Here is a 70,327-nt window from a genome sequence, read left to right as displayed (position 1 = left end):
AGGAGGCTCACATCAATACGATGTGTTAATATGGGGTGAAGAAGAATGGGAGTTACGGATGGATGCTTGGGAGTCAGGAAGAGCTGGGGAGACCACCTGGGCAAAAAGTTTGCAGGTGGAAAAACACCAGACACATCCAGGGAAGAACATGTGGTCTGGGGCAGAGGCAACAGAGGGAGGGTAACAGAGGGGGCTGAGGCAGAGAAAATCCTGTAGGGGGAGATCAAGCTGGAAAGTTAAGTTGAGGGAAAATTATGGAAGACTTGGAATGCTTGGCTGAGAGCTTAATTCTATAACCAAAGGGGGAGTGCCTGATGATTTTTTTAAATAACAGGAATAATAGTACATATCAGTGTGTTAGAAAGATACCTCTGACCACAGAATGAGCAAACAATAGGAAATAGGGAACCAAGTAGGAGGACACTGCAGGAAGACACTATTATCTCAATAGGCATGAGAATCCCGACCAACATGGCAGCAGTGGAACCAGAAAGGAGACAGATGCCAAAGACTCAAGGGGGAAATTCATGGCTACAGGGCTGGGCACCATTCAGAAGGGTCAGCACAAGAGGCCATGGTATCTTCTACTGGAGAGTTCTTAGAATAGCTGAGGCTTTCCCTTAGGAAATGTCATGGACATGCCCAAAGTCCCTCAGCAAGGCAGAGTTCCTATAGCCCTAAATCTTTTTTTTCTTTTTTTTTTTAGTAACAGCTTTATTGAGATATAATTTGTATGTCATAAAATTCACCCCTCGAACGTGTAAGGTCCAGTAGTTTTTGTCCAGTTCTTTTCCAAAAGAAACATCACATCCACAAGCAATATCTCTCCCCATGCTCTCTCCGCAAAGTCCCAGGCACCACAAATCTGCTTTCTGTCTCTGTGGATTTGCTTATTTTGGACATTCCATATACACGGAATCATACAAGATGTGCCATGGTTCTAAATCTTTGCGGGGCAAACTCCTAGATCTCGAACTTCTGTTCCCCCTTTTCAGGTGCCCACAAGTTGCCCAGTTCTCCTGAGGCGGCAGGAGTCTCACCACCCTGCCCTTATCCCCGCTCTGTGTTCCAGCCTTCTCCTGCAAAGCAGGGGAGTTTCTGGATATGAAGGACCAGTCCTGTAAACCGTGCGCCGAGGGCCGGTACTCTCTCGGCACGGGCATCCGGTTCGACGAGTGGGATGAGCTGCCCCATGGCTTTGCCAGCCTCTCAACCAACATGGAGATGGAGGACAGCACTACTGAGTCCGTGGAGAACTGCACTGCGTGAGTGCCTCCTCCTCTCCCTTCCCCTGTGCTGGGCTAGGAAGGTTGGAAACAAGAGAGCCAAGTAGCCAAGGGGAGACCAGAGCCGCTTCCCACAGGACTGTTGGACATGACGCCCACCTCAGCACACTCTTACCGATCCAAACTTACTGGTGACTGACAGGCACTTGTGAAAGGTGGAAAACTGGAGGCAATAAGGGGATAAGGTAGACAAGGGTTAAGTGGCCAGTCCACTTAAAACAAAACCGAATTGGAGTTCCACCATGGGATTTTGGATCGGGGAGTAAACTTCCTCAACTTGAGTGCAACACAATGTGCAAAGCCTTAGGTATCTCCCGGGCTTTGGTGCTAACTCCTAAAACGGGCCAGCCCAACCAGTGTTTATGGGTTGGGGGGGATAGGCTAGGACCAGAGCTTCGGTCAGTGGCGGTCCAAACCCCTTAAGACCCCGGGGACCAGCGCCAGGTTCCTCGGGAACTGGTGAGCTATCTTTCTTGTAGCTATGGATATTTAATCCCAGGAACAAGAATTAAATGATGCGGCTTTTATGTGCCAGGTACTGTTCTGAATGCTTTCCCTATATTATTTTCTATAATTCTCACAAGAACCCTCTGAAATTGGTATTATTGTTCCCTTCACACACAAGAGGAACAGGAGCCTCGGAGAGGTTAAGTGACTTGTGCTTTTTTTACCCAGCTTCAAACCTGTGACATTGGAATGCAGACCCAGTCCCAAGCTTTCTACTGCCCCGTGCAGACATTCTCAAGGAACATGTAGCGTACGCGAAGCAATGTTGGGTTCTTACGGGAGAATTGTGGAGGGACGTACAGATGTGAAAGACAGTCACCCACTGCTTCTTTTTCAATATTGACAAAGAAGATGGGAGAAGGGCCACCGGGGTGGCTGAGTCAGTTAAGTGTCTGACTCTTGATTTTGGCTCAGGTCATGATCCCAGGGTTGTGAGAGGAGCCCCAAGTCTTCTTCAGGCTCAGTGCTCAGCATGGAGCCTGCTTAAGATTCTCTTCGCCCTCTGCCCCCTCCCAAAAAAATAAAAGATGGGAGAAAAGTACATGAAAGTTTCTCTTACACCCAAGCAATCAAAAGGATAAAAAGAAGTTGATAATTGTTTACACTTGTGTTATACTTGGATTTCTAAAACTGGGACCAATGCCTCCCATTCCTAAAACTGGGACCAGTCTCTCCTATTCTCTCAATAAGAAATATAGAGAAAAAAAAATTAAGGAAGCACCATTATCAGAGCCAGGCAGCAGGCATTTTATGGTCCAATTTTAATGTCACTTTAGAATTTAATATTTGTGTCAAAATCATTGTATGACAAGGTTGGCAGCAGAGATAGAGCCAGAGAGGGTTAAAGCTGAAAGGGGACCCATTTGTGCCTTAATAGAGAATGTGATTGACCCCAAACAAGGTGCAGGCCTCCCTCACTCAATCAATTCTTACCCTCACGAAGAAAGGGTTTCGCTCTCTCTGGGGACCTCACTGAGAGTCCAGAAATCATTACCGCTCAGCAAGACAGGATGTGGGCCGGTTAATAACAACTTGTGTTTCCATAGCACAGAAGGCTTCAGGGCCTGGATCTTCAGGGAGCCTGAGACATCCCCAGGAGGGGGGAAAGGATGTTTCTCCTCTGTAGAAACAGAGAGGAAGTGGGCACCTAGAGAGGCTTTGTGATTTCCACACTGCCCTCAGAAAGGCGGCCATGGAAATAGTACCAAGAAACCGAGTGCCTGGCTTTTCTGCTCACCTGAGTATTTACCTGAATCCATCCCCACTGCCTCCACCCTGACCAGAGCCCGCCTCCTACCTGTTCTAGGTGCCCCCAGCTGGTCTCAGCTTCCACTCCAGGCTCTGCGGGGCCCCTGGCCATCAGTGGCTGACCCATCTACTTAAAACATAGAGCCAACTGCAGTACTTCCCCGCTCAAAACTCCATATTGCACGGATTCCTGTTTTCTGGGAATAAAATCCAATATCTTGCCACAGCCTGCATGGCCCTGCCTTGGTGCAGCCTTCCGCCCATTGCGCCGGGATCCAGCCACGCTGGCAACCATGCTCCTTCCCTCCTGGGTCTTTGTTTTGTGTGTGGGTTTTTTTTTTTTTTTTTTAAAGACGTTATTTATTTATTTATTTATTTATTATTTATTTGAGAGAGAGAGCGAGAGCGTGCAGCATGCATAAGTAGGGGGAGGGGCGGAGAGAGAGAATCTCAAGCCGATTCCACACCCAGCGAGAAGCCTAACACAGGGCTCTGTCTCACAAACCTGAGATCATGACCTGAGCCAAAATCAAAAGCCGGACACTCAACTAACTGAGCCACCCAGGTGTTCCCCGCCCAGCTCTCTGGACACAGTCTCCTCCAGCTCTTCTGGCTGATTCCTGCTTTACCCTCAGGTCTCTGCCTAAAAGTCACTTCCTGGGAGCTGCCAAACCTGGCCCTATAGATTCCCATTACATACACACTGTTCATCTTCTATTTCTCTTTATGGCACTTATCAGACTGATTACTATGTGATTAGTTCTGTGATTAGGTAAGTGTCCTAATCATTTCAGTGCCTTTATTTCCTCATCCTAAAACAAAACAAAACAAAACAAAACAAACAAAAAAAAAACCAGTGATAAACATGGTATTTTTCTTATAGGCTGTGGTGAGGGTTAAATGAAATGATCCGTGTGAAGAATTTAGAGCAATGCCTGGCACTAGAAATCAATCAACACATGTTGTTATTGAACAGGAAATGATCTGCACCAGAGACAGCTCTGACAAAACCCAGAATCATGGTGCCTTGTGCAAATGTAGCCCACTGACGGCATCCTTTTAATTATTCATCTCACTTTGGGAGTTATTTATAGATAACGCCATGGAGCCCATCAGCACTAAGGGTTGTCTCTTTTAACAGGAGAAATCAATACTATTAGGTTAAGGGGAGATGTCTGGGATGAGCTCAGCTTAGGTATTTCGGATAAGCTTCCATTTGAGAATAACATCGTCGAAGAACTATTATTATTCTAACAAACTCAGGGGGAATCCAGTGGACTATTGGAGGTCCCCTTCACTGGCCACTGTTAATAATTGCCTGGGCTGGTCTCAGGCCAAACAATGATATAATGGACTTATCTTTGGTCACCCTTTTCCACACCCACCCGAGTCCCTCCTGTTTGCCAGAGCCATGCTTGGTGCCCGAGCAACAATGTGAGCAAGACAAGGGTGACCTCTGCCCTCACAGAGTCTGTCAGCCAGCCAGGAGGACAGACAATTAAAGAAGACTTAAATAAATTAAAGAGGAATTAGAATATGACCAGAGGAGAAAGCCAAATGACAAATAAACCAAAGAAAAGATGGTGAACCTCGAAAATAATCAAGGAAAAGAGATTTAAAGCTCAAGAAGCCGTTATCGCCTACCATGTCACATTGGCAACAACTTTATAGTCTGACCATTCCAAACTTGGGGAGTCTGTGGAGCAACAGGAATATTCTCACATGCCAAGAGGGGCACATCCGTAGCAACCACTTTGGAGAACTGTGGTGGGGCTGGTAAAGTAGGAGGTTCACATGCCCTCTCACCCAGCTTCCCCCTCAGACATGCATACAAGGAGAGGTACAAGAATGTCTCGAACAGAGTATGTACAATAGCAAAAAAAAAAAAAAGGAAACAATCTAGAAGTCCATTAGCAAGTAATTGGTAAGTAAATACGTCAGAGCCATGCAAGGCTCTGATAGTAGCTTAGATAGTAGCAAACATTGAAGAAGGAGCTTTGTGTGTGGGTATGGATGAACCCCACAATCATATTGAAACTAACAAAAGAAGCAAGTTTCAGAACACAGACGTAGGATGCCATTTACGTGAGGTTTAAAAACAAGAAAAAGCATGATCATAGGACATATTGTTTAGAAATACCTGTATAATTAGTAAAGGGTAAAGAACCACATGGAGATGATAAGCGCCATATTCCAGAAAGTGGTTACTTGGCTGAAAGGAGTAAGGTAGTCAAGGGCTTGAGATTTGCCGGGTGTACACCAAGGCTTCTGCTGTATTGTATTTCTTTTTTTTTTCCTTCAAAGATTTTATTTATTTATTTGACAGAAAGAGAGAGCACAAGCAGGGGGGAGGAGCAGAAGGAGAGGGAGGGGAGAAGCAGGCTCTCCGCTGAGCAGGGAGCCCGACCCAGGGCTCACACCCAGGCCCCTGAGATCATGACCTGAGCCAAAGGCAGATGCTTAACTGGCTGAGCCACCCAGGCAGCCTCTTTATTGTATTTCTCAAGCACAGTGGTGGCCTTAAATCTTTCATAATATGTGTAAGTGAAGTGGAAGAGAGCTGTGGCTACAAGAAGAGAATCGGTGACAGCTCAGAGTGCACACATAGCAGATGCCAGTAGAGTCAAGGAGGACTTCTCAAATGAGGTGACATTTATTCTAAGATGCCTGGTACACAGGAGGGACTCAGGATTACACAGGAATTAAACAGAGGGAGGGAGGGGCTTCCTGGGTGGCTCAGTCAGTTAAGTGTCTGACTCTTGTTTTCAGCTCAGGTCATGATCTCAGGGTGGTGAGGTGGAGCTCCATGAGGGGCTCCTGGCCATGGAAACTGCTTAAGATTCTCTCTCTCCCTCTCCTGCTCCTCTAAACAAACAAGCAAACAAATGCTGGTGGGCTGGAGTCTAGAGAGTAGGTATGGATTTGTGCCCTATTCCAAGGGCAGCAGGGAAGTGGCATGGTCAGATTTTTGTTCTGGAGGACCTCTGCCGCCACAGTGTGGAGGAGGGATTGGAGGAGGCAGGACTGGATACAGGGAGGTAAGATAGGGACTGGTTCAGAGCTGGGGGTGGAGGGTACAAGGAGGAGGGAGAGCGCTGGGGTAGGGTGTGGCCAAGTTTGAGAGATATTTAGAAAATGAAATTACAAGACAGATTGATTGTCTCTGACGTTCTCTGGCCTTCCTTCTTCCCAGTTACCAGTTATATGCAGCATCTAAAAGTGGGCCTTTCCAGGGGTGCCTGGGTGGCTCAGGGGGTTAAGCCTCTGCCTTCGGCTCAGGTCATGACCTCCGGGTCCTGGGATCGCACCCCACATTGGGCATTCAGCACAGCAGGGAGCTTGCTTCCCCCCCACACACTCTGCCTGCCTCTCTGTCTACTTGTGATCTCTCTCTCTCTGTTGAATAAATAAATAAAATCTTAAAAAAAAAAATTCTTCAAAAGTGGGCATTTCCAGAAAACCAGCTGGACTGGATGTGTCTGCTGACTTTCCCTGATGGCTTTAGAGTTGGGCAGACCTGGATTTGAATCTGAGCCCTGCCACTTGCTGGCTGCATGACATCGGGCAAGGCCTCCACTGAGCTTCAGTTTCAGCATCCATTAAATGGGAAAGAAAAGAAGTCATGCATACAAAACACTGTAGTTCAGTACCCAGGAGATAAGAAGCAACCAATAAATGTTACCCCTCTTCCCCTCACAACACCTGCCATCTATCTTCTGGATAGTTCTGTAGAATGTGGGGACGCACCCACCTGTCTTCTTGTGTCCGCTGTATCCCCAAGCTCCTTGATCTGGAGGTCACTCTTGTTCATGTCTAAATTCCCATCGGTGAATCACAAGTCTGGAGTTTCTCAGAGACCCAGCAGGACGTGAGAACTGCACTTCGCACAAAGCACAGAGGGCCGTGACCCCGCTGATGAACATGGCTTCTGTTTCCTCACAGGTCCAAGTGGGTTCCCCTGGGTGACTACATTTCCTCCAATACGGACGAATGCACAGCCACGCTGATGTACGCCGTCAACCTAAAGCAGTCTGGCACGGTCAACTTTGAGTACTACTACCCAGACTCCAGCATCATCTTTGAGTTTTTTGTAAGCTCCCGTCGCCGGGGTGGGGGGGGGGGGGATGGGAGGTAAAGACTGTCCAGGGCTCAGATCCACTGACAGGAATCACAAGCGTATTTCTGGTTGGGGATTTTCCACAGTGGCCTTCCCTCTGGAGAGAACTGTGGACAAAATGAGCTGACACTTCGAGGCGAGGAGAGAGAAGCTGGGGGCCTCTGAAGGGAAAGAGTAGGGTCCTGGAGACTCTAGGCATTCTGCCCATGCAGACATGAAAAAGTGTGTAAAGGCTTCTGAGTTCCAAGTTATTTCTTTGGCATTGATGCCCTGATGTTTTGTGTGTGTAGCTAGCTCCCACCCTGCTTCAAGGCTCATGTGTTCTGACCTCAGTCCCTAAAGGAAATTGGCAGTTCCTCTCCCATAAGAAGGGCCCTCTGGAAGGCTGTGATAGCAGGGCAGGTAAGGAACCCATTTTCTTGGAAAGCTGAGACTCTCTTCCCAAACTCCTGCCTCCTCAGGTTCAGAATGACCAATGCCAGCCCAATGTAGATGACTCCAGGTGGATGAAAACCACAGAGAAAGGATGGGAGTTCCACAGTGTGAGTATCCTGCCAGCCTCCCGGGAGCCTTTCCTGGGGATACCAGCAAAGGGGCCGTGGGCTTTTCCTCCAAGGGGTGGTTCTTCCCAGTCTGGGCTCCCACCTCTCCGTCCCTAGAGGCCAGGCGTCTGACCCGATGCGGACGTTGTAGTTTCTGTCCTCTTGAGTTGACAGAGTATGGTGGGAGATAACTTGCACTCGTGGCCTGACCCCAAGGATCAGCAGCTTGCCAGCTCTAAGGCCCAGGTCTTCTGGGGATGGAGTGTGGAAACACAGAACCAGAGAAGAATGCAGGAACTCCCTCACCACTCCTGTCAGTCCTTTTAGGCCCCTTCATAGGTCTCACCTTGGAGATACTCATGGTATATGTGGGTGAGGGAGAGGCCACGAGAGGGTGTTAAGAGGAGGCTTCAAAGCAGAGGGGAGCTGAGCTGAGCTGGGTGGAAAGGCAAAGCTGAAGACGGTCAGGAAGGGGATCAGAAAAGGTGCTGCCCCGCAGCCGGTAAGAGGACAGGTCCCTACCAGAGGCTAATCCCATGGATTAGGGATATCTGTCTTCCTGTTTGTGGCTTAGGTCGAGCTAAATCGAGGCAATAATGTCCTTTATTGGAGAACCACAGCCTTCTCAGTGTGGTCCAAAATCTCCAAGCCCGTGCTGGTGAGAAACATCGCCATAACAGGTACCGAGAAGGGAGCGGGACCTGGGGTCTGTGGACTTCCTGACTCGGGGTGGGGGGGGCGGTGGTTGTCAACCCCCAGAGGGCTCAGTCTCGGGGCTCAACCCTTGCTTCTCCATGCCGTTCTTCCTCCCTAGGGGTGGCCTACACTTCAGAATGTTTTCCCTGCAAACCTGGCACGTATGCAGACAAGCAGGGCTCTTCTTTTTGCGAACTTTGCCCAGCCAACTCCTATTCAAATAAGGGGGAAACTTCCTGCCACCAGTGTGACCCCGACAAATACTCAGGTGAGGTTCCTGAGGGCAGGTATAGTTGGGGGAGCGGCGGGTACCAACAATCTAGGGGAGAAACAGGAAGGAGAACCATCCTTCTGGCCATGCTGAAGACGACTCTTCGTGAACCCCTGCTCCTGGACGCTGGAAGAACCCTGCTGATCCATACTCCACCGATCACTCCAGAAGCAAAAGTGAAATCATTCACAAGTAGTTGGTGAGCCTCTCCTATCTGCCAGGTCCTATTCTAGGTGCCTAGACTACAACAGCGAACAAAACCCTATCTTCACAGAATTTACATTCTGGTAGGGGGAGGGGGAGACAGACAATAAACAAGAATGATAATAAATATATAATAAATTATAGTATGGTAGACAGTAAACCGTGCAGGGTGCTGTGGCAAAAAGAAAAAGCAGGTCAGGGCTAGAGGGATTAGGAAAGTTAGGGAAAGAGGTTGCAATCTTTTTTTTCCCCTAAACAGTGAAATTTGTATAAATGAAATTTTTTTTTAAAGATTTTATTTATTTATTTGACAGACAGAGATCACAAGTAGACAGAGAGACAGGCAGAGAGAGAGGAAGGGAAGCAGGCTCCCTGCTGAGCAGAGAGCCCGAAGCAGGGCTCCATCCCAGGATCCTGGGATCATGACCTGAACCGAAGGCAGAGGCTTTAACCCACTGAGCCACCCAGGTGGCCCTGTCTGTATAAATGAAATCTTATATAATATTATAATTATAAATAATAGATACAGTAAGTAAAAGTTATACATTTATATATTTTAATTCATAACAGCTATTAACAGAGTTAGGTCAGAAGAGCCATGAGGCTGCGTTGAAGAGCAAAGTTTTTTTTTTTAAAGATTTTATTTATTTGACAGAGAGAGACACAGCGAGAGGGGAAACACAAGCAGGAGAGTGGGAGAGGGGGAAGCAGGTTTCCCACTGAGCAGGGAGGACAGTGCGGACCTCAATCCCAGAATTCTGGGATCATGACCTGAGCCAAAGGCAGATGCTTAATGACTGAGCCACCCAAGGCACCCCAAGCAAAATACATTTTTAAAGATTTTATTTATTTATTATTTGAGAGCAAGTTGGTGCTAGGGTGGGTGGGTGGGGGAGCAGAGGAGGAGGGACAAGAACACTCCCCTGCAGTGCAGAGCCAGAAGCCAGGCTCGATCCCACCACCCTGAGATAATGACCCGAGCCGAAATCAAGAGGCAGAGGCTTAACCGACTGGACTACACGGTGCCCTGATGAGCAAAATGTTTTGATAGCAAAGATTAAAGCTGGAAGTTACAATCTTTTATCAGCATGATGATCCACTGAATTCAAAGGCCTTCTCAGGAAATCAAAGGCTTCCTTAGAACATAGTTTAAAAACCAGTGTTTGGGGGCTCCTGGTGGCACAGTCCATTGAGCATCTGACTCCTGGTTTCAGCTCAGGTCATGATCTCAGGTCGTGGGATTGAGCCCCACAATGCCACTGGCTTGGCACTCAGCATAGTCTGCTTGGGATTCTCTCTCCCTCCCCCTCTGCCCCTCCCCCACCCCCCCACCCCCACTTAGGACCTGCTTGCATGCTCTTATGCTCTCTCTCTGTTTCTCTAAACAAACAAACCAGCGTTCTGAGGGCAAATAAGGGGACAGGTGTAGCAGCCTGTGGCTACAGTCTCTGAATAGCTTCCTGAAGTATCCCAATTTAAGAAAGAGAACCTGGGCATGTGAGGGCCACAGGGCTCTGGTGTAAGGTGGGCAGTCCCCCCAGAGGACCCTCTTCCCAGACAGCCCATAACTATTCCATTTTTTCCTTTCTTACACAGAGCCACACACACACACACACACACCCCAGCTCAAGGCTCTCCCTCAAGCAGACCCTCAAATCTGTCCACAGACACACCCGTCCTTCACACAGGCATTGCATGACGTGTTTGCCCAGCTGAGACCAGCCATTGACCCTATGAACTGCTTATTTCTACGCTACTTCTAAAACAAAAGTCCTAGTTATCGACACAGATCTTGCCAAATGAGTGTCGTTTTCAGCAAGAACAGGAATGTTTAGATCTTGAGGGAAGTTTTTAATCGGTGAGTCTACATTCCTGTTTTTCCACTTGAATTTCTTATTCTCCTTCCGTGCTCTATCAATGGCGCCCTTGTTTGTCTTCGTCTCCAGCTGCCTTGCCAGCCCAGCAGTTGTTCAAGGGTTTGAATGGCAAGGTGGCTCTAGAAAACCCCTCTGGGAATGTTTTGATCAACTCTGTATGTAAATTAATTGTTATCCAGAGAGCTGTTATGAAAGTGTTGGGTTGGGAGTTTGAGTCCCTTGGGGTCTGTTCTCCTGCTACCCATTTCTCAATCCACCTCTTTGAAGGGAAAGTGAGTTTTTATCGTGACTTGACTCTTCCAGAATACAGGGTCCGTGGGAGGCCGGGGAATGCAAAGAGATCTGATCAGAGCCTGTGATGGAATGTGCATAAAGGGAGGGACAGAAGACACTGAGAGCATTTAGTCATCCGTTTACGAATAAGTCCCGAGTGCCTGTGAGTGCCAAAGCCTGGGCTTCGTTGGAGTTGGTGCCTGCTTTCCGGCTTAGGTCGAAAAGTCGGACTGTAGTTATAGGAGCACCTAAGCGTGGTAAGTGCATTGTGCAGTGGCCACTCAGATAGGAACTCTGAGTGTAGCGCACAGTAGAGGCAAAGAAGGGACATGGTCAGTCCTCTGTGAGGAGGCAGGAAAGTCTTCAGTGGCAGTGGTCTTGAAAGAGGAGTCGGGGGGCGCCTGGGTGGCTCAGTGATTTAAGCCTCTGCCTTCGGCTCAGGTCGTGATCTCGGGGGCTTGGGATCGAGCCCCACATCGGGCTCTCTGCTCAGTAGGAAGCCTGCTTCCCCCTCTCTCTCTGCCTGCCTCTCTGCCTACTTGTGATCTCTCTCTGTCTATCAAATAAATAAATAAATAAATAAAATCTTTAAAAAAAAAAAAAAAAGAAAGAAAGAGGAGTCGGTGATTTGATGGATGTTCAGGAGGGAGTGTAGCCAAAGCCAGAAGGCTTGGGGGTCTTGGAGAAACTCAGCAGGGCAGGAGTTGACTTGGAGAGAACTAGCATCCAAGGCTAAGAGGTAGGTACAGACTACGGACCAGCCCTTCTCTGCCATTGCTGAACATTTGGGATTTGATTCTGCGAGCAGTGGGGGCCGTTCAAGAATTTTAAGCTAGGGAGTGATGTGATTTGGCTCTTGACTTTGAAAGACCACTCTAGCTGCCATTGGGAAAATGAATGAGGAAGGAAACAGTTGGAAGCAGAGGCCACAGTCCGGAGATTTCTCAACAGGCGTCATTGCTGGTATCTAGGACCTAGACTGAGGTGGAGCTAATAGGAATGCAGAAGTTAAGGACAAAGGCTTGACTAAAAGCATTTTTCTTATTGATACCTAAAATGTGATTGTTAAGAATTATTCCTTTGTGTTGTGTTCAATATTAAGGATTCATTTCCTAGTAGAATAGCATGGGGTTTAAGAGCACGAACTCCAGAACTGAATTACTAAGGTTCAGATCTCTGGTCTGTCACCTACTAGCTCTGCCACCTTGGGCAGGTCACTTGTCTGTGCCTCAGTTTCCTCATCCGTAAAATGGGAATGGCAATAATCACATCTACCTCATAGTGTTATTGTGTGGATCAATTGACTATTACAGATGAAAGATTTAGAACAGTGCCTGGCATTGTAGTAAGCACTAATTTTATCACAGCTTAACCTTGAACAGTACAGGGACAATAACTTCTGACTCTCCAGAAACTTAACTACTAATGACCAGAAGCCTTACTGATAAACAATTGGTCAATATACATTTTGTGTTTTATATTACATACTGTATTCTTACAATAAAAGAAGTTGGAGAGAAGAAAATGTCATTAAGAAAATCATAAGGAAGAGAAAATACATTTACAATACTAATACTGTACTCTGGGTGTGTGTGTGTGTGTGTGTGTGTGTGTGTGTTCCACATATAAATGGACCCTCCTGGTTCAAACCTTTGTTGTTCAAGGGTCAACTGTGTTCATTTTCATTGAGGCTTATCCCAGCTGGCCTCTCTTTCCATGAAAGGACTCTTAGCATAGGTAACAGTGATAACAAGTCACTTGGATAGTACTTTACAATTTCCCAGAGTGCAGGAGTGATCTCCCTGTGTATAGAAGAATAAAGGACAGCTCAGAGAGGTTAGGGGGTATCTGAGCTGGACCAAGCCTTCATTAGATGATTCAGTCCTCAAGGGGAATGTTTTCCTTCGATGAAATGGATCTGAATGAGAGGACATTATACTCCGGGGGGTGGGGAGAAGTCCTGAAAGGAAGAGGAACGCTCGGAGAGAGAATCCCAAGCCCCCATGATAAACTTTATCTTCTCACAGTCTTGCTCCCTGGGCCAACGTTAGAAGAATCACTTTTTGCTCCCTTGCCCGAACATCTAGGCAGATCTTTCAAACTTGACCAGTACCCAACTTCAACACCTTGATGAAACCTGAGCTAGGGAAGGGAAGTCCGGCTCAGCATTTGGGTTAATCATTTATTAAAACTAGGTTAGCAATCATCAAGTGTATAAACAGCTGGACCACTTTTGCTGAAACCTGGAGCTAGGGTAGCAGTTTGAGCAAATATTTGAACAAGCAGAGAAAAGTCCTTGTGTAAAATGTACTTTTTAACATGGAACTTGCAACCTGCTAGACCCTCTATGCTGGATCCTGGGAAATGGTGTGTTTTCAGCATCTCCTTCCGAATTCCTCCTGGCCCAGCTTCTCAAAAGCAGGAATCCCTGGATCCCTCTGGCTGAATAGGGCCTTCTACTTGTTAACCAAGTCAATGAGCTGAGAAGACTCCAGCTGTTCCTCAGGCAGTAGCTCCCTCTTGCCCAGGCTAATCAGATGGGAACAGAAGAGGTGTGGGAACACACAGTGGAGGGAGCTCCCTAGGGTAGGCCAACAAGGGTGTAACTAGGAGATTCTCTGATCTAGGAACTCATTTGGTGCCTCAGAAAGAAGAAAGGATCAGTTGAGGTATAAGAACTGGAAGGGAGAGAAAGAAACTTTCAATCCTTATTTAAAATCTCATGACAAGGGGCCCCTGGGTGGCTCAGTCGTTAGGCGTCTGCCCTCAGCTCAGGCCATGATCCCAGGATCCTGGGATCCAGCCCTGCATCGGGCTCCCTGCTCAGTGGGAAGCCAACTCTCCCTCTCCCACTTCCCCTGCTTTGTTCCTCTCTTGCTGTCTCTCTCTGTCAAATAAATAAGTAGATAGACAGATAAAATCCCATGACAAGGGGTGCCTGGGTGGCTCAGAAGATTGAGCATCAGACTCTTGGCTTTGGCTCAGGTCATGATCTCCGGGTCATGAGGTTGGGCTCCACGCTCAGCAAGCAGTCTACCTGAGAGTCTCTCTCTCCCTCTGCCCCCTTCCCCTGGGCTCGCTCTCTCTCTCAAACAAATAAAAATATCTTTTTTTTTTTTTAATCTCATAACAGTTAACAAATAAAAATAATTCCCACAAACACAGGGAGTAATAGTTACCAGCATTTAGTGAGCCCCTACTTCCAATGCACCAAGAACGTGCTGGCTCAGGTAAGGTAGATATTATTATTCATGCTCTACAGAGGAGAGCTCTACAAGTCAGAGAGGTTCAGTAACTTGCCTAAAGTGACACAGCTACTAAATGGAACGGGATCCAAACCCAGATCGTAATACTGAAAATCTCATTTCAGTCTATCACATGGCCTGTCAGGTAATCTACAGAGAGAGGATGGCACACTTGTATCAAATGCTTGCCTGCAGGTGACACAGCAGTCACCTTAGAAATGACAGTAACAGGGGTGCCTAGGTGGCTCAGTGGGTTAAGCCGCTGCCTTCGGCTCAGGTCATGATCTCGGGGTCCTGGGATCGAGTCCCGCATTGGGCTCTCTGCTTGGTGGGGAGCCTGCTTCCCTTCCTCTCTCTGCCTGCCTCTCTGCCTACTTATGATTTCTCTCTGTTAAATAAATAAATAAAATCTTAAAAAAAAAAAAAAGAAATGACAATGACAGGAGCAGTAGTAATAGTGCTACACTGGTCCTCTATGAAGCAGTGGTTTTCTTTTCTTTTCTTTTTTTTTTTTTAAGATTTTAAGATTCCATTTATTTATTTGACAGAGAGAGACACGGAGTGGGAGAGGGAGAAGCAGGCTTCCCGCTGAGCAGGAGCCCCATGTGGGGTATGATCCCAGGACTCTGGGATCACGACCCGAAGCGGAAGGCAGACACTCAATGACTGAGCCACCCAGGTGCCCGAAGGAGTGGTTCTCATTCTGGAGAAAATAAATTCCCTGGTTTTAAAAATTAAAAAAAAAAAGTTTTAAAAATTAATTTGCATAAGTTACATATATTTCTCTGGAAAAACCAAACTGGTCTTTTTTTTCAATTTCTCAAAATGTTTTTAATTCCAAAAAGGTGAAGTCCACTGCTTTAAAGAGGGATACACTGAAATAGTTCTTGCCATTCAAGCATTCACAGGGTTAAAGCAGAGCTAACATACAGAGAGTAGAATAAATAAAATGATAGTTGATACCTTTTTTTATTAGGAACAGGTCAAGGGTTAGAGATAGTGGCAGGATGTTTGGGGGAGGGGAAAGTGGAAAAAACTCTTTGTCTTAAGTGGAGTCGGAGGAGATTACCACTTTATTTGTGGAGAGTGGGTGCCTGGAGAAAGGGAAACGCCGAAGGTGGAAGACCTTCACTGGAGGGAGATATTCAGAGAAAATGCAGGGAAAGAATTGGAATAAGAGTATGAAGACACTGTCCTAAGCTTTCCTAAGATTTGCTGTAATCCTTCAGGAGTGGAAAAAACACCTGCACAGGATTATGAAGCAAATGGAACATGGCAGGTCTCAAAAAACCGTGTTAGTTGTGGTTAGCCTGGAAGATGCTGTCTCTGGCTCCCCACCCCTCTCTCTGGCCCGCTGGCACGTCCCCTTCCTGATGCCCTGCCCGCCAGTGCCTTCTCATAGCACCAGGGACAGGTGCAAAGGGGGTATCTGAGTGGGGCTTTAGGTTCTGGAAGCGAAGCAGAAGGAGGGGTGGGTGGGCTGGATTTTCTTCTTCCCGCAATACCTGTGTTTGTGCTGTACCCCAGGGTCTTGGAGGTCCTAGGGTCATGAGCAAGTGGTGAAGAGCTCTGATTTCTTACGTGACTTCACCTATTTGTCCTTGCTTTTACAATTTAGAGAAGGGATCCTCCTCCTGCAAAGTGCGTCCGGCCTGCACGGATAAAGATTACTTCTATACTCACACAGCCTGTGATGCCAACGGAGAGGTGGGTAGCATGGTCTTGGAGCCCCTTGGCCCCCAGATAGCTCCTTTGCCCACTCCTTGGGCTTTACTACATTTGGGGTTCCAGAAGTCAGTGGAGCTGACAGGGAGAAAATCCCACAGACCTCTGTGGGGACTCCAGGGCCTGGGAGGGGGAGTGGGGAGGCAAAGCGAGATGGCCTCTTTCATCTTCAGGTCAGAAACTGTTTTTGCCCCATTTGTTCCACTGCTTATTCACACATGCTCTGTTGCAAAAAAGCCATTGCATTTTCTTTTGCTTGGTTTCTCCCATTCGCTTGGCGCCTCTGGGCCATGGTGCTCTTATTTCCTCATGGAACTCATCAGACCTGTCCCCTCAGCGCTGCTTTTGTCGGCTGGCAAAGGGAATTCATTCCCATTTCCTGTCTCACTGGAGAATGGGCTGACTGTTCTGTCTCTGCTGGTTCCTTCTTTCCCCCAGGCTTTCTGCCTCAGAGAGTCTTTCCTTTGTAGTCTGCGTCACCTCTGAGTCAGCAGGCGTGATTTGAGAACAAATGCTCTGCCAGGCCTCGTGCCCCGGCTGGGGGTCACGTGATGAAGGCTCCTGCCCTCCCAGAGCTCACTGTTCTGGGAGGGAAGGTGAGAGATGAGAACAGGAGGAGGAAGTGTAGGGGCCTGGGGGCCTCCGGGAGAGCCGTGACCAGGACTGGGGAGCCAGGGAAGGCCTTTCAGAGGAGGTCACATGTTCAAAAGTCAGTTACCGTGCCTGTGCCTGGTACCTCCCATACAGCAGTTAACCAAACAGGGTGGGGGAACATCTACTTTTACGGGGCTTCATTCTTGCTGGGGAGCAAGTGCAAAGAGAGACAACAGATAAAACATAAATAAGAGTATATCAGATGGTAGTGAGTGGAAGCAAAAAATTAAGATGAAAAGACAGAGAATGACAAAGGGTGGCAATGCTGTTTTAGAGAGGGTTGGGATGACATTTGAGGATGTAACATTTGAACAGAGACCTGAGTGAGACAAGGGGTGGCCACGGTGGTTTCCGTGCACACAGCACATGTGGAGGAGGCTGACTTGTGTCCAGCAAATTCGAGGAACAGCAGAAAGTGAGCTGGGATGGCTCAGGGGCACGAGTGGAAGGATTTGTCTTAGATCAGAGGTTCCAGATGAATTGTCTGTATCCCTAAACCACAGCCTCCCAGAAAGATAGAAGTTGGGAAATTTGCATTCAGCGTTAAACATAGGCTTGGCTATTATTAGGATGCGTAAGTGTTTCCTGGTTGGGCGGCTGGATGAATTCTCCTCTTGCCAGATAAGCATGGGATAAAGTCTGGTCCTTAGCAGTGATTGCTTTTCATCATCCTCTCTTACTCCCCACCCTTCCCCACACCTGCCCTCGTGTTTCGAGCATCGTTCTCTCCCCCAGCAGCTGAGGGAGAATGGCTACACATCTCATCAGTTTTACCTCTGTTGTGCAGTGTCTGGGATTCTGTATGACCTTGTAGAAACCATTTTCATCTTCTTGGCATCAGTTGACTCACTAATTAAGTAGGGACGTTGAATCCTGCTGCTCTTCTCCCCCCTTGGCGTAACATGGGGCTGAATGTGGTGGTCTTTGCTTCCTTCTGCTCCAGTATCCTCTCCCAGCCTCCAGCCAAGGCCCTCTGGAGCCGCAGCGAGCTCTGCTGCCTGCCAGCAGGGGCATCTTCCCTTGCCTGAACAGCCTGGGGCCAGAGCCATTGCTGCTCCTGGCAGCCCAGCCAAGGCTCAGGGGAGGAGCCCTGCAGCATGAGTGCACATGAGTATGCATTCATCAGGATTGCCTCGCAGGGCTCTCACGCCTGCACTGGCTCTGCTCAGTCTCATGCTTCCATTTTGTCTTCTAAACTGTATTTTTAAATCAAGGGCCATAAATCGAGTCCACTCCCATGATCGTCCTTATGGTCTTTGCCGTGCCTTGGTGGTTCCCCAGGGACAGGTTGACCAGTCCTCCGGGTCTGCTGCATGTGCTGCTCCAGGAGATGGACCCAGTCAGTGTTCCTGCTCCCCAGACCCTTCTCTCCATCAGACTCGGGGGACAAGCAGGGAGAGAGCACCCAGGTTAGAGCCCAAGTTTGGGGCTCTGGCCATTGGCTGCTCTTCACAGGGAGGAGTCTCTTCACGGTGGAACGGAGAGGGTCAGGAGAGGAGCCCCAGGACCCAAGACAGTACAGGCTCCTCTTAAGACTTGTCCTTTCTTATGCTGAGTAAAGTGGATGAATGCCTTATTGGTCCACCTTTTCACATGCCTTGCCGTGCTGCCCAGAGCATCAGTCCCTTCAATGCAATTCGCTCTTGTAGATTACACCTTTTATCTCTGACTTGGCCCAAGGGCCACACAAGTAGCTTTCCCCTGCCAAACCAGGAGCCTCCCCATGTCATTCCCTCTTCTGTATCCCATACCTCCATCAAAAGAGTAGGGATGGCCCTACTGAGTGACAGATACAGTGTTTTCCTTGTCCACTGATCTGATGGCTGACCGTTCCTCTTCCCATTACCCCCAACTTCATCGAGATGTAATTGATGCATAACTTTATGTAAGTTTAAGGTGCCCACTGTATTCATTTGATATACTTATATATTGCAAAATGCTGACCACCATAGCATTAATTAACACCTCCATGATATCACATAATTATCCTTTTGTGTGGTGAAAACATTTAAGATCTACTCTCTAAGCAGCTCTCGGGTATATACAGTAGTATAGTACTATTAACTGTAATCACCTTGATGCAACTTAGTGCCCCAGAACTTACTGGTCTTATAACTGGAAGCTTGTAGCCCTTGGCCAACATTGTCCCTTTTGTCTTGATGTCCCATCAAGACAGTATCCATCCACCCACGCTGATTGTTCTTACGCGATTGTTGTCCTTGCTAGATGGTGAGCCCCTTAAGGGAAGGAGCCATGTCTCTTCCATTGCTGAGCCCCCAGTTCTGGCACACAAGTGTAGTAGGCTTCTATACCTGTCTACTGAATAAATGCAAAAGCAAGAAAAATACTTGGAAGACACATGGAGACATCCCTTTTTATGTTTTGGGATTTTCATCAGCTACTTTTCCTGTGACCTTAGTAGTCATAAGATGCTACACTGGAACCAGAGCTTTCTCTGGAGACAGCTGGTCCTTCCCTTCTCCCTGTCACACATGTCCTCGCTGAGTATACCCTTCTTCATCCAGGCAACACTTAGCGGATATTTATTGAGCACGGCCATGTGCCGGGCTCTGGGCCAGGAGCATGGAATATATTGGTGACCAGAAGGGGGTCCCCTACCCTCATGAAACTTTCATCATAGACCCGAGTACCCCCTACCACCACCACTCTAAAGATGTGCTAAATCCCACACAGGCTGAGCCATTCTTCATCCGTTTCTGCAGACCCAGCTCATGTACAAATGGGCCCAGCCGAAGATCTGTGGAGAGGATCTCGAGGGGGCCGTGAAGCTGCCTGCCTCTGGGGTGAAGACCCGCTGCCCGCCCTGCAACCCGGGCTTCTTCAAAACCAACAACAGCAGCTGTGAGCCCTGCCCTTACGGCTCTTACTCCAATGGCTCTGGTAACCTCTCTGTCTGCGTCCTGTCCATTCCCATGTCCCCTACCTGGGTGGGCGGCGTGGCACTCAGAGCGGTCAGTGGAACGTGCACACTGCCCACCACTGTTGTCCCTTGTCTGAGGGACGGCAGCTCCCGTCAGGGTGGCTGCGGCCTCATTGCTGAAGGCACGGATCTTGTGGTTCCCCCAGATTGCAGCCACTGTCCAGCCGGGACTGAGCCAGCCGTGGGATTCGAATACAAATGGTGGAACACGCTGCCCTCGAACATGGAAACCACCGTCCTCAGTGGGATCAACTTTGAGTACAAGGGCATGACTGGTGAGTACCTCCTCACCGCAGTGAGCTGTCAGCTCCCTGCTGACCGGGAGCTCTCCCGCTTCACATTTCTTCATAACAGTGATATCCCCAGAAAAATGAGCTAATCACGCATGTATCCTCTGGAATGTTCCACTCCCCATGGACGTTCGTTCTGCCAGACCTTAGTTTTGTAGATAGAACCAGAGATAACAACCATGTGCACACACTCCAAAGGGCTTGCTCTAAGATCTTCAGAGTCTTTGACCGAAGTAGCAGGATAGATAACATGGTTTTGCTTTGGTGGTGGGTCTGGATGCCTCAAAGGACGGTGTTCTCTCTCTCTCTCTCTCAGAGTGTCAGCTGGGTGCATGTTTCCCTGCACCTGGGACCCCTGGGACACTGACTCTCCCCTCTCCTTTCCCAGGCTGGGAGGTGGCTGGTGATCACATATATACAGCTGTTGGAGCCTCAGACAATGACTTCATGATTCTCACCCTGGTTGTGCCAGGATTCAGGTGAGGGATACAGAGCTAAGGGAAGCCCACGCCACCTTGATCACATCCAAGTCCCACATAGCTTGGAGTGTTGTAGAGGGGAGGGTTCTGGCGTGTGGAAGCATGAGTTCAGAACAGAGGGGAGCAGGGTAGTGGTCTGAGAGCATTAACCTGAATGTTCAGGTGGTTTCCTAGTTGCTGCCCACACTGGCGGACCTCCCGCTGGCACTCTCTCACACCTGGCTTCTCTCATGGATTGGCCACACGCTCGCTACTTGAATTCTTCCTCTTCACACCATCAGATAAAATGTTACAAACAAACACACAACTTTTAAAAAGAAGGCCAGGGGTGCCTGCGTGGCTCAGTCGGTTAAGCATCCGACTCTGGATTTCGGCTCAGGTCATGATCTCATGGTTGTGGGATGGAGCCCCGCATTATGCTCTGAGCTCAGGAGGGACTCTGCTTGAGATCCTCTCTCTCCCTCTGCCCCTCCCCACTGTGTACTTTCTCTCTCTCTAAAATAAGTAAATAAACCCAAAGTAAATAAATAAATAAATTTTTAAAAATTTACAAAGAAGGCCAGAAGTATCCACAGACAGTTCGTCTTCATTTGGGACAAGAAGACTGAAATGGATGGCTCTTGTTGTCATAATGATCCCCATATCCCAAGAAGACCTAGGACATTAAGCAATGCGTTTGCCATTAAAATAAAGACTACAGGCATGTGGTGTGGTGAAAAGAACACTCTACTGAAAACAGGCACTTGAACTTCACCAGTTACTGGCTTTGTGAACTCGGGGAAGTCACCATGCTGCTGTAGGCTTCAGGCTCCTCGTTGGTAAAACAGGGGGATTGATAGTCTGTGACTTTGGACTAACTCAGGTTGAGATGATTTTTCCAGCCCAGTGGTTAGCATAACTGTGTAGATAGGAGTTGGGACTGGTGGTTCTTAGGACATAAGCAAATGGCCAAGGACAAAAGAAAAGCCATAAATGGATTTCCAAAGCCAAAGTGAATTCTTCTGCCCATATGAGCTTTCAAGATGAGGGAGGACTGCTGAATGCATTTCCCTATTGCCAGTCTGGCTTCTCCATTATCTTCTTCAAGCTCCCCCCTTTCCATCACTGGCACAGTGCTCAAGCCCATGGTAGTTGCTCAAAAGGAATAATGTCTCTTCTCTTAATTTACTTACTTAATTTACTCAGCTTATCGCTGAGCAGTGTAAATTAATTTATAACCCATTTGCAGGGTGAGCTCGGTTTTTAGGCTTTGGAGGGATGGGGGTAACATTCCCAAAAGGACATTTTAATTTGCAAAGCTGACTGCTCCAGTAGAGTGGTTCCTCACCTCTTCCACTCACCACCCCTACCCCACCTGCCCCCTGGGGCTTGGCTCTGTCTTCCCAAAAGAAGGACCAGCCTGAGAACTTGGCTGAAGAGATGACAAATTGAAATATCTGCTCATTTGACCCGAGAAAATCTCTCACCACCCCAGAGAGTGAGCTGCTAAGTGCATGTAGGTACTCTGGAACCTTGATGTGTTTCTGCATCACCTGGGAATCACGTTAACATGCAGATTCTGATTCAGTGGGTCTGTGTGGGGGGCCTGAGGTTCCGGGCCTCTGATAAGCTCGGGTGAGGGCGATGCTGCTGGTCCGAGGACCCCACTGTGCTAGTGAAATTCTAGAGCATGTTACAAAGCACTCCTCCCTCTGTTATGCCCTTGGATGGCACCACAGTGATGGAAGGTAAATAAGAAAGGTATTATCACCTTCATTTTACAAATGAGGAAACTGCAATTTGATCGCATAGCCAGGTGGCAGAATTGGACTTAATCCGTGCTCTTTCCAAAGTCCTCAGAACTTAATCCTGTCCCCCAGCAGACCTTTTGCTGCTGTCTGGGCTCTTCGGGAAGCACTGCCTGGTCTTGGGAGCTGACTTTTCATTTCTGCCCCCACAGACCTCCACAGTCAGTGACGGCAGACACAGAGAATAAAGAGGTGGCCAGGATCACATTTGTCTTTGAGACCATCTGTTCTGTGAATTGTGAGCTCTACTTCATGGTGGTATGTTTCCCTTTCTTTGTCTGCTGTGGGGCTTCTGGGAACTATTGTGAAGGTTGGCTCCCTTTGGCCATCAACATAACTGACCGCCGGCCCCCTTTGGTGCGCCAGTGTAACTGATGGCCCCGTTTATAGTAACTTCACAGAAGGGCCTAGACTGTCCTTCAGGGACTTGACAGTTTAACATGGGTCTGACCGACTGTTCTGACCGCCGGGATGGCAGCAGTATGGGAACACTGCCCCCCCACCCCCCCATGCACACCAGCCAGCCACCCAGCCACTGTGCCTTCTTCACTTATCTATCTTGGATTCAGGGTGTGAATTCTAGGACCAATACTCCCGTGGAGACATGGAAAGGTTCCAAAGGCAAACAGTCTTACACCTATATCATTGAGGAGAATGCTACCATGAGCTTCACCTGGGCCTTCCAGAGGACAACTTTTCATGAGACGGTAAGCTGCTGCCCTTCTCCAGACCCCTGGCTTCCAGAAGAGACCTCTGAGCCAGGATAATTCCTGGAAGTAGCTTAAGTATGAGTGTGAGGTTCAGAACCCAAGGGTTCGAAGGATCTGAAAGAGTCAAGCACGGAACGGCCTATTTCCCACCCCTGAGAAGCATCTGGCCTTGTCCAAATGACTTCCCAGGAAGATGGCACTAAAAGTTCAAGTACATTTTTTGTCCCCTTTCACAAGGAAGAGACCTGCTTTTTTCATGTAATGGTATCTACTGCATATTTCTCCTGTGGCACTTAATATTTTTATAGAACATTTAGAATGGGCTCGTGTTGGTTTAATGTGACACAAAATGTTCACAAAGGGCTACTCTTCAGTGAAGAAGAATAGTATGCTTCTCAGATTTTTCTCAAGTACTGGAGGGTAAAGAGGGTTAAGTAGTCATTTGCTATTTCTAGAGAACCCAATTGCTGCTGACATCTCAGGCCTCTCCCCTCTCTCCTCCCGTTTCCAGGGCAGGAAGTACACCAATGATGTCGCCAAAATCTACTCCATCAATATCACCAACGTCATGGACGGGGTGGCCTCCTACTGCCGTCCCTGTGCCCTGGAAGCCTCTGACATGGGCTCCTCCTGCACCTCTTGTCCTCCTGGCTACTACATCGATCGGGACTCAGGAACCTGCCACTCCTGCCCCCCGAACACAATCCTGAAGGCCCACCAGCCTTATGGCATCCAGGCCTGTGTGCCCTGCGGTCCAGGGACCAAGAGCAACAAGGTGCCAACCATATATCATGCATTCTAACCTTGGATCTCTGAATGGACCACCTCAGAGGGTGCCAGGACCTGGGGCAGTGGCGGGGGGGGGGGGGGGCGCTCTTGAGGGGTCGATAGCCAAGCATTCCCTGTAGCTCACTCCCAGGTTAGAGTCCTTGAGGATACCTGCCCAGGCTTTGAGCGTGGAGAGCAAGTTCTTAGCTGTAGAGAAGTTGGTTTTCAGGGTCTAGGCCTCAGCCATGGACAAGTCTCATCTTCACGGGGTGGGTTAGAGAGATCTGTGACCATCCGGTCCGGAGGGTTATTTGGCATCTCTGCAGAGACCTAAAGGGAAGGAATGAGAGCTTGGGCTCACATTCAGCCTACTTCAGTGCAGCCTATTGTCATGGGAGTTGGCCCCCCTCTCCTTTGGGAAGGCAACCCACCATCGCTGGGACATACGGTTAACTGGCATTGCTGTCTTTTATCCTAGAGGTTTTTTCTAAAGTAAAATAACAGTGCTGTTGCCCCATGCACTTTCTGAAGCTAAGAAAGTACTATGATGAAAAGTTCTTAAGTATTCATTAACGCTTTATTTATTTATTTATTATTAACATATAATGTATTATTTGCCCCAGGGATACAGGTCTGTGAATCATCATTCATTCACAATTCACAGCACTCACCAGAGCACATACCCTCCTCAGTGTCCATCACGCAGCCACCCCATCCTTCCCACCCCCCTCCCCTCCAGCAACCTTGTTTCCTGAGATTAAGAGTCTCTTGCGGGCGGGGAGGGAGACAAATCATTAATACTTTTTAAATGAACTTATATTTTACTTATCACAGACACATCGATACACAAACATCTGTGAGGCATTATTTATACAGTCTGCAAATGCTGCTTAGTTTAGCTGTGCAGTAAATGCCACAGTTCTGAGACCTGGGGAACCTCTTCCAGGCACCCCAGACCTTTGCTGCAAACTTCTTCCCCTAGGGCTCCCTCTGCCGCTGAGGGAGGGAATGACAGTTGCATAAGGCTGCTGCTGAACGGAGATTCTAGAAAGGAGTAAGGTGTTTATGGGGTTTATGGGATGTAATCCCCTCTTTTTAAAGATTTATTTATTTATTACTTATTATTATTTATTATTATTATTATTATTTATGCCAAAGAGGGAGAGAAGGAGAGCAAGAGGACAGAGAGAGAGGAAGAGAAGCTGACTTCATGCTGAGCACAGAACCCCTTGTGGGGCTCCATTTCATGACCCACAAGATCAGGACCCATAAGATCATGACCTGAGCCAAAAGCACCCAGGTCCCCTAAATCCCCTCTGAGGCTCAGCGTCCTGCAGAGAACCTGGGAGAGAGGAGGCAGGCTTCAGTGACTTTTAAATGGGGCACGGGAAAGGCTTGTAGCTTCTCTTCTGCCATCCGGAATACCCTTCTTCTAGTTCGCACCTCCCTGTCTTCTGCTAAAAAGCAAGAAGGGGCTACCTTAAGTCCTGAGAGAGTTCAGCCATCTAGGCAGAGGGACAAGGCTATAAAATCTGACTGAATTCCTTACTGAAAAATAGTAGACTCGGGTCTGTATACCATATGCGTGCTAACAAGTGCGCTGTAGGATGTACATAACCCTCACTAGCCCATTTCCCTTATTTTAATGCCCACCCAATCCTTACGTCTGCTTCTCTCACTCCTGAACTGGACCAGGCTGGGGATAATAGCTGCCACTCTCCATACAGTCCCCTTCAGGCCCCGCCCGAACAGCCCACCTGACCGAGCCTTTCCCCTCAGATCCACTCTTTGTGCTACAATGACTGCACCTTCTCCACCAGCACTCCGACCAGGGGGTTGGACTACAACTTCTTGGCTTTGGCAAACACCGTCTCTCTGGCTGGAGGGCCAAGCTTCACTTCCAAAGGGCTGAAATATTTCCACCACTTTACCCTCAGTCTGTGTGGAAACGAGGTAAGCTGTGTGAGTGCCGGGGCATCATATCGAAATGGGACACCAGAGGGTCAGAGCCAGAGATGGACACAGGCGCAAAGCCAAAAAACCAGGCAGCAGGCGACTGAGAAGACGCCAGCGTTTCTAAGTGATGATAATTCTCTCGGAGGACGTTTTCCTCTAAAATTAAATCATTTGGAATATAAACATTTAGGAAAATAAAGGTGTTTGAGTTAAGATATTCATTTACTCCTACCTGACTTTAATTCTTTCAAACTGAATATTAAAAAACAATGCCAGAGGAAGATTTTTTTTTTTCCCTTTAAAGAGCAGTCTGAGCAGTCTTCACTAATCAAGGCATTTGACATTTGTTTCCTAAAGACTGGATAAAATAAACTGTATGTAGTTCATCTCTAAGAAACTTTGTGGGCAGTTTTTTAAAAGGGATGTGAAAGGCTTTCCAGGATATGGGAAGAATGTTACCTTTAGCCATTTCACGCTGCTGTAAATGTGTTGGATGCACAAGTCAAAGACAGAAATGTAAAGAGTAATCCCAGCACTACAGCACTTAACTAAATTACAAACAAGCCAGGATTAGCAGTCGGAGAGATAGTTTCAAATGCAGCAAAATAAAGGGCATCTTGAGCCTTTAGTCTGCGACCCTGTGTGGCAGTGAGACCTCACTTAACACACAGTCAGTCTTCTACCACCTTCTGGAACATGTGAAAAAAGTTGATTTGTGTTTGTATAGAGAACACGCCAAGAAATAAACCAATCAATTTTCTATGGCAATTATATCTTAATTTAAAAAAAGAAATAATCTATGGAAGATTAGAGATGCATGTCTCTATCTTGTTTTTACAAGTCTTTGAAGTTCAAATGAAGCTTCCAAGGAGTTAGTGGTAACTCAGAAACTGAGGCTGATTAAAGCAAGATCCATGTAGCAAAAGTTTCATTCAGGGAGTGGGGAGAGAGATGAAGACAGGGAATTTGGAGAGATTGACTTTTTGGTTTTTTCCCCTTTATTCTTTTCAGAAATGTCTCCTGTGTGCTGTCACACTACTGTCAGTTCAAAGACAAAAATGGGTCTTTGTTTTACCATAACGCAAAGGTTTCTTTCTGTTCTCTTGTCCCTAATTTCTTACAATCTGAAAAATAAACTAAGAATCACCAGATTTAGCAATTGACATAACTTCACTTGTAATAAAATTTAGAATATTGGAAATCTGACAGGGTAAGTGCTTAGGACACTTCCATTCTTAAACATTTTATTAAGCTTTTAATTTTAATTCCAGTATAGGTAGTTAACATACATTACTAGAATGTAACATCGTATTACCTTAGTTTCAGGAGTACAATGTAGTGATTCGACACTTCCATACATCACCTGGTGCTCATCACAAGTACATTCCTTAGTCTCCATCACCTGTTTCACCCACCCTCCCACCCATCAGCTTGTTCTCTATAGTTTAGAGTCTCTTTCCTGGTTTGCCTCCCTCTCTCTCTCTCTTTTTTCCTTTGTTCATTTATTTTGTTTCTTAAATTCCACATATGAGTGAAATCATATAGTATTTGTCTTTCTCTGACTGGTTTATTTCTCTTAGCATAATACTCTCTAACTCCAGCCATGTTGTTGCAAAAGGCAGAATTTCATTCCTTTTTATGGCTGAATAATACTCCATTGTGTATATATGCCACATCTTCTTTATCCATTAATTTATCAGTGAGTACTTGGGCTGCTTCCACAATTTGGCTTTTGTAAATAATGCTGCAATAAACTTAGGGGTGTACATATCCTTTTGAATAAGTGCTTTTGTATTTATTCTTTGGGTTTAGTACACTCAAATTTAAAGTAGTGAACAAATGATTTTATGCTGACACATTATATACTGATATTCCATAAATGTAATGTTGTTAAAGGAATAATACCTCAGTATTTCCTCTATTACAAAATCTCCAGGAAGAAGGAGAGTTAATCTTACCATCTTCCAGAGTTCTCTACAGTGAGGATTGTTAGAGAACATTTTATTTCTTGTCATGTTTTCTACATAAACACAGACTTTCTTCACTTGGTCCTTTTTTTTTTTTTTTTAGTGGATTATGTTCCAATTATTTCTACGATGTCCTATCTCAAGGCAGGGAGGGGGCTAGTTGTGGGGTCTGTTTTAACTGCTGGGAATCTGTCTGGAAAGTGCTCTCACGACAAGCACTAAGGGAGATAGAGAGGGAATGTGAGCCAAGCCAGATGTTCAAAAACTTCAGAGACTCGGTTATATATTTCAGTATCTATCTAGAAATCTGGCTAGGAGAAGGAAGACTATTAACTGGTGGGCTGGTAGATTAGAACTCCAGGTCTTTGCCACCATCCCAACCCTGCTTATATGAGGCTCCCACGTGACTCCGAGGAAACAAAAAGGCTTGGCGACCTCTGGGCCAGAGTTCCAGAAACTAGGACACCGAGGCCTTATTTTTAGCTTTAAAAAAAAAAAAAATGTGTCTTGTAATTAGATCTAGGATGAAATCATTCCACTGCAGCATACCACTGGAAGGCTGAAATTTCAGATGTGAAAGCAATGTGCCCTCTTCCCCTTTGGGAATTGTGTGACCATTCATTCCTTCCCACTCCTTCCTCCCTACGTCCCCCTACCCAGGGTAAGAAAATGTCCGTGTGTGCCGACAATGTCACCGACCTCCGGATTCCTGAGGGTGAGTCGGGTTTCTCCAAATCCATCACAGCCTACGTCTGCCAGGCGGTCATCATCCCCCCGGAGGTGACAGGCTACAAGGCTGGAGTGTCCTCGCAGCCTGTCAGCCTCGCCGACCGTCTTATCGGTGAGTGACCCAGGGGCTCCAGCCTGTGTGAGTGTGTGTGTGTGTGTGTGTGTGTAAGTGTGTAAGAGAGAGTGAGGCTACCAGGCTCTGAGATAAAAAGGCCCCAGATGAGGGGCCCACCCTCTTGATCTCTGTTTTGTATTCCATCCTGGGGCCTCTGACAAACCTTGGTTTACCCTTTCATGAGCCAGTCGGGAATGTGAGGAGATGGAGGAAGGTTGGATGTTGACAGGTATTGGAAGAATTGAAGTGGTTGCTGGCTCGTGCTACTAGTGACAACTAATTAGGAGCTCTAATTTGGCAGGGGTGACAACAGATATGACTCTGGATGGAATCACCTCCCCAGCTGAACTTTTCCACCCGGAGTCCTTGGGAATACCGGACGTGATCTTCTTTTATAGGTGAAGATGAGAGACCAGGCGGATGCAAGGGAAACCTAGCCCCGCCACCGTTTCTGGTGCATCCCTCTCTCCAGCCACCTACTTATCAAGCCAGAACATGTCTGATGTCTAGCAGATTGACCCAGCCATGACAGCTACAGGCTGGGAGTTCACTGGTCCCAGCTTCTGGGGTATTATTGGGGCAGGTCTGCCCTGGAGGCAGGGAGAAATATGGGATTATCTGTGGCTGACTTCCCTTCCTGCCTTAGGAGACTCCGGTGTTATGCCTATGCTAACCTCTCCTGGACCAATGCCTTTCCCCTTGACCAGCTCTCCCCGATCCCCACTCTCACAGTGTATAAACCAACTCCTGTGCACCCCCAAGTCCTGACTTCCCCAGCAAGGGAACTGTTTGGTGCTGACCTCACTTAGTGACTCCCCAATGAAACAGGTGAGTGACTTCTACCCCCACCGGGGGCTGGCTTGCTCTGCAGGTCCAATGACGTGACCCAGTCCTGCAGTTCTGGGAGATCGACCACCATCCGTGTCCGATGCAGTCCACTGAAACCCGCCCCTGGACGTCTGTCGCTGCCGAGGTAAAGGGGTGTGTAACAAGGTCTCCCTTCTTTGGACTCGTTTCATCCCAAGAGTCAAAGAGAAAACACTCTGAGAGGCATGAGTGGGCTATTGGGGACACAGTCATGACTTCAAATTCTCAATCTTCAGGTGTCAGGAGTGGGGCAGAAGGAAGAGTCCAAGCTATTCTCACAATCCCATACCATTACGGGGACAGCTAGGCACAGCTATTGGATTCATGTCCTCCAGTTACCAGCTATGTTATCGTGGATACATTTCTTATCTTCTCTGGGTCTCTTGTTCCTTATCTGTAAAATGAGGACAACAAGAAGTTCCCTCAGGGGGTGATCTTGAGGCTTCAGTGAGACCAGGTGACTTGTGGACTTCTTGTGGTGTCTGGTGTGTACTTGCTATTATTAGGAGGAGTAACAGTTTTAGCAATCTCTGTGTAATCAATCTCTGTGTAATCAATCAATTATGAGTTTAATAGCTGGGTGCACTGAATTGAGAATTCTGGAACCAATTTGATTGCAGGACCCTTCCCCCACCTCCTTCTTTCCCCCAACTAACATGTTGAGGGGCACTAATGTCTTGAGGAAGATGGTTTGGAGAATGCTGTTTCTTTCTTTTTTTAAGATTTTATTTATTTATTAAAGAGAGAGACAGACAGAGAGACAGAGCACAAACAGGGGGGAAGGGTAGAAGGAGAAGCAGGCTCCCTACTCAGTGGGGAGCCCAACTCAGGGCTCGATCCCAGGACCCTGGGACCATGACCTGAACTGAAGGCACATGCCCAGCCGACTAAGCCACCCAGGCACCCAGGCACCCAAGGGAATGCTGTTTCTAAATAGCAGCTGCTCGGGGAGATGGGGACCAATGCAAGATATTTTAACTCTGTGGTGTCAAAATATAAGACCATTGTTCTTGCTGGTATAAACATTGCAGTAAAGTAACTAACAGATATCCATGACCTAAGTCTGTTCCTGAAACCCAGCACCCCACCTCATCCCCGCCCAAGGAAGCTGCATTGAAGAGGCTTTTGCAAAATGTCACAGGTCCATGGGGGAGAACAGAAGCCTCTGACGGGGCGTTGGCTGGGGCAGCCATGGTACAGCTCAGACACCTGACATTAGCTCTCATCTGATGTAGCAGAAACAAGTGGGCAGAGGGTAGAGAACCTGGTGGAGACTGGGAAGGCCTCTTGTTATCAGGGACACTGGAGAGCAAAACCTGTATTAAGGACTAGCGGGAAGGACCCTGATGGGGCTAAGAGTCTGGCGAGGAGAGCTATGAGATGATGGGACTCCCACCAGCTCTTGCCACACCCAGCGCATAAGCCCTCACGTCTCCTTTCTGCTTTGCTAGCGCATGTTCCGATGGGACCTGTGACGGCTGTAACTTCCACTTCCTGTGGGAGAGCCTGGCTGCTTGTCCACTCTGCTCCCCTGCTGACTACCACGCTATCGTCAGCAGCTGTGTGGCCGGGATCCAGGTGGGTCTCTCTGCTCAGGGACGTCCTGGGAGAGAAGGGAATGCGATCTCTGAGTTCCTTGTCTTTGTCCCCAACAGAAGACCACTTACGTGTGGCGTGAGCCAAAGCTGTGTGCGGGTGGCATCTCCCTGCCTGAGCAGAGAGTCACCATCTGCAAAACCATCGACTTCTGGCTGAAAGTGGGCATCTCTGCAGGCACCTGTACTGCCATCCTGCTCACCGTCCTGACCTGTTACTTTTGGAAAAAGAATCAAAAGTATGTGATGGGGTATTGGAGTCTGGGGATGGGCAGGGTTGGGTCACTGCACCGGGAAGAGGACATCTGAGAATTCAATCCATGAGGCTTTTCTCTGGGGTTGGCCATGGACCCTGTGACTCCGGCCAGAGACTTGTTGAGCCACTTATCCAGCAGCTGCCTTGGCTGTCCTGACTCCTGAACAGGGACAGTACCACATGGTGGTCTATAAATGACCATTAGATGCTCAAAGGAAAAGCAGAATATCCTTAGTTTGTTGTTATTATTACTAATTAAAATAATGACCTCATCATTCCAGTATTTCTATTAAGCTTTGAGAACACAGACACAGCTAGCCTTAAGGGAAGAAGATCACTGAGCTGGAAATCAAGATTCTTTAGCTGTAAGCCCAGGCCTCACACCACTTTGCTAGGCTTCAGTTGCCTTATCTATGGCTCCCTGTTTAGGGCCCAGCCTCTCTCCCTCTCCCTTCTCTTTTTTTTTTTTTTTTTTAAAGATTTTATTTATTTATTTGACAGAGAAAAATCACAAGTAGATGGAGAGGCAGGCAGAGAGAGAGAGGGAAGCAGACTTCCTGCCGAGCAAAGAGCCCGATGCGGGGCTTGATCCCAGGACCCTGAGATCATGACCTGAGCCGAAGGCAGGGGCTTAACCCACTGAGCCACCCAGGCGCCCACCTCTCCCCTCTCTTATTCCACATTTCCTTGTCTAACCTTTCTCATTGCCCTGCCTCACAGACTGGAGTACAAGTACTCCAAGCTGGTGATGAACGCTACCCTCAAGGACTGCGACCTGCCAGCCGCTGACAGCTGTGCCATCATGGAAGGCGAGGACGTGGAGGATGACCTCATTTTTACCAGCAAGAAGTCACTCTTTGGGAAGATCAAATCATTTACCTCTAAGGTAGGGAGGCTGGCCAGCACACTGAGGTCAGCCTGGAGGGCTGGAGAAGACACCAGTCCTAGGACATTGAATGGTCCCACACTGTTCAGGGACCACTCACTACTCTACTCCCCACCCTTCCTACTGTTCCAGCCCCCCACCCTCAAAATCCTGGCTTCTGCCTTCTGTATTTCCACACCATTACTGTTTCCCATGGGGCCCAAGGCTGCTCTTGACCAGGCTCCTTCTCTCCCAACATGCACTCCAGTTGATGGACTGTTTGGGCCTTTTAACTTCCAGAAGGAGTATTGAACCATCCACGTTGTAAGAATCATTTCCCTTTTTTTTTTTTTTTCTCGGAGGGTGGGGAAGAGGCGATCCCTAGGATCAACTTCTGATAGAAGTGAGGCTCTCCTTTGACCAGTGGAGGGTGCTGTCCCCTGATGTCTGGGCCCTGTCCTGTGGGGGCTGAGTCATAGCTAAGGCCATGCTGCTCACCACTGAGCGCTGTGGAGCTGGGAGAGTTGGCTCCGTGTGTGTGTGGGTGGGTGAGAAGATCTGAAGCTCATAAATGCTATGCTGACAGCACTGTCGCCAGGTGTGGGGCCAGCAGAGAGCATCTGAGCAACGCCTCCGGGGCCACAGCCCTGTGCCGCCCTAGCCTGCCAGAGCCCACACCTCCCTCCTGTCCTGAACCAGTTCATCCAACAGGTGTGGGTGGGAAGGTAGTAACCAGGATGGGCAGGGGAGGGCGGGGAGGAGTTTAGACTGCTGAATCTCATTCCCTTTGTGCTAACCCGGCAGGGTGGCGCGTGTGTGTGTGTGTGTGTGTGTGTGTGTGTGTGTGTGTGTGTGTGAAAGACCAATGGGAGAACCATTCACCCTGGGACCCTTGAGTCTTTCTGGGTTTTTAGAATTCAGCAAAGATGCAAAGCAGGGGGTTTTAAAGATTTTTCTTACCCTCTGACTGACTGGAAGGACCAAGAAGAATAGAGGGTATCTTCTGTCTGTTTCCACAAAGCCACTGGAAGCAGGAATTCCATAAGGGTTCCTCCTGTCACCTCTTTTCCGTTTCTCTCCTTTGTTCCCCATCTTGCCGCCGTGCAGCAGCCAGCTCCTGTCACCATCTCTCTTTCAGAGGACTCCTGATGGATTTGACTCCGTGCCACTGAAGACATCGTCAGGAGGCCCAGACATGGACCTGTAAGAGGCACTGCCCTGCCTCCCCTGCCTCTTCACCTGGGCACACCACCTTGCAAGCCTGTGGCGATTTGGCTGCCAGCTTCCTGCTGGGAATCTCTTCATTGTGGCCTTATCAGAAGAAGTTTGGATTTCCGATATCTGGTTTTTTTATAGAGTACCCAAACCCTCCTTTCTGCTTGCCTCAAACCTGTCAAATATACCCACACTTTGTTTGTATATTACTCCCTTGCTCGCATCTTGTTTCCCAAAATGGTCTAGCTGCCAGAGCCATAGCTTCGTCTGCTCATAATTCATAGAGCTCCGGAATGAAAATATTTCTCTCTTCTGAAGTATAGAAACAACTTCCTCTGCCCTAACGGCAGAAGCAGCTGGGAGTTTTTCTGGTGATCTGCCCTCTGCTTATGATCTCTTTAGGAGAGAGGCTGGGTAAGGAGAGTGTTGGTGTTCTCTCCTGGTCTGTGATGGTAGTCTGGATTCTTCTCTCCTGGATAACCAGCTCAGACTGAGTTTCGTGGCTAGGCTGAGGGCAAGGTGAGTCAGGTCTGGGAAGAAAAGTCTTGATAAGCACAAAGAGAAGCAATAAGGAAAGTTTTATTTTGTTTTTGAAACCAGGTACTTGACTTCCTTTTTCTCAATAAGCGATGAATATTCTCACAAGAGCTAAAGGAAAAAGTGCACCAAGAAAATGCCCAAAGCCCCAGTGAATTTATTCTCCCCGCTTATTTTTTAATGTCCCACCATCTCCCTATGATGTTAAAGAGAACCAGGTAAGCCCCAAACACAGGTGTTCTTGCTTTCTTCTCTGCTTGCTTGTACCCACAGACACGCCAAACCTTACCAGCAAGGAAAATGTCCTGCACTTGAGGTCCCCATTTGTACAGGCTTGAGCACATCATGGACCAGGGGTATCTTATTTTGAAAGAACACGAGGAGGCCAAGGTTTTAGTGGGGCCGTACTGGGGGATCTGCCCCACAATGGGATGGACCCGAGGTGGCCAGGATATCTGTTTCTAAGCTTAACTCCTCTGCTCAGCTCCAGAATAAACATTTTCTGCGCTGGCCAAAAACAGAATTGACTCCTCGCCCATACTCCAGCCAGAGGGCCACATCGGTCTTCCTGGAGGAAAGACGACTAGGGGAACTGAAAAAGATATTTAGCAAACTGTCATCCTTCGCCCTCCCAAGCCCCTAGCTTTCTCTTTTTCCTGTTCTCATTTCTTCTGTGTGCTAAAAATGAAAAAGACTTCTGGTCCCAGTTTCTGGCAGATCCCCTTCTGAAAGGTGAGTAAAGTGAGTGTCCTCTGTGCCCCTTCTCCCCACTTTGGCACCTCGTGTAACTGATGAACTTCAAGTAACTGCAACGGCAAAACCAGCACAAGAGCTTAAATTCTTGTTCTCTTACTCCCGGTGTTCTTCCTCCCTCGCTATCAGGCTGGCATGACCGTCCCTGGGTGAGGGCCCACTCAACCTTGGTTGTGCCTATTTTTTTTTCCTGAGTGGCCACCTGGTCCCCAGAGGGTAGGTATAGAATGGGAATGGTCTCTCAGAGTGGTTTGTCTGCCACCAAGATGGTCTGCTCGTCTGATTAGGCACTGCTTCTCTGGCAGTGCCCTTATAAAAGGGTCAGTGAGAACCGGGCCCTGCTGTGAACTTCTGGTCATCAGTAGGATCACTGAAGGCAGGCAGTCCCTTTGGTTCAATAAATCTAGGAGCTTTACTGGGGTGGGGGGCGTGCTCCTCTCGCGGGAGTCAGGCTCTCAGACCCTCTAAGCGATGTTGGAATTTCTCCCGACGGATGCAGATACTTCGCTCCTGAACTCCAGCGGAAAGTTTTCTGTGGCCTCAGCAACACCTGCCTTCCCACTGAATAACTTTCTTTGTGGCAAGAGGCACACATGGTCCTTAGACTGGAAGCAGTAGGAAAAAAATATCTACTCTGCTGACTTCTTTATTCCGACATCTTGAACCTCAGTGCCCCCAGAGCAACCTCAAACTCCACTGATTGAGTCACAACGTTTTAAGCATCTCCCTTTATCTATCCCTTGGTGTACCAACTTCTATGGATCTTCCCTGCGTCTTGCCAGGAGCTCCTGAGCTGTGGTATTGGGGTCACCTGTTGCTCAGACATGTTCAGTATTTTTTTTTAACAGCATTGAGGTATAATTCACATACCATACAATTGGCTCATTGAAAATGTACAAGTCAATGGATTTGAATATATTCAAAGAACTAAAATATTAAAAAAAAAAAAAAAGAACTGTGCAGCCATCACCATGCTCAATTTTAGGACAGACACATGTTCGATTTTTATATGGGAAAAGCCTTTAACTCTTATACTAAGGCTATAGTGCTTTGCACAGGCTACTGGGGGAGGTAGTGTGGGCTCAGGAGACAAAATACTTAAATCCCATTTGGTCACCTAGAGTGCTGGAAGACACAAGTAATTCTCATCACGTAAGCATCACCTGATTTGGCTGGGAAGATAAACAAACATTGTGGTATATTCAAGGACCAGGCGATTTCTTATGCCAAGGCTTTTTTTTTTTTTTTTTTTTGGTCTGACTCTGCATTAAAGATAGGATTGACTATATTTATACAACAGAGACTTTGTGACAGATTTTTCAGCTTTGTGAAACCAAATTTTTGTTTCATCAAGACTGCTTGGATTTCTTTTTTATTTTGTATTCCAAGAGTTTGTAGTTTATTTGGGGATGACTATGACTTATCACATTTTTCCCCTTTTTTTTTCTTTTTCTTTTTTTTTTGTGTGTGAAATAAAACGTATGTTTCAAGTTGTTTCTCTTGAACACGGGTTGGGTGGCTGGATGGGGGAGTGAGAAATGGAAGCTTAAGCTGAAGGTGAACAGCATTCTGGAACCCCAGAGTGACAGAAAAGAGCATGCTTCAGAGCAATAGGGACCTAGGATGGAAAGCCTCTCACCACCTGTTGAGGAATCAGCCAACAACCAAAGCCTGTTTCCACAGTAATAAAATGCATCTAATGATGCCTTACTTCTCCAGATTGGGTGAGGATCAAAGAGAGAATACATAAAACTCTTCACATATTCCCTCCCTTCCTTTCCAGTTTAGTTTTCTCCCATGTGGCACTGAGGCCAGCCACAGAACAATGTATCTACAAAGACAAGTAAAATTTGCTTCTTTGGATACGAAGTGGATTCTTATAGACTACATGCGGAGAAAATCACAGAGGACATCAGGACCTACCATTTCCAGGGTTAGCTGGATTTTCCTGCCTCAGTACTTTCCTTCACTCTGGTTGAGGCATTTAACCGCCCCCCCCCCCCGAAAGTTCTCCCTCAGCTGGTTGTTTTCCTAGGACTGAGTTGTACCTGGTTGTACGGATGGTTAACTAAATATCAGTCCAGTTTATGGTATAAAATCTAAACTAGAGGCAAGGACTATCCCCATTGTAATGGATGAAGAAAGTGCATCTGCAACAGAGTTAGTGTTGTGGCATGTAAGGTCCCTAACAGCCTACGTGCCCCCTCTCTGCCCACATTGGATCTACTCCAGCTACACTTAAAAAAAAAAAAAAAAGATTTTATTTTTAAGTCATCTCCACATTAAAGGAAGGGCTTGAACTCACAACCCTGAGATCAAGAGTCACACACTCTACTGAGCCAGCCAGACACCTCACTATTCACACAACTTTGGACTGTCCCTCACAAGCTCTTTTGCACCTCCCAGCATTGGCCTATGCCTCTGCCTTTGCCCCTCCCCTTCCTTTTCACCTGATTGACCCCCACCCAGCCTTCAAAATCACCCCACTACAGGGATGCCTGGGTGGCTCAGTTGGTTAAGCATCTGCCTTCGGCTCAGGTCATGATCTCAGGATCCTGGGATCCAGTCCAACATCGAGCTCCTTGATCAGCAGGGAGTTTGGTCCTCCCTCTGCCTACTGTTCCCCCTGCTTGTGTGTGCACATTCTCTCTCTCTCTCTCTGACAAATAAAAACCTCTTTTTAAAAAAAAAGTCACCCCACTGTGAATCTTTCCCTGGCTCACCCACAGAGGACACAGTAGTGAAGAAACACTGACATGAGAGTACTACAGTTAATTTACATGAATTCAATCATATACTGTGCGGTGTCCCAGTGCATCAAACAAGCAGCAGACATGACCAAGCTTGAAACTGTGGGAGGGGCACCTGGCCGGCTCAGACAATGGAGCATGCAGCTCTTAACCTTAGGGCTTTGAGTTTGAGCCCCATGTTGGATGCAGAGATTATTTAAAAATAAAATCTTAAAAAAAAAAAAAAACTGGTATGTGTGTGTGGGATGGATATGTGAACGATTTTAAGGGTTTCCCAATCAACGACAAAGAAGTGAAATACATTGTCAGGTGACAAGGCAAGAAGATACTGATCTAAATCTTAAAGAAGACAATTTGTTGAAAACCACAGAGCAACAAGCCTTATTGAAGAGACAAAGAAATTGATGTAGGTTGCATATAAAAAAGTTCATCGATAATTTGGGGGGAATTTGGCATATTAATTCCATATTAGCACTGAAGCTAACAATTCCACATAAAATGTGATAGCCCAAACCATACAGTGTGGTAGGAGAATGGACACCTCCTTCCAACTCTAACAGGAAGAAGCAGGATCAAAGTCCCCCCAGATCCTGGCAACTTTCCCTGATCCATGTTATTTTTAGATGGTTCCTCATACATCATCCAAGGACAGCAACATTAACTTCCGTTGTTACTGTCTCTCTCTGATAGAAGGGAGTGGGCAGCCTCGAGCTGGAAGTTGGGTTGTCAGTTTCTCCTGAAACAGTATGATAATGCTACTGTACTCTGGGGACCTAGAAGGGTGGGTGCTGCATTGATCTGGGGGGAAGGGTGAATAGCGTAGCAGAGAGCTTCCCGAAGGAAGGAGGAATTGGCCAGTTTGGAGGAACAGGGGAGGGAAGGGGGTTTCCAGGTAGAAGGGGTTTGTATAAAGGCTCAGAGACAAGAAAGGTGTGCTACAGGTAGCGCAGCATGGAGAATGTGAGGAGGAGTGTCAAGAGATAAGGGGAACATTTGAGAGAATTTGGTAGAGGACAGATCATGAAGGGCTTTGCAAGGCATATCTGGACATTCTCCTAAGGGTAACAGGTAGCCACTGATAGTTTCTAGCAGGGGATTGAGAGGGTAGGGCCTGCTTGTCCAACACTGAGAAATCCTCCTTCAGATCCAAGACAAAAAGGAATGCAAAGAGGTACTGAAACAAGGCCCAGGAGAGCCCTCCTACTTTAGCCAGCACTGAACTGGTAAAAACTGAGAATGGCATCTGGGGCTGCATGATCCTCCCTCTTTTCTTGCTCTTTCCCTAAGGATAGTCATTCTCTGTAGGCTGTCCACCAGCTGGCCAGGACCCCTAAGGCCCTGAACCTGCAACAAGCTTCTAAACTCCCAGCCTACTCCCTGCAACTCACATCCCCAATAAGGATATAATAAGCACCTGCCACGTGTAAGGCACTATGCTAGGTCCAGTAGGGATAAAGATGCAATAAAGGGTCTCTGCCCTATAAGAAAAAGCCACATCTTCTAGCCAAATTCCTTACGGCTCTGTTTTCTGCTATGGAATGCTAATAGAGAAACAAGCTCAAACATGAGACTATCTTAGAGTCTTACCAGTATTCAGGTTTTGTTCTATTGCTTAATTTCCCTGGGCCTCAGTGTTCTTGAATAGAAGAGGAAGGGGTTGACATAGCTGTTTTCCTTGAACCCTTGAATCTCTGGGTCCTCAGATGCAGCACCCAATAGCTGTTCTCAGTATTAAAGGCCAATGGAAAGCACACATCCAAAGGTGGTATCACGCCATAACTGAAGTACTACTGTGGATTTGGTTTTGTGTTAGTTTCTGGCAGTGTAATAACACTTTATTTTCTGCTGATTGGAAATTCTAATTGGCGGCCGTATACATCTGATGAATAAGAAGGGAAAATGAATTTTTTTAAATCACATTTGTTAAACATATTTTAAAACACAGGGGACAAGGTGATGAAAAGATTAGGAATTATTAGGCTAGCAATTACCTAAGATTCACCTCCAGCTCTAAAAATTCCATGATTCCTAAGTTGATGAAGTATGCCATTATGGTAATTGCTATATTTATCAGGTAACATGAGCATTTTGTTTTATTTTTAAAATATTTTTATTTATTTATTTGACAGAGATCACGAGTAGGCAGAGAGGCAGGCAAAGAGAGAGGAGGAAGCAGGCTCCCCGCAGAGCAGAGAGCCGGATGTGGGGCTGGATTGACCCTCTGATCATGACCTGAGCTGAAGGCAGAGGCTTTAACCCATTGAGCCATCCAGGTGCCCCTAACATAAGCATTTTATTTTATTTTATTTTATTTTTTTTAAGATTTTATTTATTTATTTGACAGAGAGAAATCACAAGTAGATAGAGAAGCAGGCAGAGAGAGAGAGAGGGAAGCAGGCTCCCTGCTGAGCAGAGAGCCCGATGCGGGACTTGATCCCCGGACCCTGAGATCATGACCTGAGCCGAAGGCAGCGGCTTAACTCACTGAGCCACCCAGGCGCCCCAACATGAGCATTTTAAAGGAAGATGATTATAGTATAATGATAAGACTAACGGTGAAAATTCCTAAGGAAATCTGTGGAGGCTGAAATTTTAAGGCCATCCATCCAATTATACTGATGACCTCCTTATAGGATTAGCCCTGTGGGCCTCCTCCTCTGGGCCTAGGCCACAGTGCAGCCTCAAGAACACCCATCACTGTCTTGAAACTTAGCAAAGAACACATTCTGGCAGTGCCTTCACTGACAGGGAAGAGTCAGCCCCTATCAGACTTCGCCCTCAGAAGGTTTCAGGGAACCTAACACAGTTTTCTTACATGTTTTCTCAGGAGACTGCAGCTGCCTACATGTCTTTTCCACTGGTTTTAAGTCTAGCATGCTAGGCAAACTGAACCTAGGGAGGCAAACCCAGACAATCCCCTTACCGAAGCCCCCCTCCGGATCTCTACTTGTCAGCTTCACCACTGTCTTTTGCCCTATATTACATCTAAGTTGGCTTGGCAGACATTGTTGGAAAGCAGGGATAGCAATGCCGTATCCTCATCACAGGAGCCCATGCAACGGCTGTAAGACCAAGACAGACTTAGCACAGCTAGCTGGGGGGCATTGGGGGTGGGGTTCTAAATAATCTCCTTATCAGCAGTACTTTTTGATAACTTTGGCTCCAATCAGTAGCCATAATGTTTCACTGTAAGAGGCGCCTGGGTGGTTCCGTGGGTTTAAGCCTCTGACTTCTGCTCAGGTCACGATCCCAAGGTCCTGATTGAGCGCCATATTGGGCTCTCTGCTCAGCAGGGAGCCTGCTTCCTCCTCTCTCTCTGTCTGCCTCTCTGCCTACTTGTCATCTCTGTCAAATAAATAGAATCTTTTAAAAAAAATTATATATAAAAATATTTCACTGTAAGGGCCTGAACATTACAAAATGAAAATACGGTGAAATCTTCCTTCTAGGAGTTTTAAATAGACCCAAGAACTGACTTCAATACCTTGTACTGCCTTCAAATCCGCTGAATACTTACCCCGTGGAAAAGTCTCCTCATGCCCCTCTCTAAAATATTTCAATCTCACCTTTCCAATCCTGTGATCCGAAAGGTTGGTAATAGGACAACCTGATTTACTCAGTAATCACGTTAAGAACGGTATCCTAGGGGCGCCTGGGTGGCTCAGTGTGTTAAAGCCTCCGCCTTCCGCCCTGGTCATGATCCCCAGGGTCTCTGGGATCATGATCCTGGGCTCTCTGCTCAGCAGGGAGCCTGCTTCCTCCTATCTCTCTGCCTGCCTCTCTGCCTACTTGTGATCTCTGTCAGATATGTATAATTAGGATCTTAAAAAAAAAAAAAAAAGAAAATAAAAGAAAGGTATCCTAGCTCTAAGGCAGGAGAGCAGGAATCTTGAGTTGAGGTAACGCAGGGACTAAAACATGTAGCCATATATTCTTGTCTCAAGATGATGGAGAGAACAGAGGTCCAGGGAGAGGGTCCAGTCTTAGGAACCATGCTTGTAAGACAAAGCCTGGCAACTACTGGAAGCTCTAGCTTCCAAGCCGGAGATCATACTGGCAGGCCTCTGCCTAACCAGAGAGATGCCCTTTAACATGAGGAGGAAACTGAGGCACTCGCTTCTATAGGATAATCAGAGATGCTACAGAGGTCGGGGCTGGGGAGGATGCACAAGACCGGGACAACCCACTACCCAGGCCAGACCTGCACACAACCTGAGACGCCCACGCCCCACCTCTCCACGTTCCTCCTCCCCGCAACCCTGCCTCCAACGCAGCGGCTTCCGGCCGAGAGGGGGCGCCTGCGCTCTCTGGCTGCGCCTGCGCGGGGAGGGCGGGTCAGCGCGCCGGCGCAGTGCGGTGGTCACTGGACGCTGTGCTACGTTCCTTACGTCCCTTAGCGTTGGCCGGGGAGAAGGGAAGATGGTGCTGGATCTCGATTTGTTTCGGGTAGATAAAGGAGGGGACCCAGCCCTCATCCGAGAGACTCAGGAGAAGCGCTTCAAAGACCCGGGACTAGTAGATCAGCTGGTGAAGGCAGACGGAGAGTGGCGACGATGTAAGTACCGGGACGCGCCGGGTATTCCCGGGTCCTAATCCCAACTTCATCTCTCCGATCTCGTTACTGCTCCTGAGGCCACAGCTTCCATCCCTCGTCAGTCCTCTCCCTGGTTGCGGTGACTCCGAGGCTCTCACTGTTCCCTAAAACGCACTGTGCGAACCGGGACCATCCTGCCTTTTCCCTCTGCTCGGGCCCTGGGTGCTCCCTTCCACGCGTGCTCAGTGCGGATCCCTGGGCTGTCTGGGAAGGAGCATGGCGCGTGCGCAGCGAGAGCTGTCAAGTCTTCCTGCAGCAAGGGTAGCCAAAAGAAAGCTAGGGCGGGAGGTTCGGGGACTTCCGAACACTCGTCTTTGGTTTCCTTTGGTCCCTTTTCATCTTCAGCAACGCCCGAGTGGTCTCCCTCTAATTTGGTAGGGGCAAAGGCTCCAGCCTGAGAATGAGTCACATCTGCAGCTTAATAGTTCAGTCCACCCATATTGCAAGTGTTTGGGGACTTCGGAAGCCGCTCATGACTAAAAAGCAATGATCCCAAAGCTTTGGAAGAGGCCATCCCCCTGACCTGCAGGCATACCTTTAAAAATCGAGGGAAGACTTTACCATAGTAGAACAAGCATGGGGAGAGGAGTGCCATGAGGCAAGAACAAGCTTGTAATTATTGAGCCTGTTTGTGATTTGTGCAAGTTTTCCGGAAAAGACATTAGCAGAGTTGGTCTAGGATCTGATCCGGGCATCTTTCGTGAAGCTAAATAAAACCAGAGAACCGTCTGCCTATCAACTTGTGCCTGGATTAACTGGGGTAGTCACTGATTGGCCGGAAGCTGTCAAGCACATGTGATTCTTTCTTTCTTTCTTTTTTTTTTTTTCGTCTGATGCAATAGGTCTGTAACCAGCTGAGAGCCAGGTTTTATGACAGCACACTGCAAAGGCCCTCGCTGTCCGAAAGTGTGGTGGATTTCTGTTAGAAAAATTGATTTTCCTAAATTTATCAGGTCATTGGGTAGGAAAAGAGTATTGATTTAACTTCTGTTGTCTGCTGATTCTGTGGTCTCATTCATTCAGATGTGGTATTTGCTTGACTGTGATATCCCACTTCCTGAATCTAAATCTAAATTTTTGAGTTGCAGTGGAATTAAGTGGAAGAAAAAAAACTAGCCTAGACGCTGCTTTACTGAATTAGAAGTCAGAAGTATCAGATTTTGTGTCAGTCTGGTTATTGTAAAACTGTTAAGTGACTTTGAATGTTTTAGTAGTCTTTTGTGTATAATGTACACTTCTACAGGAAGTTCTGTTCCTTACTTGATGAGTGGCTATGTGGTGAGGGGATAAGTTCTTCTGGGACAAGTTTGTGTTTTATTTACCTGTATGTCCCAATAGCTGGGGTATACATACACATACAGGTTATGCATATACACATGTATACATATGATCCCAGTATGTTATCAGGTTACCTACATATAATTCCCACACCTGGTTCTTGGTAAGGACTTGACAAAGGTTTACTGAATTCGTGAATATCTTCTGTGTTCAGGGCACTTTGCCCTTCTGTATGAAAAACTGTTTATTTGTAGTTCATTTTCAACACATCTGTTGATTTGATTCTGTTTTACCTAACATCCCTTCCCAATATTCTCTTGTCAGACAAAAGGAATTACTGATTTTTTCCCAGGTCACTTGCAGCCCAAGTTGGACATTGATCTTATATTTTATATCAAGGTTCTTCTGTCATTGACTGCAACAAGGATGTGTAACCTAGACACATGTATACCTATTTGTCTGCCTGTGGACATTCAAGGGGCCACTAGGGCTCTGTGTGAAACACAGGTATCTGATAGAACGTGGAATCATAGTATCATATCGGTGTTTACCACAACTCTTCTAACTCCAAGGATTCAAACTGTGATTTCTTCTTTTTAAATTTAGAGTAAAATAGCGCATTTGAACATACAATAAGGATTTGTCTCAATTATTTCCAAAGCTGCTAGATTTCTCAACTATTTCCAAAACTACTAGTGTATCTTGAAATCTGCTGGTAGTTACAGGAATTCTATCTAGCCTGTGCTATACTGAATGAAATTTCTCTTTACCGTCTTACTGCACATGCCTTAAGCCAGGTCCTTCTCTTTGGGAGAACTTTCTAACGGCTTTCAGTTTTACCTCAGTCTCACCTGATGCAATAGGTGAGCCTATTGCCACATCCAGGACATGTGATCTGTATGGAATGGAAATCGAATCATTTGATATCTGGATTTAAGTCTTGCTGTGACATTCTTACCTTAAAGCAGTGCCGTCTGAGGGCACCTACCTGGCTCAGTCAGTTAAGTGTCTGACTTCTGACTTCAGGTCAGGTCATGATTTCAGGGTACTGGAATAGAGCCCTGAGTTGTGTGGAGCCCTGCATCTGGCTTCACACTCAGCAGGGAGTCTGCTTCTCCCTGTCCCCTTCCCCCTCCCCCTGCTCATGCATGCACCCTTACTCTCTCTCTCTCTCAAATAAATAAATTTGTAAACATTCTGGTAGCCAATTAGGGAAAGAAAAACAAGAAGTTCATTTTAGTGAGATACTATAACTACCTCAGTATATCAAAAATTGTATATTTAACATATGATCAGTATAAAAATTGAGATATTTTACATTTTCTTTTTTTTTTAAGATTTTTTTTGGACAGAGATAGAGAGAGTGGGCCAAAGAGAGAGCAGGAGGAAGGGTAATAGGCACAAGCAGACTCCCCACGGAGCAGAAAGCCCAACATGGGGCTCGATCCCAGCGCCACAGGATCGTGACCTAAGCCGAAGGCAGACTCTTAGCCGACTGAGCCACCCAGGCACCCCTACATTCTTTTTCTTTTTTACAAGTCTTCAAAATTTGGTGTATATTTTATATGTACAGTGTATCTCAGTTTGGGCTTGCCGTGTTTCAAATGCTCAATAGGCTCACTTAGCTGTTGGCTACCATATCAGACAGTGTAGCCCTAAAGCGTGAAAATACAAATTACTTAACACAATTTACAAAGCCCTGCATGTCCCGCATGTCCTCCTAGCCTCTTCTTCTGTCACTCTCCCACATATCCCCTCCAATCTTTGTTCTAGCCTTGTTACACTACCTGTATGGTCTTTTACACGTCCATGATTATTGCTGCTGCTTGGAATATTCTTTATCAACCTGCTTCTCCCGCTCCCATCAGCCTTCCTTGCCAGACCAACTCTGCTCCCATAGCACTCCCTTATTTGTGTATTCTCCATATATTATCTCATATGTTTAATTGTGACATTTATGGTATTTTTATGTACAACCTTTTTAAACTTATTTTTTTTTACTGAGATGTATTCAGCGAACTGTATAGATTTTAATGTGTAGTTTGATGGGTTTTACAAAGCTGTATACCTGTCTAACCACCACCCAGGTCAAGATCAGAGACATTTGTAGCACCCCAGTAAAGGCTCCCTCATGCCCTTTCCAAAAATAACCTTATCTGCTCTCTGTCACCATCAGTTAATTTTGCCTGATTTTGAAATTAATGTAAATGGACTTACATAGCATATATTTTTCCATTAACATTGAGTTCAAAATCGGGCAAAATTAATTTGCCTGATTTGGGCTTCTCTCAAAATTATATCTGTAAGATTATTCCATCTTTTCATGTGAAGTGGTGGCTTGGTCTTTTTCATTGCTGCACAGTATTCCATTATGTAAATACACCAGTTATCATATAGCTGTATCAGTCAATTCTGTTGATAGCCATTTGGTTTGTTACAGTTTGAGGGTATTATGAATAAAGTGCTATGAACATTGTTTTGTGTGTCTATTGGTAGACATAAGCACTCCTTTCTGTTCAGTGTATACAAGTGGAGTTGCTGGATAATAAGGTAGGTACATGTTTAGATTTAGTAGATATTTCCAAATAGTTATCCAGAGTAGTTATAGCAGTCAACACTCCCACCAGCAAAATAACAATTCTAGTTTTATACCTCCTTGCCCTTAATATTAGCAGTCTTTTAAATTTGATTTTAATTTAAAACTTAATTTAGTTTTAGCCATTCTGATGGGTATATAGTGGTATCTCATTGTTGGTTTAATTTGCATTTTCCTGGTGACTAAAGATACTGAACGCTTGTTCATGTCCCTGTTAGTATTTGGATAGCCTGTTTTGAGAAGTGTCTGTTCAAGAATATTGACCAGTTTTTATTTGGTGGTTTGTCTTTTTCTTATTGATTTGTAGGAATTCTTTATCCCTTCTGGATGGAAGGCTTGTCAGATATGTATATTGTACGCATTTTCTCCCAGTCTATAACTTGCCTCTTGCTCTTTCAGTCTTTTAAGGAATAGAAATTACTAATTTTAGGGACACCTGGATGACTCAGTCATTTAAGTGTCCAACTCTTGATTTTAGCTCAGGTCATGATCTCAGGGTTCTAGGGGGCTCCACACTCAGCAGGGAGTCTGCTTGAGAATTCTCTCCCTCTCCTTCTGCCCCTCCTCCCATTCATGCACTCTCGTTCTCTTTCTAAAATGAATAAATAAATCTTTTAAAAATATATTTTAATGAAGTCTAATTTATAGATCTCCTCTTTGTAGTTTGTGCTTCCTGTGTTTATGAAATCTTTTCATATCTCAAGTTCCTGAAGAGATTTTCCAATATTTTTTCTAGAAGTTTTATTACTTTGCCTTTCACATTTAGGTGGATGACTCATCCCACATTGATTTTGGTGTATGATGTGAGATGGGGATCAAGTTCATTTTTTCCTGTGTTGCTCCAGTTGCTCATGGTAAAATGCAGGAAGCTAGGAATAGAAGGGAACTGCCTTAATCTAGTAATAGATATTTATCAAAAAAACCTATAGCTAACATTCTTTTTTTTCTTTTAAGATTTTATTTATTTATTTGGCAAAGAGAGAAAGTACAAGTGGGGAAGCAGCAGGTAAGGGGAGAAGCAGGTTCCTGGCAGAGCAGAGAGCCCAAGGTGGGACTTGATCTCAGGACTCTGGGGTCATGACCTGAGCAGAAAGCAGATGCTTAACTGACTGAGTCACCCAGGCATCCCCTATAGCTAACATTCTTTTTTTTTTTTTTTTAAGATTTTATTTATTTATTTGAGAGAGTGAGAGAGAGAGAGAGCTTGAGAGGGGAGAGGGTTAGAGAGAGAAGGAGACTCCCTGCTGAGCAGGGAGCTCGGTGTAGGACTCAATCCTGGGACTCCAGGATCATGACCCGAGCCTGAGGCAGTTGCTTAACCAGCTGAGCCACCCAGGCACCATATAGCTAATATTCTTAATGATGAAGTACCAAATGATTTCCCCCTGAGGTTGGGAACAAGACAAGGACATCTGCTACCACCACTTCTAATCCATATCATGCTAAAGGTTCTAGAGAGTATGATATAAGGCCAAAAAAAAAGGGGGGTGCCTGATGGCTCAGTCAGTAGAGCATGCGACTCTTAATCTCAGGGCTGTCCGTTAAAGCCCCACAGTGGGCATGAAGCCTGCTTTAAAAAAGAAGAAAAAAGGGGTGCCTGGGTGGCTCAGAGGGTTAAGCCTTTGCCTTCTAAAAAATTAGAATAGAGTGTGATGACAGATGGTAACTAGATTTGCTGTGGTGATCATTTGCATTGTATACAAATAACAAATCATTATGTTGTATACCTGAAACTAATACGATGTTATATATCAATTATTTAAAAAAAAAAAAAAAGACTGGTACAGAAGTAAAGCTGTCATTATTTGTGGATGACTAGATTATGTATGCAGACCTCAACTATTAAAATTAAGTAAATTTGGGAGGTACCTGGATGGCTCAGTGGGTTAAGCCTCTATATTTGGCTCAGGTCATGATCTCAGGGGTCCTGGGATCGAGCCCCACATCAGGCTCCTTGCTCAGCAGGGAGCCAGCTTCTTCTCTCTTTGCCTGCCTTTCTGCCTACTTATGATCTCTCTCTGTCTCTCTCTTTCTTTCTCTGTGTGTCAAATAAATAAATAAATAACTCTTAAAAAAATAAAGTAAATTTGGGACGCCTGGGTGGCTTAATCAGTTAAGTGTCTGCCTTTGGCTCAGGTCATGATCCCAGGGTCCTGCCCCTGCCCCTCTCCCTACTTGTGTGCTCTCTCTTGGACAAATTAAATAAATAAAATATTAAGGATAGATAAACCAATAAAATTAACTTTAGCAAGATCACTCTATACAATATACAGAATCAATGATATTTCCTTTTTTTTTAAGGTTTTATTTATTCAAGGGTGCCTGGGTGGCTCAGTGGGTTAAGCCGCTGCCTTCAGCTCAGGTTCTGATCTCAGGGTCCTGGGATCGAGTCCCGTATTGGGCTCTCTGCTCAGCAGGGAGCCTGCTTCCCTCTCTCTCTCTCTGCCTGCCTCTCTGCCTACTTGTGATCTCTCTCTGTCAAATAAATAAATAAAATCTTTTAAAAAAATGATTTTATTTATTCATTTGACAGAGATCACAAGATATTTCTATATATAAATAACAAAAAGCATCTGATGCCTAGAATACACTTAATAAGTGACATTCAAGATCTCTGCACTGAAAACTGTAAAAGCATTGCTGAGAGAAATTAAAGATAGTGATGGGATATACTATATTCATTGATTGAAACATTCAGCACTGTTATTTTTTTTATTATTATATATATATATATATATTTTAAAGATTTTATTTATTTATTTGACAGAGAGAGATCACAAGTAGGCAGAGAGGCAGGCAGAGAGAGAGGAGGAAGCAGGCTCCCTGCCGAGCAGAGAGCCCGATGTGGGACTCGATCCCAGGACCTGAGATCATGACCTGAGCTGAAGGCAGCGGCCTAACCCACTGAGCCACCCAGGCGCCCAGCACTGTTATTTTTCAATTGTCTTATTTTCTTTTACTTTCAGCACCTAGCATTTTATTTTCTTTTTTATTCCCAGCACTTAATACAGGGCCTTGCAAATAGGAGGGACTAAATAAAAATTTTAAAGACTTTTTATTTTAAAATACTTAAAAATTCCCATAAAGTTGCAAAAATAGTAAAAGGAGTTCCAATGTACCCTTTACCCAGTTTCTCCCACAGATGACATCTAACACAACTGGTACAGTATCAAAGCCAAGAAATTGACATTGCCATAATTCACAGACCTTATTCAGATTTCACTAGTTTTACATGCACTTGTGTGTGTGTGTGAGTGTGTGTGTGTGTGTGTAGTTCTCTGCAACTTTATCCCATGTGTAGATTTGTATAACCACTGTCACACTGTCTAAGACAGGACACAGAGATCATCACAGAGATCCCTCTCACTGTCTCTTTGTAGTGCATTCTCGTTCCCCTCTCCCCTCCAACCCCTGGTGACCACTCTTCTGTTCCCATCTCTTTAATCCAAGTAAGTGAATGAGAAAGTAGTTAGATCATTTTGTACTGACATTTAGTTCAAGTTTGGCAAAACCTTAAAAATAATAGCTGCCAAGGAGCTGTCTCATTTCTAGTTGTCATGTCACCTGTCAAAAACTTGCTGTTTACGGGGCGCCTGGGGGGCATAGTGGGTTAAGCCGCTGCCTTCGGCTCGGGTCATGATCTCAGGGTCCTGGGATCGAGTCCCACATCGGACTCTCTGCTCAGCTCAGCGGGGAGCCTGCTTCCTCCTCTCTCTCTCTCTCTGCCTGCCTCTCTGCCTACTTGTGATCTCTCTCTGTCAAATAAATAAATAAAATCTTTAAAAAAAACAAACAAACAAAAAAAAAAAACTTGCTGTTTACCATGTTGGTCCTTGAGCCTGGATTCAAAGAGGTCTGATTTTTGCTCATTAGACTTAGCTTAATGAACCACAGTACCGATATAATAGTTTGGGCCCAAATACCCATGTAGGCTGATTAGTGCACTGTCTTTCCCCAAAGAAATTAAAGCACAAGAAACTTTTTCTCCAGGCTGTCCAGTGAGATTTTGTCCCAGCAAAGGGAGTAAGTAACATTAACTATTGCCAGCACAGAGATGCACAAAGATGCTGTAACCACGTTCACAGGACTTGAAACAGGATTGCTCTCTTTCCAGATCCCAGTGCATATCACATAGTTTCTTTCAATGGATTTTAAGAAAATTGAGCAGGTTATGGTTATTTGAGTTTTTTCTAGGTTCCTCAGATCTGTTACTTGACCATGGCATTGTCCAGATTATGGTAGTTTCCAGTTTCATTCTCAGAAGGGCCTTTTCCTTGTCACCAAATGCAGGGAGAACCCCACTGTCACCAATATATGCCAGCTAAATTTGGGCCTCTAAAGATGTAAGATTTCACAATTTCATGAGCTCCTTTAGATCTGTCTAAGGAGATTCTTGGATTCTTTATTCTTCAGGCAGATTTCGGGCAGACAACTTGAACAAGCTGAAGAACCTGTGCAGCAAGACAATTGGAGAGAAAATGAAGGTAAGAGAACTAGGTAACATTCTTGAGAGCTTGAGCAGAGGTATTTAATCTCACTCTTGGTGCTCACATAATTTCTAATCTAGTGTCTAATTCTGTGAGCTACTGAATTTCTTACCAAAGGGACAGATATTTTAAAAAGAAAGGAAGGAAGTGGGAAAGGGGACTAAGAGGCACTTTCAGGGATCAGTGAGTCTGTCTTCTGTCCTATAAATCTTAGACCCTTCAAGCTGCTGTAACAGAATACCACAGGTTGGGTGGCTTCTAAACAAGAGCAGTTTATTTCTCACAGTTCAGAAGACTGAGAAGTCCAAAATCAAGGTGCTGGCAGATTCCGTGTTGGTGAGGGCCCACTTCCCAATTCATAAATAGCCATCATCTCATTGTGTCCTCACATTGATAGAAGGGAGCTCTCTGGGGTCTCTTAGAAGGGCACTAACCCCATTTCTGAGAGCTCTGCCCTCATGACCTAATCTCCTCTGAAAGACCCCACCTCCAAACACCATCACTCTGGGGATTAGGTTTCAACATACAAGTTTGGGGGGATACACAAATACTCAGTCTGTAGCAAGATAAGATTCTTGCAATGTTGCTCATTCATTGTCTGTTTTGTGCTATAGTAATATAAATTCCACCAGTAATCTTATCTAATTACCTCTTGAGCCCAATCTATAGTGACAGAAAGATTTTCTTAGGGTGGACTTGAGATTCTTTGTCTCAGTGTAGTCGTGCTCTTTAATGGAAAGGGCACAGATATGAAGTCCAAATCCTGGATTGTTGGCTATGTGACTTCAGTCAAGTTAATTTCTAAGCTTCAATTTTCTCATCTGTGAAATGACAATACTAACATTCACCTATAGAACAGAATTGTGAGAACTAATTTTTTTAAATGTAGAGAAGCTGGCACAATGCCTAGAACCCTGTAGTTATTCAGCAATTGCAAGTAACAGCAGAGGGCAAGTCGTTACTGGCCTTCATCCAAAAAATCTTTCCTGTGCTTGAAGAATGTTAAGTTTTTGCTTGGCCTGGCTTTGCTATCCAGAATAGTTTATGCTTTTAATCTTTCCTCAAAAATATCCTCTTAGCTCCTCAGTCATTTTTTAAAAACATATTAAATGCTCCCTCAAATCTGTCTCATTTTTAAGTTGTAAACTTCTCAACTAAATCAAAAAAATTATAAAATTTTGGAACCTGAACCAGAAAAGAACATAACAAAAGACTCCCTCTGGATTCGAGTACACTTCATGATAGTCTGAATTGTTCTCTTTACCAGTATTTTGTTACACTTTCAGCTTTTCACTGGCTGTGGAAATTGATACCGACAATCATAAAGTGTTCTTCCTTTGGGACCCATGATGCTTAATCATTTGCATGTCAAACGCCCCATAATTATGTAAATACCAGTGTGCATTCGTGCCTGTGTATTCTTTGGGGCACATACAGATAGTACCAGCCTAGTGTTTTCCTAGCTAGAAGATGGAAGTGTTTTAATTTGCAGTAGCATTGTTAGATCCCTTCACTGTAGCCCCACAAGGAGTGTTCTCCCTTCCTGTCCATTAGAATGGTCTTAAAAAGTGCTTTAATAGGGGCACCTGGGTGGCTTAGTGGGTTAGAGTCTCTGCCTTTGGCTCAGGTCATGATCCAAGGGGCCTGGGATCAAGCCCTGCATCGCATTGGTCTCTCTGCTCTGCAGGGAGCCTGTTTCCCCACCCCCTCTCTGCCTGCCTCTCTGCCTGCTTGTGATCTCTATCAAATAAATAAATAAAATCTTAAAAAAAAAAAAAAGTGCTTTAATATGTATAGCACTTGAAAGTATTCATTTCATTTTGGTTTTTCATCTTTGCTGCAAACCTGAAGTGTAGGTAGTACTGTTGTCAACCTTATTAAAAGGGCAAGAGAATAGGCTTAGGAAATTAAGGAGCCTGCCTAAAATCACATTGTAAGTTAGTTGCAGAGTTAGAACTTGAACTCAGAACTTGAATTTGCTGCTCTGAGGGATTATCAGATAGCAAAGGGACCTCAGCTCTCTTGGCAAAATCTTGAGGTTTAGGCCATTTCTTTCTACCTCAGTAGTCTCTACTTACTCTTTATATATATATATATATATATAAGATTTTTAACTTATTTATTTGATAGACAGAGATTACAAGTAGGCAGAGAGGCAGGCGGGTGGGGGTGGGAACAGTCTCCCTGCCAAGCAGAGAGCCCATTGCAGAGCTCGATCCTCATGACTTGAGCCGAAGGCACAGGCTTTAACAACACCTAGCCACCTAGGCGCCCCTAGTCTCTGCTTATTCTTAAGCAAGACTCATTCTGAGATTTTCAGACGTTTGCAACTTTTTTTAAAAAAAATTTTATTTGTTGATTTGACAGACAGAGACCACAAGTAGGCAGAGAGGCAGGCAGAGAGGGAGAGGGGAAAGCAGGCTCCCTGTTGAGCAGAGAGTCTGATGTAGGGCTTGATCCCAGGACCCTGGGATCATGACCTGAGCCGAAGGCAGAGGCTTGAACCCACTGAGCCACCCAGGCACCCCCGTTTGCAACTTTTTAAGATGATTTTACTTGAGTCACTGAAAGGTGTGAGTTTGGTTATGGTTAGCATTCTGACTTCTCACTTTAGTATATGCGATTGTGTAATAAATCTAAAGGATTTCTACGTTTTACCCCAAGAAAATATAGTTCTTTCTTATGACTCAGTTTTGTGCAATGGTATATGAGGTTGTATAAACATAATTGCCTATTGTTATATGTATAGAATTTTTTAAAAAATCTTTAGAATACGACATGACTTATACTTGCAAAGCAGACCCTGAATCTCCTCAACTTACTTTTATGCAAGTTTTGCTGAGGTTGTACATATCTTGTTATAATGGCCTGTGATAATTTTCTTTAACTACTTCTAATTTGGGAAGAATTTGACTCAATTTATCTTCTCCATGGCTCTGGGCGAGGATTGGAAATGATCTGACAGAATATCACAAAGATGGGTGAGAAGAGAACCAGGGCAGAAAATCTAGCCCTGCTTATGTTCTCCAGTTTTGCTAAGTTGCACTGATTGCTCTAAACTTGGTTCTAGATTTGGTGACTTTTCCTCAAAAATTTTGTTTCCTCAGTGTCCTACGATTCTATCATCCCATCCATTTTTTTCCCCCTTAGCCTCAGTGCTGGGATTTTTCTTAGGGAGTGGACAGGGATTCAGATTCACATCCAGGCACCTGCCCCGGAGCTGGGCAGTGATACGAGCATTTTCACACCTTCTTGGTGCCCATAACTATTCTATGTCTAGAGAGGACATTCTTCTTACATTCCTGTTGATGTCAGCCCTTTGACCCTGATGGATTAATTGATCTGTCCAGGATCCAAAAAGCCAGAAAATGGCAGGATGAGGACTTAAAATTTTCTCACTAAATTTTTCTCTCACAGGTTGCAGCTCTTAGATACAGTTCTGTAGAAAATTCTGTGGTTAGTTTATATATTAATTTGGTGTGCCCTTGTAAAACTCAGTCAGAAATTTTCTTTTATTTAATTGTATTGGGATTTTTTTGGTTTTGTTTCCCCTGCAGAAAAAAGAGCCAGTGGGAGATGAGTCCATTCCAGAGGATGTATTAAATCTCGATGACCTCACTGTAGACACTTTAGCTGTAAGTTATTGTACTTCCCTTTTCTAGACTGGATTTCAGTTCTTTCATCGTGACTTTGTTCCTAGACAAGCAAATGCTGACACTCGGCTCCACACAGCATTGCAGCCTCCTTGAATGTGTGCAGCTGGGAAATGTCCCCCTCCACTCTTGTTGGTTTCAATCCTTGAGTATTTATTAGATCGCAGAGACGGGGATGGATGGAGTAGAAAAGTCAAGAGTAGGAAGAAGAGGAAAAAGGAGCCCAACTACCTTTGGTTCATAGAATTTCGTTTTCACAAAGTCAAGGATTTTTTTTTCAGTTTGCCATAATTCAGTAAATATTCACAACAGTGAACCTAGAGAAGTAATTTTCAAGTTTGTTAGTCACCGAACCCTTTTGTAAACCTGCAGCACAAAATCATGGCAAGAGCATAAATACAGAAAAGCAGAGTTGCGGGTGCTCAAAGGGGTGGCTTGGGGTCGCCACTCCCGCGCAGCCCCACTTGCTAAGGGCTCTCCCATCGCCACGAAATCAGTAGTTTGAAACACTTGCAAAAAGGAATACAAGAGAAGCTTAGGACAGGTTCTTTTGCTTCTAATAAATTTGTAATCTCCCTAGAGAACGGTTAAATGTAGTACATAAGAGTGCTAAATTGATTTCATCAGGAATATCAGAAAGTACGCTTTAAGAGAAAGAGCTCTTAAAAGAGATACAGTACTAAAACCCCTTAGTTCTTAGGACTAAGAAGAATGGCCAGAATTAATCCAACTCTTCCTTAGGTACCCCTGAAGAAAATGCCAACACATTTGTCAGGGCAAAGCTGTGTGCGTGCATTTCAAATAAATCTCAGTTCTTCGAAAGCCTTCATTGTTGATTTTTAAAATGCTATTGCAAGGGTTGTCATTTGAGCACAACAAGGTGAGGGCAACAGAATCTTACTCCTCCTCTGTACCTTGACCTGCTGTGGCTTGGGTGCCGGCCTGGCCTGTTTATCTCCAGAACCTGAAAGTCTCACAAATCAAAAAAGTCCGACTCCTCATTGATGAGGCCATCCTAAAATGTGATGCCGAGCGGATAAAACTGGAAGCAGAGCGGTTTGAGAACCTCCGAGAGATCGGGAACCTCCTGCATCCCTCCGTGCCCATCAGCAATGATGAGGTAGGTGTCCGTGCCCCAGCGGGCGGCAGTCTGCCTGGCGCTCCTCTCTGCTGGGGAGGGGGTGGGGGTGGGGGCGGGAGGGGCACTGGGAAACCCTGGCACTCTCTGTATAATAGGCCTGTGTCAGAAGCAGGCTCTTTGTATATTCTCTCTGCCCACCAATTGAGAATTGAAAGAGTCAGATCCTTGCCTGATTGGGAAGTAGCAGAGACAGCAGGTAGGAGGAGACTCCTGGCCCAGAAATCTCTTCTAAATCGGGCTGCTGTCCTCCACTGCGTGTTGCCCGTGGTAGCAGTGAGTCCTGTGGGAGGGATCTGTGAAATCAACCTCACCCCTCACCCACACCCCGCTGAGAAGCTGCAGGTTGCAGGGAAATCTGCATGATAAAAGTTTCCTGCTGAGTGGGAGCTTCCCCAGCACAAAGCTGCTCTGAGCCCAGCCTTTGTTCTCTGACACCCCAGCCATAGCTGGGCCCATCTGTGCCTCTTTCATTCATTCCCTGGTGAACGAGCCCTTAAACTCACTGTAGGCTGGGGTGGGAGACTTGGGAGGTCAGGGCTCTGAGCCCGCCCTCATATGGCCCCAGAACCAATGAGAGCCTGGAAAGAAATAAAAGTCTACATTCTCCTCTGCACCCCAGGCGATGCTGATGGGGGTTGGGGGGGGGGGGGGGATGTCATGTAGCAGGATTTTCAAGGAGTCATTTAAAAGGGTAAAAAAAACACAAAAAAACCAAATGTGAGAATAGGACAGATCTCTTAAAAATTCATGATTTCAGTTCCAAAGTTAGAATCACTTCTAGGAATCTGTAAATGTTTATTTCTCCATTGAACACAAATTCTCTAGCAAATTCTTTTCCTTAGTCTCTGGACACAATGACCAAAACCTAGTTGTTTGAGTTAAGCAGTAGTTTTGCAAATCTCTAAGCTGTTCTTGGAATGGGGTTTGGAAAGCTGGAGGTTGTGCAGTTCAGCGGTCACCGGTCTTCTTTCCTTAGGATGCTGACAACAAAGTAGAGAGGATCTGGGGCGATTGTACAGTCAGGAAGAAGTACTCTCATGTGGACCTCGTGGTGATGGTAGATGGCTTTGAAGGTGAAAAGGGGGCCGTGGTGGCTGGAAGTCGAGGCTATTTCCTGAAGGTAAGAGTCAGGAACCCGTGGTGATGGGATTCTAAAGAAGGAGCTAAAAAAAAAAAACTGTGCGGAAAACATAACCTACTTAAAGAGGCCCACAAATCCACCACTTGTTCTTGCCTTTCTCCTGCAAACGGATTGGCAGTCAGATGCAGTTCGCTTTCTGAGGCAGGAGAATGCTACTTCGAATTCCCTAGAACCAGAGCCCCTATGTGATCCTCCATTATGGAGACATGTGCTGTCTGGATCAGAACAGGCTGCCTTTAAGGGGCTGAGTGGAACTGGACCGTGAGACAAGTAATGAAGAGTTGAAACCCACTGATGAGTGCTGCGGGGTGGGTGGGCCCAGAGAGCTATGAGAACAGGTAAGCAGAGGCAGCAGACCTGGAGTAGTTGGGGCAGAGGGCTGATGAATTCAAAGAAGACTTCCGGGAGGGCATCCCCCAAAACAATTTTGGGGATACATATATACAGAGTATGTTCTACATACACACACGAGTCTGCTGTTTAAAATTAGTGCAAGAGGGGCGCCTGGGTGGCTCAGTGGGTTGAGCCGCTGCCTTCGGCTCGGGTCATGATCTCAGGGTCCTGGGATCGAGCCCCGCATCGGGCTCTCTGCTCAGCAGGGAGCCTGCTTCCTCCTCTCTGTCTGCCTGCCTCTCTGCCTGCTTGTCATCTCTCTCTGTCAAATAAATAAATAAAATCTTTAAAAAAATAAATAAATAAAATTAGTGCAAGAAAGCTCTCCTGTGCACCCTGAGCAAATCATCCTTTCTGCTTCGCTTTGCTTCTCCTGACAGTGTGCCTGGATGATGGGCTGGGCATTGGTATCAAGAAAGAATCTCTTGAATCAGGTGTTGAGGTTCACTGTCTTTGCTGGCCTCCCTTGGGCCCCCAGTTGCCTCTGAGTGTAAATTGTAACAGATGAATGTGATGACGACAGAACCCAGTCACACAGTGCTTTGTCTCTGCTCCTGTAGGGTGTCCTGGTATTCCTGGAACAGGCGCTCATCCAGTATGCCCTTCGCACCTTGGGGAGTCGGGGCTACACCCCCATTTATACCCCCTTTTTCATGAGGAAGGAGGTCATGCAGGAAGTGGCGCAGCTCAGCCAGTTTGATGAAGAACTCTATAAGGTAAGTAGCCTGGGGTAGTGTGACAGAATGACTTAAGTTATAAAAAGTTTAACCTCAAAGATACAGAGCAGTACTGTCCAGGAGAACTTCTATGGTGTGGAGGTTGCCTGTATCATGACTGTTGAGTGCTTAAAATGTAGCTAGTGCAACTGAAGAAATAGAATTTTCATTTTTACTAATTCTAACAAGTAACCACATGTGGCTAGTGGCTACCATACTGGACAGTGCAGATATAGAGCCTGTTTTATCTTTCCCCAGATAATCTATATGACTTACCTAAATGAAGCATACTTTTAACACCATGAGCTTCAGAAGAAAGCACATTTTTTGAGTGCTTGGACTAAAGACAATTGTAGAAGCGGCTGATCTTCCCATGTCCTCCTACTCCTAACCCCGGACTAGAAGCTAGAGGGCAAGACATATTTCCCTTGGGATTGATGTGGCTTCCAGTCTGGGGCTTTTTCTCAACCCCAGAGCATCTCAGGGAGAATGAGGGGATTCACATTCAGAGTCAGAAGCTCATTTTGATGAGCTGTCTTCACCGCCACCTGTAGTACTCAGAATTTCTAGAGGTTCTGCTACCGGCTGCCCCTCACAGCATAGTCTACTTTTCACCTGTCCTTCCCCTCCAAGACTTCTGTCAGAAGGGGATGACTTGGCTCTTACTGGGGAGGAGTTAGACAGTGTTCCTGGGCTCACATGACTTACCTTAGAGAGGAATTTTTTTTTTCTTTAAGATTTTATTTATTTATTTGTCAGAGAAAGCGAGAGAGAGCGTGCACACTAGCAGGCAGAGTGGCAGGGAGAGGCAGAGAGCGAAGCAGGCCCCGCACTGAGCAAGGAGCCCGATGCGGGGCTCGATCGCAGGACCCTGAGATCATGACCTGAGCCGAAGGCAGCGGCTTAACCCGCTGAGCCACCCAGGTGCCCCTTAGAGAGGAATTTAATAGAACTTCTTCCCACTGGATCCTGTTGATGAGTTCAAGTTATGTTCTCATTCAGAATGCCGTGGGAAGCAAAATGTTCTCTAAACCCTAAGGACTATTCTAACCTTGGTGTTCTTCCCCACTTCTTCCCTTTTTTTAAAGATTTTATGTATTTATTTATTTAGAGAGAGCAAGCGAGAGCAAGGCGGGGAGGGGCAGAGAGAGAGAGAGTCTCCAGCAGACTCTGCATTGAGTATGGAGCCCAACGTAGGGCTGGATCCCATGACCCTGAGATCATGACCAGAGCCAAAATCAAAGAGTCGGACGGTTAACTGAGCCACCCAGGCATGCATGCATGTGTTCGTTTGTTCTTTCTTTCCCCTTTCTTTATTTTAATGTGGAGAGAAATGTGTTCATGTATCCGTCAAAAGCTGTTATCTCTTTTCTTCTTTTCCTCATCTCAACCCCCAGATTGGATCATCACAGAGCTTTAGAAGGGTGTTCCATGGGTAACGTCAAGGAGAAGCTTACATGAGGGTTATGAGAGAGACACTAGGTAGCAGGTGTCCCTGCTATGTTTCCTACATTCTCTATCTCTCTGCAGATGCTTCTTGGATCCCTGTCCAGGGAGACTCACATAGTGAGAGTCCCCATAGTGACAGTTTGGGCTGGCCCATCTTGCTGAATAAACTTAGTTTATGAATTCTCTGGAGCCGTGCTCTCCAGTAGAACTCTCTGCAGTGATGGGAATGTTCTGTTGCTACTGTCCAGTTTGACAGCATCAGCCGCATAGCTGGTGAGCACTTGAAATGTGGCTAGTGGAAACCGAGGAACTACATTTTAGTTTAATTTAAATAGCCACTTGTGGCTAGTGGCTAACTTCCCACTGTAAAGTAGCAATGTCATCTTCCAGATCCCCAAATGCTGACCCAGAGCAGGTTTCCACCCTTCTCTTTTTAAAATTAAAATAATACCACATGACAGAAAATTTGGAAATGATAGGGGATATCATCTTCTTTCTCATTACCTCATATAATTGTCATTTTTTTGTTAAATTTTTATTTATTTATTTGACAGAGATCACAAGTAAGCAGAGAGGCAGACAGAGAGAGAGGGGGAAGCAGGCTCCCTGCTGAGCAGAAAGCCCAACGCAAGGCTCAATGCCAGGACCCCAAGATCATGACCTGAGCCGAAGGCAGAGGCTTAACCCACTGAGCCACCCAGGCACCCCATAATTGTCATTTTTAATACACTTTGGGGGGCTTTTTTCATACAGCCATCATTTTCTCATTCTTCTAATCACAATGTCTGTAGATTGCCTTAGCAGTACATCAGAAGCATATTTCATTGTTCCTTGGTGGTCTTCATTGCCAACATTTTCAAATGGTTACATAATATTACCTGGTCTGGATGTAGGATAGCTGACTCTTCCCTTGTGGAAGTATTCAGGGGGCTTCCTTTTTTGCCATCCATAAGTAATGTTACAATGAACTTTGTCCTGTTTATACCTTTTTTTCTTCTGTGTTACTTTCTTCAGCGGAACACCAAAGTGATTCTTGAAGGAGTGTAATCCTGCATTAATTCATAAGCACCAAGAGAGCAGAGACTGTGTCTCCTCTTGGCCAGCACTGGCAAACTTGGCCCTTACAAATGCCTAACAAATGTTTGTTGAGTGGGCTGATGTATATTGCTACCAGCTCAGGTTTTATTGCACTGCTGTTATTGGTTTATCATATATTATATATAGCAATAATCGCGCCTCGGATAAACCTCATTGGCTACGATACTGCCACTGCGCAAAGCTTATCATATATTATATATAAATGTTTTATTTATTAGATCAGTTAAAAAAAAAAAAATTACCAGAATATTTTCTTTCCTTTTAATTTGCATTTTTTCGATCTCTAGGAGGGATCCCATTTTGGAGTGACCCATTCCCTCCTTTGTCTTCTTAGCATTCCCTGTGGTTCTTGCTCTAGCTGAGGTCCCCATCCCTCACTCTTAACTAGTAGGGGTCCCTCCTCCTCCAGGTGATTGGCAAAGGCAGTGAAAAGTCTGATGACAACTCCTATGATGAGAAATATCTGATTGCCACCTCCGAGCAGCCCATTGCTGCTCTGCACCGGGACGAGTGGCTGCGGCCCGAGGATTTGCCAATCAAATATGCCGGCCTGTCTACCTGCTTTCGCCAGGAGGTGGGCTCCCACGGCCGAGACACCCGCGGCATCTTCCGAGTCCATCAGTTTGAGAAGGTGAGTGGTCAGGTCAGGGTGAGGAGTAGAAGCCTTCTCTCGATCTCTCTGGGGTGATTAGAGGGGCGGCAGGCTCTGTGGTGCTCAGACCCGCCTTAGCTCCGGTCTTCCCTCTCACCGTCTCCATCAGTTTCTGTATAAGAAGGACATGCTGGAGTGGCTGTGAGCACAGAACCTGGAACCAGGCTGCTTGGGTCCCGGTGCCAGCTCGGCCACTTAGCAGCTGTGTAACCTTGAACAAGTTGCTTAACCTCTCCTCCTCTACAAAAGGAGTATAATAATAGTACCAACCTCCTTAGGCCTGCTGTGAGGATTCCGCTGGTTGGTAGGGGCAAAGTGCTTAGAACGGTACCTGGCGTGTGTATAATAAGAGCTCCACTGAGTGTTTGTTCTTGGAGCCCCAGTCCAGTCCAGCACCCATATCCTGCAGGGGCCCCAGCCTCTCCTGACTCCCAGCGGTGTAGGATTAGGTCTCCATCACAAGGATATCTCCCACTTCAGTCCTTTCGTTTATTCTCCCTGTCCCATTGTCACGGTCTCCTTGGGTCCCTCTCTGCAGATCGAACAGTTTGTCTACTCATCACCACACGACAACAAGTCATGGGAGATGTTTGAAGAGATGATTAGTACCGCAGAAGACTTCTACCAGTCTTTGGGGATCCCTTACCACATTGTGAATATTGTCTCAGGTATCCGCCTCCCTTTCCCACAGCCTGCAACCACCACCCCCGCCAGGTGAACTGCCACACAAAGAAATAGTTCACAGTCCAATTAATTGCCCACATTAATTAAAACATCACACTCTTCTCACTTGGGAGTGTTTGGTGATGAGAATATCTGGGTGTGATTTCACTTCTGGGGATAAGGTGTAAATTAAAGAATTCTTTAGGTTTGCTAAAGGTTAGTGTTCTGAAATACCATCCCTCCTTCATGAATTCTAGGGGTTTTCCCTTTCAGGTTCTTTGAATCATGCTGCCAGTAAGAAGCTTGACCTGGAGGCCTGGTTTCCAGGCTCGGGAGCCTTCCGTGAGTTAGTCTCCTGTTCTAACTGCACAGACTATCAGGCTCGCCGGCTCCGAATCCGATATGGGCAAACCAAGAAGATGATGGACAAGGTAGGTGGCCCCTCGGGAGGCAGGAAATAGAGCCTTGTGCAGAACAGGTCCATCTTATTTCTTAGTCCTTGGCGGACATTATGTCCCAGCATCGTGGGAAAATCTGAGCTGCTCAATCTAGACCGAAAAGGGAATCTGAAAATGATTTCTACTAAATCAGGACAGAATCCTTTTAGATAGAATCCTGAGTTAAGCTCTGTTCTACAAGGTATTTCTAGCTCTTCTCTTTTGGGCTTTTTTCTCTGTGACTCCAGATAAAGAAAAATCCCCATTTGTGTGCAGAAGACACGCTGAAGACAGTGTCTTCCCTCTCCCCCAAGAAGGTCTGGGTTTATAAGTTTCTCTCTTCAAACCCAGTTTTTAGGCCTTAATCTTTTCCAGTTCAGGGACTTGAAAGAGGTAAAGGAGAGGCCGCAGTGACATTGCCTCCATCCCTCAAAGGGCCCACCTGCTGTCCGTTTGCTGGGACCTATCACTTGACACTAACGGAGATACGAGGAATCTTCCTGGAATTATTATTATAGGGAATAAGTACTAAACAGAATTCTAGTCTAGCAAAAGATCAATAATGCTTTGGATTTGGATAGTTACCATTGGGGGAGTCTGACTAAGTGGGTGGTTCCTAGTCACGAGGAAGACTAGGTTGAGTTTCGTGTTTCCTCTGGGGGCCCTGGCTTTGCAGGTGGAGTTTGTCCATATGCTCAATGCGACGATGTGTGCCACCACCCGCACCATCTGCGCCATCCTGGAGAACTACCAGACAGAGGAGGGCATCGTCGTGCCTGAGAAGCTGAGGGAGTTCATGCCGCCCGGTAAGACTCACTGCCCAGCCCCTCTTCCTCTTCTGTCTTCCCGCTCTCCTGAAGAGCAAACCCCCTTCCAGAAGGTACCAGTCCCCAGAACTCTGCCTGTCCCCTGGTGCTGGGCATGACAGGGGCAAAGCTGAGAAAGCAGCCACTACAAGTCTGACATCCTGTTTAAGCGCAGCTAAAATTCAGACCAGAAAAGAATTAATGAGACGAGTTACTGTCGTGAGTGCCCTTTTGTTCATAGGGATCATCCTCTTGTGGAACTCTCCCCAAGAAGTCCTTGGGCTTTGACTCCTGAGAATTGGTCGGTTATTTGGTTGGCTCTGTCCCTTCAGGTCTCCAAGAACTGATCCCCTTTGTGAAGCCCGCACCCATTGACCAGGAGCCATCAAAGAAGCAAAAGAAGCAGCATGAGGGCAGCAAAAAGAAAGGGGCAGCCAAAGATGTCCCCCTAGAAAACCGGCTGCAGAACATGGAAGTCACCAATTCCTGAACATTCCTTCCTCCCAGTTTGTCGGGCTTTTGTTTCTGTCAGCTGGGATCTCAGAGCCTGCCCACGGGCAGGGAAGCCAAGCACCCACTCATCACCCGCCCCATCTGACTGCATTGCTAAAGGGGAACAGTCTGCCACGTACAGCGCGACATCCCCGTCTCCTTGCATGGGCACAGGATCCATTCACTGACGACCGATGAAACCATGTAATAAAGCATCTCTGGGGGAAGGCTAGGACTCTTCCACAGTCTTCTGCCCAGGGCTCGAACCCTGTCTCTGACAATTCTCCTGGAAACCACACTCACTTCTGCTTTTCCTTCTAAAGAAGGCTGTTCCATTTAGCAAGTCAGATAGCCTTTGACAGGGTCAGTGAAGGCAGGGGTAGATTTAGGAAAGGCTTAAGGAGAAAGTGAAAACTTTGAGTCTTAGACACACAAGCTTGCAGGATAAGGGCCACACCCTCCTCTGTAAATTCGCCTTTGCTCAAAAGCAGTTGGGAAGGGGCGCCTGGATGGTTTAGTCGGTTGAGTATCTGCCTTCAGCTCACGTCATGATCCTGCGGTCCTGGGATGGAGATGCCCCATGTTGGGCTCCTTGCTCAGAAGGGAGTCTGCTTCCTCCCTTTCTCTAGCCCCTTCCCCCTGCTTTTGCCCTCAAATGCATGCTCTCTCTGGAATAAATGGAAAAATCTTAAAAAAAAAAAAAAAAAAAAAAAGGCAGGTAGGACTAGCTTAGAGGCCAGAGTTGACATAAAAAGCCTCCCGGTGCTTCCGTTCCCTAGGAAGGGCTCCAAGGGAAGGGCAGGAGGCTGCAGGACCTCATGGAAGATGAGACTGTGTTTGATCCCACAGAGACCCCAGACTCAGGAGCATAAGTTGGGGCCTTATTAACAGCTTCTTCTCTTGCCTGTTCATCCCCAAGTGGGAGACCAACCAGCAGAGCAGAGGAAAACTCTTCTCTCCCTTCTCTGTCACTCCCCCTGTTGCCCTAATGGCCAGTTCACCCTTTCTCTGTGGATGATGGGTGATGGTGAGGCTCTTGCTGCCTTTCATCTGCAATCTACAAACACTTCACTTTAATAACACCTTATGTTAGCACAGTGCTTCTCTTCTGGGAGCCTAAAATACTTCCTATAGCTGATCTCTTTTATCTTTGTGACAGTCCCAGATGAGAGGGTGGGGACATGATTATACCTCTCCCATCACACAGAAGACAGGGTACAAGGCAGGTAAGGAAGATGAGACAGCAAGGCCGGGGAGCCAGGAGTCCCCGCTCCTCAGCAGCGCTCAGGGCTTGCGTTTCTTAGGGATATGGGGGCAGGGCTCCGAACCAGCCTGTCACTTAGGAGCTTCATTCATTTCCACTTCCTTAGTCCATAAGCTGCAACTTTGCCAGGCCTGCTGGAGCTTGGCACCCAGGGAGGAGGCTGCGTGCTTGGTCTTCCACAGGGACTTGAAGCTGATCCTGTTAGTCTTGCTACTGGAAACCCTGTCAAAACTGGGCCGCCTGAAAGAGTGACCATGGTGGCTCTCTTGACACAGGTAGGCTCAAGCAGCCTGCCTCTACTGTAACCTGTTGCCCTCAGCTCTGGGTTGACCAAGCCAGGGCAAGAGGACAAAAGAACAAGCTGCTCCCCGGTACTCAGAAGGACCAGATGGGGACATTCCTATAGATAGCCTTATGCTATTCAGTTTGAAGAAAAGCAGTTATATACGGTATCAGGAGGATGGTTTGGGTCACCACCACACACCCTTCTTCCCCCTTTGAAAATCCTATTGGGATTTAGGGTTAGAAACTTTCAGGCAGTTCTGAACACCCCCAACTCACCTTAGAGGTCCCTCTACCTGCCTCTTCTGCTCCCTACTGTGACCCTCTTCTGCTCTTTGTGCCTGTGACCTTCCTTCCACCAGGAGGCACTGCTTTTCTCCATGGCCCTCAGCACCGTGGGAGGGCAGAAGCTGGGGCTCTGAGCCTATAGGGGCCTGGCCTGGCTTCAGGTTTCCCTGGCCCTTCCCCCTCCTCGCATTGGCTTAAATACCTTCTTACCTGACCAGTTTTCTGGAGCCTTTGGCCCTGGAGCCTAGACTCCCTACTGCTTTATGCAGAGCCTCCTGCCCTGTATTGCTGGCAGCCCAGCTCCTGTGCCAACCCTCCCCTACCTGCCCTGTGGCTGTGTGAGGGTGTGGACAGGCCTGATAGCCTGCCTAGTGAAAAGGAATGAGTGGAGGCTGGAAAGTAGCTGGTGTGTGACCCAACTGGTCTGTTACCAGATGGTCTGTACCCGTTTTTACCGATGGAGGCAGAGGAAGAAAAAAATCGTGAAGGAAAGGATGACCTGTGACTGAGGTCCTTCCCTACAGCTCACACAGGAACACGCCAATAGGCAGGCACACTTCGAGGAGCAGGGCTTCTAGAAAGAATGGGACACAGTCCTTGCTCTCAAAGAACTCACAGTCCTTGGTAAAGGTGTGGCTTGCCTTCCTCCAGAGTGAGCTGAAAACCAGACTCCCCTCCCTGGAGCAGTGGGATGGGGCTGATGCAAGCCTTGTTTAGGATGGGAAGGCTGGCCTAGACGCTGAGCCCTTGGGAACAGTCCCAGATAACCTTGACTCCACCCTGGCTGTTGCCTTCGCAACCCACAGCTGATGCCCTCATCCCTGGCACTCTGACCTGCCCCATCTCCAACCTCAGCTACCCAGCTTACTACCTCAGTTAGCAAACAACCCCACAGGCCTGGTGAAGTGAGTCAGAGCCCTGGGTCTCTCACCAACCTTTAGTTCCCACACCCAGGAATTCAGGGCCCAAGAAGCAGGTCCGGTGCTTCAGGCAAGAGAGGAGGCGCCAAGAGACAGACAACCAGAAGTCAGACTTCCAGAATTCTAAAGAGCCAGGCAACTGTGTGGGGACCCAACGTTGGGGGCCGGTTGGTGGGGAGGAGGCTTGCCTGAGCTCAGGGACTGCTGAGAAGTTCAGTTTATCAGCCACCAAGGAGCCACTGCAATGGCGAAGCCCCTCCTGGAAATGGACACATTCCCTGCAACTTGTCCTGCTTTTCCTTCACTGAAGCTTTCCTGGGTTACCCAGGCTCCTAAGAAGGCCTTCCCTCCCCTCAGCCTCCCCCATACCTCCCACTGGGGGCCCGGGGCGGCCCTGGCTGCACTCCCAGGATGAGTCTGACAGGCAGAGCTGGGATGGGCCCCAGAGAAATGTGCTGCATGTCAGAGCCTGTGCCAGAATGAGGGGCCTGCACCACTCCCCCATCACCTCCCAGCATGGGGTTCCCCAAAAGCTCCTCCCAGATACACACAAAAGGTGGGGTGCAACCTGCATTGCCTGCAGGGGGAGGTCCTGGTGGAGCTGACACCACTGCCTCTGACGTTGCCCTTTTAAGAGCACCCCCCGGGGGGGGGCAGGGGTGCTGCAGGCAGTTTCTCTTAGCTGGAGCCGGGTGCAGTGCTGCTCCTCACAGACCTGCTGGAAAGGAGACTGGGACGCCAACCTTGCGGGGTCCCAACCACTGCCAATTTGGAGAAAGCCCCCCTTTTGGAGAAGTTCCTCTCCTTCGCTGCTCTGATTGGTTGGCGGACAAGCCCTGCATTTTAGAGAGCAGTCTGGGTCCCTCCACAAGACTTTGACTTCCCTCCCCCGACTTAAACCTGCTGTAAGAAATGGCCTGGAAATTATTTTCATTGCGGTGTAAATTGCTAATAAGATAGTGTGACCCTTCAGGGAGACTTGTTTGGTTTTTAAACCCTGAAGAAAGGGAAGAATTTAGCCTCCCTTTAGAGTAATATTCATCCTTACCTCCTTCCATCTTGTTTCAGAGGGGAGGGAAAAAAAATAATAATAAATATATATATATATATATATATAAATATATATATATAAAATATATATATATATAATATATATATAAAAATATATATATATATATATTTTTCCCTCCTTTCTCCTCGGTTTCTCTCTCCCTTTCTTCTCTTTCTCCAAAACCACCCCTTGTCTACTTGTTCCTGGGATCCCATCGCCTAGGTATCCCTGAGTTCCTGCTCATCAGCTAGCTCTCTCCTGAACCTCCCTCTCCTCTCCAGTCTCTCCCCTCCTCACCCATTCCCCTCAGTACCGACCTGCTTATTTCCCCATCTTGCTGCCGCCCTGCCTCTGCTGTCAAATTCAGATCCCATCAGGCTCCTTTCCCTCAAAGATAAATAAACAGCAGACACTTGTAGGCTCTGCTACCTCATCAACATTCCAGGCCCTCCTAGTCCCCACCCCCTCAGAGAGAAGGTGGAACGTTCCAGACAGAGGGAACCACATGAGGGAGCAGGAAGAAGGCCGGAACAGCTGGATTGCTGAGAACAAGGCTATGTTGAGTTGAGGGTAGAGGAGTGAGTAGGATCAGAAGACTGTACTTGCCCCTAAATGCTGGCTCCTCTGGGTTTCCTCCCTGCTCTTCCACTCACACTCTCCTACTTCACATTCCCAATCTGCCATCTCCCCACCATGCATCTCCAGCTCCACTCCCCTCCCTGACAACAAACATGTAGACTTCCCCACCAGGATCTCAAAGTCTAACTCCCTAGCTGATCCTCTGCTCCCTCCCTCCTCTGGGTGTGTAGGCATCCAGAACAAACACCTGGATCTCCCACCGGACCACTCTGTCCTCATCCCCAGAGGCCTGCCTCACACAGTCCCACTGAGTGTCTTGGTCACTCAGAGCTACCCCCTGGGCAGCCTGTTCTTCAGCCGCCACTCTGGCTCTGTGGCTCTCCTCCTGGACCTGGACGGTGGTTACAAGCATCTCCTGCGGGTGTGGGTCCCCAACCCCTCCTTCACAGGGACTATTCACCAAGCTGGAGGAGGTTGCCTGGGTCCCACCCTCCCCTGCCCACCCGCTTCAGATAGTTCTCTCAACTTCTCAAATAAAGCCCAGACTTTTCAGCTAGGACCCACATTCTTCACAATGTGGTCACAGTTCAGATTAGCAGGCTCTTCTCCTCTGCTTATCCTAACCATGAGCTCTGAGCTCCAGCCTTGCCTAACTACTCACCTCTCCCAGCACTGACCATGCCTTGAAACCCCTCTGTATTTGGCCCTGCTGTTCCCTCCACTGGGATGGCTTTTCCTCCTGCCACTCTGTGGAATTCCTCCTTCCCCACCTCTTTTCCAAAGCCATCCCTAACGCCTCCAGCCCCACACAGAAATATTAACAAATACAACTCTCCCACTGCATCTGTCTCTGTCCACGTAAGACTGGTGGCTCTTTGAGGCCAGAGCTGGAGTCTTGTTCATTTGTGTACCTCTCACATGTAGCTTGGTTCCTGGAGCATGGCTAGGGCCAGACAGGGCTCTCTCCTGGGCCTGCTCTGATACACTTGACAATGAACTTATTGTAGATGTTGCTTTGGGATATGCTGCTCATAGCTCAGCCCCAGGCTCCATCTCTTCCCCTCTGTGCTCAGGGCCCAAAATGATCTCAGCTGGATCTCTGATGGACTGTACATCAGCCATATGGAATGCTAGGCCTACTGAGCCACCCCCAGCAAACAGTGTGGCACTATAGTGTGGGCTGTACCTGTTGCTAGGTTAAGGCATTCAGTGTCATCTTTTCATAAGCCTCAAAGAAAGTCTATGTAACTTGGCTGGGGCATCAGGCCTACAGCTCCTGGCTACACATGGCATTAAGAATACAGCTTTATGGTTAAAGTGAATGAGTTCAGGGCTATCCGCAGAGGAGCCCAGAGACCCAGCTGGCCTCCCAGCGGTAGCCCCAGGAATGGACAAACTCCTGGTTACTCCTCTATGCCTGTCTGCCATCCATCCATCCATCCACCCATTCACGTAACCAGGATTTACTGAGTGCCTACTGTGTGTCAAGTACCATGCTAAGTGCTAGTATTCAAGACACACGTGTTCTCTCTGCTCCTTTGGAGCTTGTTGCTAGTGGCAAAGACAGATGTCAACCAAATAAATTACCAAATAAATACTTTATGTAATTATAACTTGTAACATGTGCCATCAAAAAGGGGATATTTAAGGCCACCATATTCAACAGCTGGAAGGAAGCTGGGGTGCCCAGAACAGAGAGAAGGGGGCGGAGGCTGGGCCCCTCAGGGCTTTGTGGACCAATATGAGGAAGTTGGCTTTTATTCAAGTACATCCAAAAGCCCCAGTGCAAGGTTTTCAGGAAGGAAACAACATGCTCAGATTCAGACTTTGCAGTATTACTCTGCAAAAGACGCCATGAGGAGTCTGTCCATCGGATAAATCCAGCATGTGGCATATCCAATAAGAAAACTGGCCTAGGGGTGCCTGGGTGGCTCAGTCAGCTAAGCGTCTGCTTTTGTTTTCGCTCGGGGTCGTGATCCCAGAGTCCTAAGATCAAGCCCAGTGTTGAGCTCCTTGCTCAGAGGGTGTCTACTTCTCCCTCTCCCTCTGCCCCTAGCCCCCATGCTTGGTCACATGATCTCTTTCTCTCTTAAATAAATAAAATCAAAAAGAAGAAGAAGGGGGGGTGGAGAAAACTGGCCTTGACGCTTCAAACGGTCACTGTCACAAGGAAAGAGGGAAAGAAGGAAAGAAGGAAGGTAGGGAGGGAAGGAGGGAAGGAAGGACAGAGGGAGGGAAAGTAAAAAGACACAACCGAACGTAAGGCATAAACCTCTGGTTTGAAAGTAGCAGCTATCAAAGTCCCCTGAGGGACAGCAAGGAATTTGGATGAGACTGGATATTAGGAATTTGGATGAGACTGGATATTAGGAATTCGGATGAGACTGGATATTAGGTGACTCCTCACTCGTGTTCCAGGTATGGCGGCCACCCTGCGAGGGTGTGGGAGGACTCTGACATGCAGGAGCTGCGCGCGGAGGGACAGGGGCTTGAGGCGCCATGACGTTTGCTCCTCACTTTCCCCTCGTTCTCTAAAAATTGTGAGAAAAAAAAAAACATAGTGTCAACAATTAGTGAATCTAGGTGGCGGGTATCTAGGGATGCATTGTACCATCCCTAGGTATCCCAAAAATTACCATGTAATTTTTCTGAACACTTGCCATTTTCCAAAATAAAAAATTGGGAGAGTTTTTTTTTTTTTTTTTTAATCTAAAAGATGTTCATTGATTTCAAAACAATGACTTGGGCTGCTGCATGGAGGCTGGTTTGGAGGGAAAGCTACCACATGAAGAATTCAAGTATCCTCACAACTCTGACCAGGTGTCCTTCAGTGCCAGGCACAGAGTCGGGGGCCCAGCAAGGACAGTGTCCACCCTCTAGGAGCAACACCCTCAGCTGTGGAGAAGAGTGTAGGGAAGCAGACTGGACGCACGAGGCAAGCGTGGACAGGAGACACTCAGGTCTTGGCCTGCTCCAACTTTTGGCTCCTGGTCCCTTCCATCCTACCCCACACCACAGTCCTAGTGCTGCACTGTCTGAAGTTCCACAGGGACAGAGAGCCTCTCCCCACCCATTTCTGTGCCCTTAATAAAGCAACACTGAGCCCAGAAACAGGATCAGGC

The 70,327-nt window shown here is 46.7% G+C and overlaps 2 protein-coding genes and 1 pseudogene across 5 annotated transcripts in view; 2 read left to right on the top strand and 1 right to left on the bottom strand.

Annotated features, from left to right (window-relative positions):
- The window catches only part of KIAA1324 (KIAA1324 ortholog), a 70,194-nt gene extending 36,800 nt beyond the window's left edge, over positions 1-33,394 (top strand). The window contains exons 3-23 of one of the 4 annotated variants that reach the window (XM_032303282.1): positions 1,073-1,265; positions 6,984-7,131; positions 7,620-7,700; positions 8,275-8,380; positions 8,515-8,664; positions 15,885-15,973; positions 19,369-19,546; positions 19,733-19,861; positions 20,265-20,355; positions 22,295-22,400; positions 22,712-22,849; positions 23,364-23,627; positions 25,400-25,573; positions 28,204-28,384; positions 28,689-28,785; positions 29,259-29,360; positions 30,706-30,832; positions 30,910-31,088; positions 31,826-31,991; positions 32,239-32,294; positions 33,078-33,394. In XM_032303282.1, coding sequence (XP_032159173.1) covers positions 1,073-1,265; positions 6,984-7,131; positions 7,620-7,700; positions 8,275-8,380; positions 8,515-8,664; positions 15,885-15,973; positions 19,369-19,546; positions 19,733-19,861; positions 20,265-20,355; positions 22,295-22,400; positions 22,712-22,849; positions 23,364-23,627; positions 25,400-25,573; positions 28,204-28,384; positions 28,689-28,785; positions 29,259-29,360; positions 30,706-30,832; positions 30,910-31,088; positions 31,826-31,991; positions 32,239-32,294; positions 33,078-33,177 — 2,855 coding nt within the window. In that variant the 3' untranslated portion in view covers positions 33,178-33,394. The remainder of the gene's footprint in view (positions 1-1,072; positions 1,266-6,983; positions 7,132-7,619; positions 7,701-8,274; positions 8,381-8,514; positions 8,665-15,884; positions 15,974-19,368; positions 19,547-19,732; positions 19,862-20,264; positions 20,356-22,294; positions 22,401-22,711; positions 22,850-23,363; positions 23,628-25,399; positions 25,574-28,203; positions 28,385-28,688; positions 28,786-29,258; positions 29,361-30,705; positions 30,833-30,909; positions 31,089-31,825; positions 31,992-32,238; positions 32,295-33,077) is intronic. The other 3 variants (XM_032303283.1, XM_032303285.1, XM_032303284.1) reach the window with 3 other exon arrangements.
- An 8,162-nt stretch (positions 33,395-41,556) lies between these two features.
- SARS1 (seryl-tRNA synthetase 1) lies at positions 41,557-63,092 on the top strand. The gene is made up of 11 exons (XM_032302045.1): positions 41,557-41,780; positions 50,107-50,177; positions 53,738-53,815; positions 54,795-54,953; positions 55,951-56,094; positions 57,069-57,224; positions 60,181-60,402; positions 60,962-61,091; positions 61,360-61,517; positions 62,200-62,329; positions 62,662-63,092. The coding sequence occupies exons 1-11, from the start codon at positions 41,645-41,647 to the stop codon at positions 62,817-62,819; spliced, it is 1,542 nt and encodes a 513-aa protein (XP_032157936.1). The 5' UTR covers positions 41,557-41,644; the 3' UTR covers positions 62,820-63,092.
- LOC116568312 lies at positions 59,793-59,954 on the bottom strand (annotated as a pseudogene).
- Positions 63,093-70,327: the final 7,235 nt, after the last annotated feature.

Source organism: Mustela erminea, chromosome 10 (assembly GCF_009829155.1).
Source record: "Mustela erminea isolate mMusErm1 chromosome 10, mMusErm1.Pri, whole genome shotgun sequence".
Lineage (NCBI taxonomy): Eukaryota > Metazoa > Chordata > Mammalia > Carnivora > Mustelidae > Mustela > Mustela erminea.
Note: the sequence above shows the minus strand (reverse complement) of the source record. Positions and strands in the feature narration are given on the sequence as shown.

What these genes read in the sequence shown, in the direction of transcription:
- SARS1 (XM_032302045.1), top strand. Translation starts at nt 41,645, where the DNA reads ATGGTGCTGGATCTCGATTTGTTTCGGGTAGATAAAGGAGGGGACCCA. An exon ending in TCACTGTAGACACTTTAGCT is followed by an intron (nt 53,816 to 54,794) that starts GTAAGTTATTGT and finishes GTTTATCTCCAG; the next exon opens with AACCTGAAAGTCTCACAAAT. An exon ending in CCAAGAAGATGATGGACAAG is followed by an intron (nt 61,518 to 62,199) that starts GTAGGTGGCCCC and finishes CTGGCTTTGCAG; the next exon opens with GTGGAGTTTGTCCATATGCT.